The following is a 71346-nucleotide window of genomic DNA, read 5'->3' on the forward strand; positions in this document are numbered from 1 at the left end:
ATTGTGCCGCTGCCTCAAATTAGGAGAAAGTGGTTCATCTTGTACCTGTGACATTTTCAAACTTACAGAATTGCTTTCAGAGTCATGCACTATACAAATACCGACATTCCAGCGCTCTATTAAAGCTCCCAGTACTCAGTATCGAAGTTTGACATTTGACTAGTTTGTTGCCATAGAAATATGCAAATGTTTCGAAAAGTAAGGCTGATGTAATGCCACAGTTAATACACATATTAAAACTGACAGTTTAATTACCCTTCAGCTCATAGTTGATATAAGTATGACTATCTTGAATAACATAAGACATATGAAGCCATGTATTTCGATTGATAAAGAAAGCCAATCTCTTATACTGACCAATTACAATGAGGACAAAAGCAATTCATGAGGAATAGAAACATAACAAAAACTCTGAATTTTAATAAGCGCCTGTTAAAATTTCGAATTTCGATCTCTTCCTTTTTGGATCGAAGAGCCCCAAAGCATTAACATCTCAAGAACAAGTCTAATCCTTTCCACAAAAACGGTCTATGAAGCCACACAATTTTAATGATACCATTTGTGGCATATTGTAACAGGATTTACATAAATGTGGTATAGATTTTGCTCATTACGTTGACTAAAACTAGACTGAAAAAACACTGGTCATAGCACTTTATTTTACGGTATAATACAGTGTATGGTGCCTAAACGATAATAACTGTTATGTGGTTGAGAAACAGAAACAGGGCACATGCTTTACGTATGTTCCTGTAAATAGAAAGTAGTTTATGGAAACATAATATGTTCTTGATAATAATATGAACCCATAGGGCAGAAAAATGTATGACTCTGTCCTCTCACCATGTAATCATTGTGCTGTAAAGTAAAGTGCAAACAGAACTGACAAAATCTTAAAAATAAGAGATTTATATCGAAAGACTATACTTTCCAAATTAGCACTGTTTTCTGAGATTTGATCCGAGTCGTTAAATGCATTGTAATTATCCATTTTCGCTTACCCTAACCGCACATGAGCGACAGGGTTAGGAGAGGAGACTTGGCAGCGCGTGTGTTCTGAGGAGGGTGGGGTGTAATGAATCGGATGCCATTTTGAGCGACGCTGTTTAGGAGAGAAAGCACTGACGTTGGCGGCGACAGGGGAACGGGGAGAATTAGAGCAGGAGTGCGCGAGCTACACTTAACACAATGTGACAGGCTCAAAATGACAGGGTTTGGCCCTGGAACAGGATGCCATGTTGCACGCAAATAGACAATCCGACGCACTCACCGCCAGCTGCATAGGAATGTCGAAGAAGAGGGACAATTTGATCTCTTTCCAAAACACAAATCAGTCTGTATTTTCCAAACGCCGTGATCTCAATCAGTTTTTGAGATGGGGATAAAACAAAGTCATCTCAGTCTTAGAGTGGTTACTGCTGGAAGCGTTTGACAGCTAGGATAGATGCTATTAGACCGATTAAACTTATAGAAGTCTGTCCAATCCCTGAAACCAAGGACACGCAACCCTGAGATTTATATATATGATATATAATATTTGTAGAGCTGTTTGCAAGCAGACTCACACATGAGTTTCCAAAGTGGGGGTAGGGAGCCCCCTATAGGGACGTCAGATGATTTAAAGAAATGAAAACTAGCTGAGGCAGAGTGCATTGTGGGTGTGTTTCTGAAGTATTGGCTTTGCCTGAATTATTCTAGTTGTGAAGTGTTGTGCCGCTATGGTTTCCTGTTGTCCTTGGATGCACTGGTGCCTCCAAATATTCTGCTAAAGATGCGAAAAGATCCAGAGTTACATTATTTTTTTTACTAAGATCTTGTATTGACGATGGGAGAGTGTGACCACTGGGCAAAACTGCACGGTGGCAGAGTGGTTAGCGCTCGTGCTTCACAGAGGGTCTCGGGTTTAATCCTCGAGTGGGGCCTTTCTGTGTGGAGTTTGCATGTTCTCCCCGCGGCTGCATAGGCTTACTCCGGTCTCCCCTACCAACTAAAAACATGTACAATGGGGATGAATGACGTGTGTGCATGAAAGAATCATGGTGGGTCAAGGGCCCGTTGGCGCAGATGTGAGCAGTCGCGACAACATTTCTGTCAGTCTAGGGGAAACTGGTAGCCTGGTTTTACGTAATGCGCCCGAGTGAGTGAAGCAGCCATCATAACTCTTCGGGGCATTCCTTGCACATTCCAAGGCTTCAATTTTAATTTCTGGATATTTGGGAGCCGAGCCAGGACGGATTGAAGAGCTTCCATGACTTTCGTATCCGCCGCCATTGCCAAACTACAACCAGCAAATCGGCGCAAATGCTTGACGTCACCTACAACACCCGCCTCCCCCGCTCACTGAATGGTAGGTAGAAAGTCAACCGATGTACCGCAGCCACTGAGATCAAGCCCAGACGTACATACATGAAGGGAAATTATAACTGACCGGAGTTTAGGCTAGGAAACTGGGGTAGACGAACTACCAAGTGCAGTGAATGAAGAACAAATCTCCGACCCTATGTGAAGAACTTTGGGCGACATGTGTCATGTGAAAAGCACAATACAAATAAACCTCCATTCCAAAGCCTTCTACAGCACACCCCAAAGATTCTCAGTGGGATTAAGATCTGGATTATGTGGCGGCCAATCCACGTGTGGAAAATGATGCTCCCTCAACCACTCTTTCACAATATGAGCCTGGCTTTGTCATCTTGGAATATGCCTGTGCCATGAGGGAAGAAGAAATCTGTTGGCGGAATAAGCTCATTCAGGATGTTCAGGTAGTCAGCTGATCTCCTTCTTTAGGCCCTTAGTGTTGCTGAACCTTGACCTGACTAACTGCAGAACAGATAGTTGAATGGCGACTTTGTGTGTGTGTGTGCAGGCAGTGTATATTTTTGTCCTGATGTGAAAAGCAATTCTCAAAAATCAATAAAAACAATGATGTCATAAAAAACAATAACATTAACTGTAATGCAGACACCTATCTTAATCATTTTAGATTAGATTTTTTTTTTCCCAATGCCAATGATTGCTAATTACGACGGGTCTCTTGCTTGGTTATTTTGTGTTTCCTGGATCAGTCTAAACAGTGCTTATGTTCCAGTGGATGTGCTTCAAGGACCGCTCCACAATAATTTAGCAAACAAGGCCCACCAAACAATGTTTTGTATAGGGCCTTCACAAAGCTGCCTTTTTGAGCTGAGAAGCTTTTACGGAGGAGAGCGAGACTTGACTTTTCCCATCAAAGCGACTAACATATCTTTAAAGGGAAAGACAGATGACCAATGGGATTACGCATCTTTCAGTTTTTCCGTTATATCCGTTGATTTTTGGGAAAGAAACAAAACAGAAATGTACAAAGCGCTCCCAAAATAACTCAACCTCTCGCTCCCAGCGGCTCAAAAGCCTTGATGAAATGAGCACAAACAAACTTCAGAACGCAGTCGATGTCCATTACAAAACTTCTCTCACCTTATATAACTCTACGTCTTCAAGTGGACTGATAAATTAGCTTTTCTTTGGCCTAACATGCACTTTTTATAACAAACTCACTGACATAGAGTTAGTTAATTAAGTTGGGTTGAGACAAGGATTCCATCAACACTTGATCTGCTTCAAAGTGTGTTTCATAAAGATTATTTCAGACAGTGGTTTTATAACATTTGCAAATGCCAACTTAAATGAAAGCAGCTAGTTCAAATGACTTGTGATTATCTAACTGCTGTTTCAATATTTACTTCACAACACATGGCTTACTGTCCATGGGAATAAGACAGGGACAGGAAACATTTCTTTTAATATTTATGTGCAGAAAATTACTTAAAGCTACACAGCGTAGAATTTTACCCATTAAATAACAATGAAATATTTGTTTTACTTTACTTTATAATACTTTATTTCATGACAGATAATACCTCGTAAATGTACAAATAATCATGTGCTTTTGCTTTGAGCGGCTCCCCTCTCCTAAAACTTTACTGGGAGTGGTATTAATAGTTCCAACTATAAAAATGTAATATATTTGTATTACATTACTGTTGCAATAATGTAGCTGAGTTACACTACTGTGAGTTACTTTTGAGCTACTTTTGAGTTACTAAAATATAAACTGAAAATAGAAATAATGCCACTGAGCAAAACTGCGGTCCAAGATTTCATTTTTCTCTCTTTCTCTTTTTTCGTTCATATATTTAAAGCAGTACTAAGTAACGTGTTTACCTTAATAAATCCTTTTCGTAGTCCCTGTGGGGATAGTACAAGTGTTTATGGGATGATTGGAGGGTCTTTCATCTCCCCCTGGTGTCTCTGGACAGAACACCATGTTTGCAACTTGACTGCCACCGGTCCGGAGAAAGCAATACACACTAATGGAATCACGAAGAAGAAGCTAACAGGCTAACGGGCAAAGCTAACTGCGGGCGAACGTCACTTTAAACAGTATTTACAGCAAAGTTTGAGTGAAAAAAAATATTTCCATTGTATAATTTAATGCACAGTAACCCTCTCTCCCTTCGCCTTTCCTGTCAGCGTAGTATTTACTCTCCAAGACAATAAGTTAAAAAATCGTAACTTGCTACGACACCTGCAGTTGCGCTTATGGCCTCTAGGGGGAAGAGTTACTTAGTACTGCTTTAAATACACTTTGAATATTAATATAATAATACAAAATCTATTTGTAATGACAAATATATTCCGGTATTTTGTGTAAGTAATCTGTTATATTCCTTAAATACTGAAAAAAGTAATATATATTTGTAACTTGTTACTTTTGTAATACATTACCGCTAACACTGATTAGGAGCATGTTTCTGATGGCAACAACAGTGTAGTCCCATTTAATGCTTGTTCCACAACATTCTTTTGAGGAAAAGACAAAAACTTCCATTATATTCTATGTATTTATTTCAGGGTGATTGTGGGTCCAAACCAGTTGAGAACCACTGCTGTAAACAGAGCTTATAGTTTGGTATGGCTGCCATATTTGTGTTTTGACTTTTACAATATTCCTTGTAGTAGCAGTAAATGATATATTTAAGGGGTCACTTGCATGTTAAAATATGTGTCCGTCTAAAATTACCTCCTAAATTTATGCAGGGTGACATTTAAGCTTACCCAGTAACATTTAAACCACTTTAGAAGATTCACAGCTGCCTTGTAAATATTTATGAGGACAAGATGGTACAATTTTCCATGACTAAATGTGGTTTAATATTGGGAACTGCGCTGAAGGCAATAAACAGTTATGTAAACTTCAATTGAGCATCACAGCTAAACAGCATATCATACCTAAAGACCTTTACACTTCACTATCCTGGTATGAAACCACTCCTGTAGCCACAGCTGCCCTAGTTCTCATTAAGGGAAACTTCAGTTCTTGTCAAACTATCCTCTGGCCACCTCCAGTCACACTCAATCACGCTAACACATTCACACGGGTAACACGGGTCTAGGGTTGAATTAAAATGACCAACGTCACAATTTTACCACAACCACCTGAGCCACTGTCGCCCCCATGTGCATCATATACACATCATTTATAAACAGCGTTATTAATGTCATTAAAGAGACCCAGCCGGCATGGACACAGTGGAGTGGAGCGGGGGAGGGCCAGGTGTTGTCATAAAGAAAATGAGCAATTGGGGGAGTGCGTAAGGGGAGGGTGGGTTATGACAGAGACTGATGAGCTGAGGAGCTGACAGAGGGCACTCGGTCTCCTGTCTATGGGGTCAGCTCTGCTCCCAACCTGCTCGCACTCATCTGTCTCCTCGCCTCTACTCTGCAGCCTCTTTTTTTTTTTTTTACCTGCTAGGGCAACGACACACTGACAGACTGCTTAGCAAAAAAGGGCACTGGAAACTGTGACAAATTAGAAAAGCCACCTTTTGAAGTGATTTAATAACTTTAACAAACAAGACCGTCATGAATTTAACATGAAAGAAGAAAACAGGGTCTGGATTAAAAAACAATTGATGCAATATTCAAGCTAGAGCAGCATTAATAAAAGATCTTAAAAAGCGGGTCGTCCTTTATTTCAACTCATATATCATCTTTACGATTCCGTTTTTTTTTTATACCAAGAGTCTGCGGACTCACCTCAGGCCACTCCTAACTTTGACAGACTTCCCAGCGGCACTAAAACGCTGCCTTAACAATCGAACAATCGCTGTCAATAACCTTTGAAAAAGATTAACTATGGACTTTATTGCTTTGGCATGGGACATATTTAAAATGCCAGGCTGCTTGTCCAAGAGCGGGGGATTTACTCCGACGGGCCCGGGCTTGATTAAAAGTGATGTTTGAGGGATAAAATACAGCTTTAGGGAAAGTGAACAGGAGTCCAGGCCCACGCTGCATGTGCTCAACACCTTAATTGCATCAATGATTATCCACGGACATTACACTTTCCCTGTGATATTTATAGATGTGTCCAATTTTCATTATACTCTTCATTACCGGGCATAAATAACTAGCGTAAATGTGCCTAGACACACCTATAACATTGCCAAGCAGTATCCATCTTGTCCGAAGCCATCAGAGGTGAATGATGTCTATTAGCTGCCTGTTGTGGGCCCTCCCTCTCCATCAGGAAACCAGACTGAAGATGACAGCGTTCACTTTTTTTTAAGGCTTTATTGCATCTTCTTTACCCAGTGCGTACCATTAATCCACTTAACGGGCGGCGTGACCCCTTTCATCGCCTTTCATCAAATAAAAATGTGAATAAAGACCATTACAGTGTCTATTGTGGAGAGTCTAAAGATATAAATCACGGTCATTCTTATTAGAGGTGTGGCTGATGTGACAAGTCAGGGTGGCCGCACTTGATTCCCGCCATGTTTGCAATATTGAAACGACTTATTTTAGCGATGCAAAGGGAAAATCTTCAACTTCGCACACATTTGTAGAACTGGTTTGTACTGTATGTCCTCTCAGGTTTCGCAGCACTACCAGCCACAATGCCACGCCCTCGTCTGTTCTAGAAACAGGCGAAGAGTTAATCAAGGGAGGAATAAGTGCGGGTTGAGTAAGGACTTGAATCAGGTAGTACCCAGAACTAAACCAGGCCTGAAACTGGACTAAACAAGACTATACTTGTGAGTAAATTAAGTTGTAGTAACCACTGGGAACCATCAAGCCACATTTACCCTCGTCTCAAAGTTTGTAGTTCATGGGATCGCTGTGGAGGATTGTGCCTTTCTGTTCAGCTGCAGTTTCCTCATTTGCATGTGAAATTCTATCTTTGGATGTGGCTTTGTTGAACATGCATTATTGTAACCAGATGCATAAAGAAACAAAAAAAAAAAAAAACAGCATGTCAATATAGATTCACAGCCATTCAGACAGACATACTGTAGCCTTTTTGATTTGGGGCAGAGCATTTTCAGCTTGAGCAGTGTTCATGAAGAAAAGGGTAATTTGCAATTTATGAACACAGAACCTCAAATGCAGCAGATGTAATTTATGATGCGGTAAAGGTAAAAATGTATCTAACATCTCAAAAAGTAAAACAAGATTAGAAGCATAAAGGTCAGGATTACAAGGGGGTCTAAGGCATGTCCACTTGTCAACAAAGGACTTTCAACAGTAAGTCAGAGTGCCTCAGATCGCCTTTTTTCCCTGATCTTTATCAAGTCTGAAACCTGATCTTCAAAAAATGCAGTTGCACCTTTTCGCAGGTGCAACTGCATTTTCCTGCGACTGCAATTTTTGGACCCATTGCAGTCGTGGGTGCTCTTACAAAGATCAGATATAAGACTTGATAAAGATCAGGGGAAAAAAGGCGATCTGAGGCACTCTGACGTACTGTTGAAAGTCCTTTTTTTAAGATGTTAGATACATTTTTACCTGTACCGTATCATAAATGCATAAGTTGCAATATCCTGCTCAAGCTGGATGTACCATTGAACTGGGTGGTTCTGAAGCTGGCAACATCCACATGCTCTGCCCCGAATCAAAAAAGCTATGTCTGTATGAACTCAAAAAGGCATCTTGACATGCTGTTTTTTGTACTTTACATCTGGTTACTATAATGCATGTTCAACAAAGAAAGACATTCTCGTAAAAATTAGGAATTTTTGGACTCATTGATTAACTCACTTTTCCTGTTTTCAAATATTAGACGCATGTTTCTATAGCTGTTATGTCCATGAATCATTCTGCTGTGTCATTTATAATAAAATGGAAGTGAAACCTACAAGAAAGTGTACAATTACAAGCTGAAGCCAAAAGGTCAAAAGTAAATTGCATGAATTCAGGAAAATGTCAACAAGTGTCTCAAATGGTCTAAATCATTTAGCTTAATGTCAACATAAAGCATCTTATTCACTAAGTGGCCTTTCGCAAAAAGGAAAATATTTGCAAATAATCTTCATAAGAACATGAAATAAAATAAAATGAATTGCTTTGTACATGAAGCAGGTGTGGAATGAGGACATATTTAAGACATCTTTAAATAAAATAACAAAAATATAGTTCTGGTGGAGCTACAAAAGTTATGCTTTCATAATCTCTTTAGTCTATATACTTAGATTATTCTCTCACATTCTCACACCTCAGAAATCGTTCTTTTGCACAAATGTCTACATTGTGGGCTTCTCTTTTTAGTGGAAACCTTATTCAAATGTCAAAGATCTTTTCATAAAGTTAATGGAAGTTGGCCTATAAAAAAGCCTATAAAAAATGAAATAAAGGGAAATTCTCTTTCAGTCTCGTGAAGTTAAAACAAGACAAGCCGACTTACTTTTTCTTTAACCAACACCAGCTAAAATTCCCTTTCAAAACTTCAGAGTAACCTCATAATGAACTCCAGCCTTAACCATTAGAGACCCATCAAATACAGTGTGAGGCTGAAAAGAAAGGCCTCTAACCTCCTCCAAAAGCACAAGGCCCATTAGGCGCGTCTGCGTTGTGTTTCGTCGGTGATTAAAACGGTCAGCTTTGCAAATTGTGCATTCAGAGCTGCTCACGTCTGGTGACACATCTTCAGCGCGGGGTCAGAGGTCACGTTCAGACTGTGGGCATCGCCATGGTTACGAGTGTGTAGATGTGAACTTCAAGTCTCAATACAGATGAATTATAGAGCGTGGCCTACCTGAGGAGATTTAGACGTGATTACAGAAAACACCAATCTCTTTTGGTTTTAATGCTGTGTTCCTGAAACGTCCTTTTGTACAAAGCGCGGGTGGCGGGGTGGGATGGGGAGGGTTTGGGGGGGCTATAACTGCATGATCTGGGTGGGTATTTTCCAAATGCATTCTTCTTCATCTTGATTTTTAGGGGCTGAAGCAGGCAGAAAAAATACACATTTATTGCTTTTTAATGCCAAAATACTATATTTTTATGCCGCAAACGCAGAAAATGATCAGCTCTTACGGATTGCAAACCAATAGAGGAAGAAAAATTGGACAAAATGTGGTCAACTTCAGCCAAAACTGCAACTGAATATAGGCCATACTCACTCAATGACTTATACCATAGGTCATTGAGTAAAGAGATAATTTTCTAATAAATGTAGATTCAATGCCAGTCTGAATCCAATTTTATACTTTTTAATGATATTTTAGCCTGTCCAGTTCGGCTTTACCCAAATCTAAAAGCTTCTGGACTGCAGCTGACTGCCTATAGTGTAACTACAGTGCAACTCCTCATTTGAACCCGCAAAACTGATCTTAAGGGATCTTTTTCCTTGCATTGTTGCTGTGTTGTTGTCACTTATATGAGGTTCTTTTTCATCTTTTTTGTGGCTTTTTGTCACATTTTGGCACTTTTTGACATTATTTTCTGCACATTGTTGTATTCTTTTTACTTTTTTGTTGCTCTTTTGTGGCCTTATTGTAGCTTTTTTGTTAAGTTTACCCTCGTTCTCTTCTTGTTTTTGTTGCCATTTTGATGCTTTTCATCTAGAAGCTTTAAAGGGACTATACGGAGTTAAAAAATGTTAAAATTATGTATTTTCCTCCCCCCACATGTTCCAGCCATGTCCTAATGTGTAGAATGAGCTCAGACCTGTTCACCACAACTGCCTCTAAAATCCTGCACTGTCACTCAAAAAGGTGTTAATTCGGGTCCGAAGCGCCGTCATGCACGAGCTTAATATAGAAGCTGCAGTTACACATAAGGCCTGAGATGGCAGTAGTGAGTGTAAAATGGCTAACTTGCGTCTAGCCCCTTTAAGATTTGGGTAATGCTAAACCTGCCAGCTGGTCATCAGGGCCAGCTCCGTCCTGGGCTGCCCCGTGGACTCTGTGGAGGAGGTGAGGGACAGGAGGGTATTAGCCAAGCTCACCTCCATCATGGACAACACCTCCCACCCACTACACAGAACTGTAGAGGAGCTGAGCAGCTCTTTCAGTGGCAGACTGAGGCACCCTCAGTACAAGAAGGAGCACTACCGCAGGGCCTTCATCCCCACTGCTGTTAGACTGTACAACAAGACTGTACAGTAACATGTGCAATAATCCCTTTGCAGAATACATGCAATCACTTAACTGCATCACTTATCAACCACTTGCACTATGATTGTAAACCTGCACTGCTAACACTGACTATATATATATTTTTTGGTATAGTCTGTTTACTTTATTATTTACTGTTTATACTTTTTGTCCCCACAAATAAGACACCACTACTACTTGCTTACATTTCCTGCCTATGTGCACACCAAGAGTGTTTCTAAGAGCTGAACGTAACAAGTACATTTCTCCATTGTGAGATCAATAAAGGCTATCTTATCTCATTTTATGCCAAGCTGGAGAAAATATGTTTGGTTCAGGTGAGGGCGAAGAGGTAAAGGCTTTGATTTTGGCACAATTCATTTAATAACTTTTAATGCCCCGTGGGAACCCTGAACATTGTGTGATGTGTGTGCTTTGTCTTGTCCCCATCCATCACACCAGTCCACCAGTGTATCTACAGACTTCACTGCTTTCCTCCATGTTCTCCAATTGCATCAATCTAAAACATTATAGGCCTTTTCTCCAGATACAAAACCCTCAATATCTGGAGAGGTTCCCCAGTGGCACTGAGAGACGGGGCAAATGCAGACAGAGGATGACAGAGAACACCTAACTCTGAATACTGCGCATGATTGTTATCCTCATCAATACATTCCTCTAATTCCATAACCCAGTGAGTAAATACCCATGCCATGCAATTAATAAATGTCTCCGTTGCTATTGTCTGGCTACTGCTAGAATTATCACAGGTATGTATTGCACCTCATGGTTATTAATGAAGCCAGTAGCAGAGGAAGAACAAAGGTCTTTTGGGTACATTGTAAATTTAAAGATCGAGCGCTGCCCTTGAATTTTTAGGCAGAACTGGGACGGCGAAAGGAATTAATTTCAGACATTACCAAACAGCAGGGTACATCCCTCAAAGAGCCACTGATAAAATCCTTCATAGCAGTACAGGGAGAAGAAAATAAACTAAATTGAACGGGGATTTATAAGAAGAACACAGCAATTCAGACGTTATCTAGTGAACCACAGTGAGATCTTAACTTTCAGTGGGATCCTTTTTAACTGAATGGGGACTTCAAAATGAAAGAACGTCATCTCCTTTCAGTTTCACGGAGAGACAAAATCCAACATGCTTTCTCTGACAAACATGAAGGATCTCATCAACATATCAAAGCCACGCAACACCCGTATGGATGAGAACGCAGCGTGAAGCCAACAACGCGCAGCCCCTGTCGGAAACCGCTGTCTCTGTGGTTCCGGCGCTTCTTATAGGCGTGTGTGCGGAATAGAAACAAGCCAAATATATCAACAATATGCACATATAAATGCATTTTAGCTGGTACCTGCCGCACGTAACTGTTATTGTTGCTACCTTGACACCAGCCAGTGTACGTGAGAGCAGTTCACAGGAACCAACGTACGTGTTTAATTATAGCCTGTCGAAATGTACAGATAGGTGCAAATAGTGAGAGGAACATTGTGTCAAAACAACACTTTAAAGAATTAAGGACAAGCAAATGGTACGAGTAACAAGTAGAAAAAAGTAGACCAAAAAGACTCACTGCTTGACACATATAAGGCCTACAGCAAAGATGATTCTTCATGAGGTAAAAAATTGATAGCTGTCAAAAAAGCAACATTTCCAAAGTGGATGATGAAAAAGCCTCCTCCACGTGCATCTAACCCGTATGTTTGAGCCCAGAGTCAATATGCAATTTGAAGCTTGTTGGCCGAGAACATTGCATTGATTGACTCTGACCTTTCTCCTGACAGTAGCCGCTGTACAATACAACAACCAAATAATGAAAAGTGTAGAAATCCAGAAAAATCCCACTATCTTCTGGCTTTCTTCTCCCAAATAAGCGCCCGTTGTTAATCCCTCTCATATGTGTGGCTGCAGGTCGGGCTTTATCTCTGAGAGCGAGGGGGGGGGGGGGGGGGGGGGGGGGGAGTCAGGGGAGGCGACACCAACCCAATCGATTTGTACAGCAACAGACAAACTAAAAGGGTCCACACTTGATAGAGGGAGGAGGCTCTGCAAAGCTTAGGACTACAATAACAGAAGCTCTTTCAACATTTATAAAAAAAATACAGCAACACACATTTAGAACAGGCCTAACATTACAACAGTAATAGTAGGAAGAAGGAGGAGAAGAAGGAGAAGAAGGAGGATAAAAAGGCAGAGATGAAGGAGAAGGAGGAGAAGAAGGAAGAGAAGTAGAAGGAGGAGAAGAAGAAGGAGAAGTAGAAGGAGGAGAAGAAGGAGGAGAAGTAGAAGGAGCAGAAGAAGGAGAAGGAGGAGAAAAAGAAGAAGAAGGAGAAGAAGGAGAAGAAGAAGAAGGAGAAGAAGGAGGAGAAGGAGGAGAAGAAGGAGAAGAAGAAGGAGGAGGAGAAGAAGAAGAAGGATGGGTCACGTGGAAGATTTCAATTACGGCAACCAATGTGAACAAATATAATACACGTTGGCCAAAACATTTCTATTTTTGCAATGTGTCCTCAATAAGCGGAACAGGACCTACTGTATTCAAACCTACATTGTTCGGCTACCTGCAATCGAAGCAAAGCAGCATCTTCATGGAGACAACCTGGGGGATGTCCCACTCTCAAAGTTACGAGTCAGATCTGAAGAGAGTTGAGCACGCTCAGGAAAATACATGATTTTATACCAATAGAAACACCTATAATAAAATAAATGTGTCTTTTATTGCATTCATTGAATGAATAGCCCTTAAAACCCAAACTATTCCATTTCTTAGTTCAGCCCATCCAGGATTGCTTCCATGAAACATAAAAAATGTAATTCTCTTCTCTTCTCGTCTCGGGACGAGCTCAAAAGAGTAGCCACACGAGGGTTTAAATAGAAATCTATTTTCTGGTCTAAAAATCAAACTAGCCATCATTCTGGCCTGCCTCCCTTCTCTCTGGGGAAGTAGTCACACTTATAACATGTAGTCATTTTCTCAGCTGTCAAAGTGTGCTCCCTTGAACCCCATTCTCCCCAACCCAACTTGTCAATGTCAATGTCTAGTACTAATAAGCAATATAGATCTGTGTGGCTGGATACAGCTTTAAGCAGCACTTGATCCCTTAATGTATTATTAATTCAAGTGTGCCATATGTAAAGGTCTACGAAGTGATGGCCAAGCAAAGTAGGTCAAGACAGGGGTTAGTTTAGCATTAGTGCCTGTCATGAGGACAGGGGGGAGCAGAGAGCAGGGCAGCGCTCTCTCAATCACCAACACACACACACGGTTGGGATTTATTTTTTTTATTATTTCTGTCATGAATCGGAGGCAGCGGTCTGTGTCACGCATGCGGGGCACTGTCTGGAGCGGCCAGATGTGTCCATTCTGTCCATTGTGTGGAAGCGGAGAATATGTTAGCATATGACAAGAGCTGCTTGACCTGCCAAGTCGTCTGCCCTTGGCTCAAAAATGCTCAACTTTGCACTGTTTTGGCCTGGAGTGTTTTTTAATGGGAATCTGACAATGCTCAAAAAGCCTTATAGGGAAAATTTGCATTGTGTAGAGCCAGGGACGTCAACACTCTTGCTCCCAATCACATCATTTTGAGCTTTTTGACAGAAGGAAAGTTATCTAACCACAACTTTATGACATATATACTCCAAAATCTGCATCACCGTAATAAAATGTTTTCTTTATGCAAGTGTGTGTCTCCAAGTTCCATGAAAACATAGGAATGTATGCATTTTAGCCAGTTTAACCTCACATGTCACCTTTTATACCAGATGATAACCATTACTGTTAAAATGTATAGATTTCAATGCCTAAAACCAAATCCATTTCCAAATTCAACTCATTTGTACCACTTTTGGATCCTACGCCATTTGTTGACAACCCTTCCTCATGTTCAATCTCCCCGCCAGAGCCCATACAATCGTTCTCCAGTTTAGTTTTAATCTGTCTCATTACTTTTGCCTTCTTAAGAGTTCAAACGCTCCAGATAAAAACATAATGATCCAAGCCTGTTTCTGTTGTCTGCGGCATCAGTCAGCAGCTTCTTTTTCTTTTGATTTCTTTCAAGTCTCTCAAGTTTCTCCTTTCAGAAAGTCAGGGATAATTATGGGAGTGAAAAGGCGCGGGTATCACAGCAGATTAGCAACATCTCGCCAGGCTGAACTGCTTATACCGGCTTTTATCTCCTCAAATGCAGGAGAGGAGAAGGCACATTACGCAACTCCGCACCTATGGGACTCAGCCGACTTTCCATCCAACTTCTGCCTGTCGGTCTGTGGATGTTAACGGCGTCACCGCGGCGTGTTTGATGTGTTTGAAGCCTCCCTGTGACCGAGGTGAAAAAGGCGGCTGTGCATGTTGTTCCTAGTCTGTGTCAATCCCCAGAGAAGCGAGTTTCAAAGAGTGGCAAACTTGGACATTTCTTGGGTCTTCATAACAGCACCTCAAATCACAGAGGCGAGGTACCGGTGGAGAGCTTTCTTCTCACCTTTTCCTTTTCATCAATTCTCACAAGGCCGTCACTTCAGTTAGTTTTTTTTTTTTTTTACTGTTTTTTTGAAGGCACAACCTCTTTTGTATGACTATTTAACAAGACTGCTTTGAAGCAAATGCATAAATTAATGATGTTTTGAAGCTTGTGTTCTCAACTTAATTACAAGGAAATACGTTTTTACATTTTCACATTAGTCGCAATAAATATTTCAAAAATATTGTCGCAATGAACTGATAAAGACAAAAAAAGGAGACGGACTAAATACTATCAGATTGTCATGTGAATCAGAGATTTCACTTTAAAATGTTCAATCAGATCTCACTCCTGTGTCTTAATGGGTTATTTACCTTTCTACATATGATTTTCCACTATATCTCTAAAACTTGTATTTGGTGCACTTACTAACGCTCTTGGTTTCAGCCTCCAGACAAAGTGTCTCACTCAATATATGGCTTCACACAAAAGTTAGAACTGAAGAAAGTTCTCCTTATCACATCCTGATCCCGTCAGACCTTTAGGATCAGGGAAGGGCCTGGTTTATACTTGGATGGGAGACCGTTTGGTAACATAGTGTGAATGCAGTGTGTGAGTGAGTGGTTGGTGGTGGTCGAGGGGCCGATGTTGCAGACTGGTTGTCTACAATAGTAGCTTACCACCACCAAGTATGGAGTAAATGAATAAAATGCAATGTAAAGCGTCTCCGAGTGTCCAGAAAAGCACTATATAAAAAAACAATGCATTATTTTTAAGCCGTGCTGTGTAACATTTAACATTTGACAATTATTTAATTTTTCACATGCTGTTTTTGTTGGGAAAACCCCAGTTATACGTCTTTGCACATCCTGATTTTCACTTAAGGTAAGTAGAAGCTCATCTCAGCCGGAGTTCAAAGCAAGACACAGTTAAGATGTCAATAGGGCGGACCGCCAATGCTAACACAGCATCTGACGCCCTGGCTGGTTCGTGCAGGAGGAAAATGCGCTATATTTTGACACACAATTTACACATGGTTTGTTTTTCTGTTAAAAATGTCGCATTTACTAAGTGGCTCTATGGTGCCAAATGAGATTTACTCTACTACAAGTAAATAAACTGATTCTATCAAAGCTTTAATATACAGTAGTTGTTTTGCAGTTCCTAAAGTCACCACTAGAAGTCAGTTTTCAGTCAGTGACAATATGGACCCAGTGGAGCTCAGTCTCATTGTGGGCCTGTGGCTGTTTCTGAAAATATTTCATCCATCTCTCATTGTAAATGAGTGGACCACAACACATGGTTAGTCTGTTAGCAATGGATTCTCATTCCGGAGGCAAAAGCAATAGCACTCTTATGGTCTACTTTTATCTGCACTGAGCCAGCATACCCAAGTAAACCATGTCGTCTCGGGAGATTTCAACTTTCAGAAGTGATGTATATAATATCAAGGATGAAAGTAAAGTGTAGTGCGAGCATAATCCATAATTCAGCCAATCTGCTCTGCCAAAGGAGCCTGGACTGCTGCCAAGAGGAGAGCAGATACCGTCAGACACTTGCCAACATTGTAAAGCCTGGCACCGGTGTATTGTTAAAGACAGTTAAAAAGATTCATTTTCAATCCAATATTCTGCAGCTCAGTGCAAAATGTCCACAAAGGGTCTATATAGTTACTAAATGGCCGTTAAATGTGTTTTTCACCTTGAGAGGAAGAGAATCTATCACTGATTGAATTGAGCTAAAGCAACAAAAAGGCTGACAGCGATGACCAGATTTCACTCTCTTTTGATATAGTGCAACACAGAAATATGTAAATTAAATATTGCATATTAAAATGCTGTCCTTGGATAAATTGGCACCTTTAACTATAGCGAAGAGTTTTCTGAATAATGGCCATGTCTTTGTCAGCCTTGCAACCAACTGTTCAAGGTGCGCCCCGCCAAGTTACCTCCTGCTTTCACCAGTGGGTGAGTGATTGTTTTGTGTTTATTAACTATATCCTGACATGTGTCACACGGGGTAAACTGCTCAGAACTTTATCATTAAAAAAAAAAAAAACGTGCAAACACTGGCAGCCATTTTGAACTTCACGCCTCGTGCGCAGTGTCCAACTTGTCTGCAAGTTTTCCAAAATAATCACCAATGACTTTACACTAGACTCTTCCACTGTGTTTCATCTTGCCTTTGATTTCTTAGAGAACAGATGAATTATTCAGCATTCCTCACTCTTCAAAGCTCTTATTTTGAGTTGGCCTATCGCTTCACCGTGCGGTTTTATTCTTAAGGCACAAAGCTGTGTATCACCTCAGGATTAGAGCACTCATGTTTCACCCAATTGCCATTAAGCGGGACATAAGCCCTTTTATAATAGGTATTGATGAGTGGATTTGTTTGCTAGAAGTGAAAAGAACTTCAAAACTAAAAGTCATTACTTTCACTTGAGTGTTTGTGTGTGTGGGGTTATGTTGAAATTGGTCTAGTATTATTATTTCACTTGCACAGTATTAATTAGGCAAGACAACATTTAGTAAAAGTTGTAGAGTCCAACACTATAGTTTAGTTTGAATTGTTCAGCGTCTTCTCGAATGAAATTTATGCTTGAGTAAAAATAGATAAAGTGAACTTACCTGGCTGCCTTTCAATCCTTTCCGTGGGCACTGGCCTGGGGTCTGTGCTGTCCCCCTGTTCCTCTGTCCTGGGCTGACCTGGCTCCAAGCTGCCCCTGTGTGGGTCAGATCTGTGGCTGCCCCGCTCTCAGTGGTTGGTCCTCAGGGCTTTTACTTCAGTCCAAAACAAGATAAGAGGATCCGCAGCACCTGCTCGGTAAGGCCAAAATAGCTATGACTGCCCTTTGACACCTTTCTAAAATTAGCTCAAATTCATGCCATGGTAAAAAGTGATGAAGACCAAAAGCCTGCCACAATTGAAATGGTTTCTAGATGATGCACAACAAAACTATATTGTTGCTGTGGAGTTTACGTCAAGCTCCAGCAGTCTCAGAGTGCTCCCTGCTGGCAGCTCCCTGAAAAGACCAAAAGGCAAAATGGAAGTCACTGCACTCATTCTATTCATATCTCATGACTTTGTTTTATTCGTAGAGAGTGGGGCAACTTCAACCAGCCTTATATTTTCAATTTTTTTTTATGTGAAATTATAGATTTGTCGTTTACATGATTTGTACTCGTGAGGCAAGTAAAATCGTTAATTTCACCTTTAAATCTGGTGGTTCAATTTACCCTAAAATCTGGTTCAATAAAATGGGTAAAATGAATCACAAGATAGCTTTATTTTGAAGATCAACCTCTTAAAAACCATACACTCCAGATGATTTTTGAAGATGTACAACTTTGTATCAATTTTACAATGTGTTTTACAACCACCAATGTAAAACGTGGCTCATCTTACTTGACTCTCCCCTAGTCTTTTCACCTTTTCACTTTGGAAACACTGAATAAGACCGCTAAACAAATGCATACAAATAAAAAATAATCTTTATTTACAAATAAAATGTTACCAGTGTGTAACCTAGGGACTAGCACAACATTCCTTAGTAAAATAGTCATGAAATAGTCAACATTTCTTAGTAAAATAATCCTTAGTAAAATAGTCAACATTCCTTAGTAAAATAGTCATGACAATTCTTAAAAACAAGATGTTAACCACGTCGGGTTCACATAAAAAATGACTTAGTTAGTTGTAGACGAGCTGCGTTTCCCAGGACGATTACCTATCAAACACAATTTAAAGAAATAGTAATGAATAAAAACCTTGTCATCTTGTGAATTTAGACGACATCACAGAGGTAGATAAGGTAAGATACAGACCTTCTTTGAGTGGTTGAGACGCCTCCATGTTTTCCTTGTCGTGCTGAAATGCTTTGGTCGGATCAAACCTGCGCTGAGCCCCAGGGAGCTTCAACTTCAGTTGCTCCATCTCGCTTTTTTGGCGGAACATCTGTGTGCGAAGCTTAGACACCTCCTGCACAGACACACCAAAGACGTCAGGTTTAAAATGAAGAGAAAAAAAACAAAACCTTACAACGCACCCTGGCGAGAGGCGACGCAAAACTTTTTACATTTTTACCTGTTTAAGAGTTAAGTTTTCATCTTTCAGCTTCACTATGTGCTTGATCTTTTGTTTCTGGTTTTGATGACCCATCAGGCGGGCATAAGCGTCGGAGAGTTTATTCAGCTCCTCCTGATTGGCTCCTTTCTCATTAAGCAGTGCGTTCTTCTCCGCGGCAAAAGCATTAAGCTGCGCCTACAATACAAACACATGAACTGGACCTTGGCCATCATTTTTTACATTTGAATTGGTGGTGCCTGCAGCAGAAACATCATGGTGCATTTTTACAATAGCTTCAATGCAATCATTTCACATAGTCGGCTGGGGGTCAGAACTATTATTTAGTTTAATATGCAAAGGCTTCATTTTTCTATTCCTCTGACTGAAAATGTAGGAAGCCAAACATAAAAGGTATGTTTTGACTGCTTACACAATGATTGAGCACTTGACCTACCTGAAAGGGCCCGACTTTCAAAAGCAGCTCCTCATACTGACTCTTCCAGTGTTCTGCTTCAGCATTGGCAGCGCTAAAGAAGTAAAAAACAAAAGTACATAAAAAATTCCAGCAGGTTACTAATAATTGTTGTTTATTTTACCATTTGTCTTGTGCTTCGGCAACCTGCTTGTTGAGCTCCTGCCGCAGGTCCTCCACCTCCCACTGCAGCGTCACCTTCTCCTGCGTCAGCACCTCTACCTGATCCTTTTGGGCCCGTCGCTCCTGCCTCTGCTCCTCCAACTCCATCATTAGCATTTGCGTCTGCTGCTCCGTCGCCTCCAGCTGAGTCTGAAACGCCTCCCCTCTCTCCGCGTGCTCCAGTCGGGCCTCGAGTTCAGCCTTACCCTGCTCCGCTACGTCAAGCCTATTCTCAAGTGAGGCCTGCGCTTCCTTTGACTGCGCTAATTGGGACATAATGCGAGCCTTCTCTTCTTCGGCTTGTTGGATTTCAGCACGTAGCCGGAGCACCTCTGACCTGACTTGCTCACTGTCTTTCCGCACAGCCTCAAGAGCGCTCCTCTCGGCATTCAGAGCCATTTCTATTTCAACTTTCCCCTCCTTTTCTTCCTCAACCCGTTTTAGCATTTCCTCTTTTTCCCGGTTGACGTCCTCCAGCAGTTTATAGGCGGTTTCTTTCTCGTTTTGCAGCAGAGCAATAGTCTGGCCCGTCTGCGCCTCAAGTTGCCCCAGTGCATCGCCTTTCTCTTTCAGCTGCTCCAGCTCCTGCCGTAGTTCACTGATCAGAGCTGCGTGCCTCTCCTCGGTCTCCTTCATCTTCTCCTCTTTTTGAACGAGACAGGTCCGCACCTCCAGCAACTTCCTATCAAGTCGAGAATAAAGGGTTTAGGGAAGAAGGGGAAAAAAAAGGTGGAAAGTGGCAGACTTTCAGCAGAGTAAAATTGGGTTTGACACTCTTACCTTGCATGTTCCTCCTTCGCTTGCTCCTCACACGCAAGTCTCTCCAGGTGTTCCTTTAAACTATCATTCACTTGCTTGATCTCATCTTTATTCTTTTGTATCACCTTGTCCATCTCCTCCAGCTGACGGGTCGCCCTCTCCACCTCGGCTTCCAGCTCATGTTGTCTTTTAATCAGGGCCTCTTTGGTCCTGGGAGGGGAAGATAAACCGGCAGCGTTGAACTTTTAACATGCGCTCGGGGGGGATGAAACAAAAACACAAGGCGACAAATCAAACACGCGCACTCACCTCTGGAGCTCGGAGACCGCTGCCTCCATCTTGTTGAGCGAATTCGTGTGTTCCTCCCTCAGCTCCGTCATGGCTGCCAAATGTTCTTCTTTCAAACCGTCTACGTCAGTGGTGTTGCTGAAAACAAAGAAGTTAGTTGAGTTAACATGTGTGATATCAGATATTTAAACACAATCATTTTAAAAAGCCAATTGTGTTTAGCCAAATGTTGAATAATTGTAATGTATAGGCTTCAGAACTATTAAGCACTTCAATTTCTATGTATCTGAATATATGTATGTATATATATGTATTGAAAATAAAACAAACAAGTCTGATATTTAGGCAATAAGTATAATTAGTTTATTATTCTACTCTCAAATGTGTATGCGTATTTTTAAACATTATTTCAATCCTTGTTTATTTGAATACACACCCCAGCAGCTGCTCCCGGGTGTCATACAGCTGTTTCTCGAGCCCCATGTTCTCTGTGTAAAGTTTCTCCATTTCCTCGCGATTTTTAATGAGTAATTCCCGTCGCCTCTGCTCCTCTCCCTCCAGGACGGCCAGCTCCCCCAGAACCTCTTCGAGCTCCTCCTTCAGCTGTCCCATCTTCAGCTCAGAGTCCTCCCTCTCCTGCATCAGCAGCACTGTCAGGGAGTCCACAAGTGCCTAACGAGACAGAACAAAAACAAACAGTTATTTTAGTGTGGCAACGCACCATATACAAAGTAACAAAATATCAATGAAATTATGTTTAATGGGAACTAGGGAGATGAAAAGGTGAGAGTCAAGTGTAGAAATTTAACCTTTTCTTTGATGAGTTCATCTGCGATTACTGAACGTTCTTCTTGAAGTTGAATTTGTTTCCTTTCCTCTTCTTTTTTGGCTTCAGTCAGTGCATTGAGTTCTGCCTTCAGTTCCTCCACTCGGTTCAGTCCTTCTGTCTGAGTCCTCTCTATAAAAACAACGAAAGGGTGCAATACATTAAAATATTGTAGAAATGTTGAATTTAAGTAAATTGGGACTGAATAAAAAACATATAGTAATGAAACACATTATACTATACAATTGATAATCCAGATTTGGGATTAAAAATGCACAGTACATGTAATGTTCAAATTCGTGGGTAGTTTAAACTAGTTCTACTCATTTCAAGGCCAACAATCATGATAATATATCTGCTTGTCACAATGTGCATGAATATATAATTAACATTTACTTATATGTACCCTTCAAATAGTAGCGGAATAAACTATTACAAATGATTTGGGATTGTTATACCCCACAGCATTAATGCAAACAGTTACATACTCCGGTCCTCCTCGGCCAAGTGACACTTTTGTTCCAGATGTGCCACTCTCTCGTCCAGCTCCTTCTCCGTTCGCCTCAGCACCTCCCTGACCCGGGACAGCTCTGCCTCCTGCTGGTGGACAGTGGCGAGTGCAGCCTGGAGCTCTTCATTGACAGACTTCCTTTGGTCTTCCAAGTGTTTTACGGACTCCTTTGAAGTCTCCAACTCCAGCTCCTTGCTTTCCAATCTCATTTCCAATTCTCGTAAAACTTGCTTTGACAGGTCAAAATCCTGCCGGTAAGCTTGTGTTTCCTCCTCTTTTTGTCTAAGCTCATCTTCGAGCCGTGCCATCTGTCGCTCAATATCCGACTGGTGCTGTCTGCAATGTACACAAACAAGTGCCGGGGTTTTTGTTAGGGACATGGTTATTGGAAGTCTGAACTGCACTGCCTTTGGAAAGAAATATGACTTGGCAAAAATGTTTAAATAATAATAATAATGCAATGTTATTTTTCTCCCCAAATTGTGCCAAAACTGTACTGCAATACGTATCGGATCGGCCCCTGAGTATCGTGGTACATATCGGATTGTGACAAAAGTGGATCGCCCCAGCCCTATTCTTTAATGTCGTCATATTTTGTTGTGTGACTAGCTCCTGGTTCAAAGTTCTCTCTGTGGTCTCTTTTTTCTCATTGTGTTATTTCTTGTTTTGATACATTAAACAAGTCATTAATACTTACTTTTCCGTCACTGCAGAAACCTTTTCCAGCTCCTTCAGTTTCAACTGTAGATCCTAAGGCACATTCAAATACCAATACAAAACTGGGCATTATAACTGGTATGGTGATCATTTCAAAATTGCTTTGGGATTAGAAATAAAAAGCAACAGTATCTCAAAGATTGTACCTGTATCTTCTCATTTGCTGAATCAAGATAATCCGCCAGGACTGTGACCTCCTCTTGTTTCTCTCTAATTTCGGCTACAGGACAAAATGTGCATTAAAATTTCATATAAAGACAAAAAACAACAACAAAGCAAGAGTTGCGTTTTGTTTTTTTTACAAACTCACCCTCCAGCTTTGACCTGCTATTTTTGGCATCTTCCACTTGACTTTTTGTGACCTGATGGAGCTCCTCTACATACAACGTAAAAACAAATGTGATCAGCTTTAGAGATTAACAGTGAAGACATCCCTTTGGCATTTAATCTTACCCAAGTCTTTATTTCTCTCCATAAGTGCCATTAAATTGTCATTTGCCTCTTTAATGTCCATTTGGAATGCCTTCATCTGGCCTTCAGTGCTGACACGCAGGACATTAAGCTCCTAACAAACAAAATCGTTATGTACATTTTGCAAAAGTAAATCAATTTGATCCACTGTTTTGTACCTTATTTTTTGCATCTAAATTATTTCTGGCTTCCATCAAGTCCATAGTGAGTGAATTGATTCTCTTTTTTGATGCATCAGCAGAAACCTTTTCAAAATGACAATGTATTTATGTTATTGAGACACATCTAAATAATTAATGTGTAAAACATTACGCGTGAACAAACCTTATTCTTTAAAAACTCATTGATTTTCTTTAGTTCTGCACGTTGCCTCTCCAGGCTAGTGACATTAGCAGTAAGTGTGGTCTTCTCCCTGAGAGCAGCTAAGAGTTTAGCCTCTGCCTTCTTCAGGTCATCTTGAAGAGCCTGTAAGCGGCGATCCTGCTCCCCTCGCAGCTGCACCAAGGATCTGAGCTGGAAGACGGAAAATGAACATATTTTATACTAATACAAATGTTTCAATGTGATTGAGATCCATTATAGTTTAAACTTTCCCTTAACAATCAACAAACATTCAGTGTATTAATGGAATGCCCCTTGAGATGTGCCATGGTCCCTCCAAAATACTCATACACTCACACATATTTTTAGAAACTAGAAAGTCTTGGCTTTCAAATGAGGCATCACACTAGCATATAGGTTGTAAGCTGTCCAGTCAATAGGAATACGCTTTGAGATATGGATACAACTAATTATTAACCCCTAACTTTAAGGTGGTAAGGTTAAGGAGTGAAAATAATGAGGATTTAAATAAACCAAACAATGTTAAAGAACGAATGGATAAAGGTAAACTGTTCCAATGAATTGAAGAGCTCAATTTATTTATTTATACGTGGGACAGTAAAAGTAAGAGAGTACTTCTAAGTGAATATGTGGAGGTAATAGTAAATACATTCAAAAATAAACATAATCCAGTGATAATGGCATCTGTTGTTTGGCTGCAACCAAACAAAATGCAATGATGAGTTTTGTATGAACATTTCCGTGTCAGTACCTCTTTTTCCAAGAGTTTCTGCTGTTTCAGATCAATGCTCATTGCAGTTTTCTCCTTCTTTGCACTTCCACCGTCAGCCTATTGACATAAATATATGAAATAAACAATTTGCTTTAAAACAACAAGACACGGAGAGTCATGGTTTCATTGAAAATTCAGGGGTCAGCGAGGTGGGGGTCCAGAGATTTCAAGACTAGACGAGATTATACGTTTTAATTTACCAAATGGTATAGCTATATGCTTGTAAAATTACACTAAAGAGCAACATTTATTGGTCAGCTAATTTGGGGGGTTGTGGCTCGAAAAGATTGGGAGCCACTTACCAGCCCATCGGCAGACATGGTCCTGCGAATAGGAGACATACAGGCTGCCCTAGATGGTGATGGAGGCATTAGGAAGACGGCGGCTGCTGTAAACATGAAAAGCATTAGTATATTTACTTCAATACTTTAGTGTCGCGGTCCATTAAGATTTACATTCTTACCAGGTTTGACGGGTCTGAAGCGCTCAGATTTGTCAAAAGAGGCTGCTCCTTTTCGCTCTTCGTGCTTCGGGTCATATGTCCCCGGTGCAGGAGCGCAACCTTCGGATTAAAGATTGGATTACATATTATAGGCACCATGGTTGAAGCTGCAATAATGTCACCACTCATGTATGTCATACAGACACAAATATGAGGGACTGATCAAAAAACAGCAGGATGCAAAGATCTCAGCGACAATGCTAAGCTAACAGCAACACAAATCAACAACAACAGCGAACAACAAGCCAGAAAATCAATTCATACTTACCCACATGGTCGTTGAATCGCTTTAGAGGAGCTTTGGAAAATGACATGCTAGATGATCAATGTTAAAATGACATAAAACAAAGAATCATTCGATGTAAACAAATGCGCTGCTGCACAGACAGAGCGTTGTGTGACTGCGCCGCTGAAAATTCAAACTTACGTCATCCACAGTTTTTACGTGACGCTGACCAATCAGAACCCGAGCATGAGTGACGTAGGCATCTTGCAGCTTGTTTTTGTTTTTTTTACATTTTTATAACAACAAGACATGGATCATAGAAAGTAAAAGTATACAAAATGTAAACAAAAACATGTCAGGGGGTATATCACATTATACAATCGTACAATTATATAATTTAAAATATATTGTATTTTGAAATAATATTGATAGTTTTCAAAGCCTTTTTGTTATCAGAGCCTTGCACGTTTGGGTTGTTCTTTATGTTCTGCTTATATATTAATGGGAAAGTATCACTTAAAGCCCCACCGCGTAGATTTTTACACAATAAATAAAATTGAAATACAAGCATTTATTTTTATGACAGATATTTATGGGGCTCACCCCTCCTGATATGACTGTCAATTTTACCGGCAGTAGAATTTGAGAGGTAGTTTCTCATCCAATTCCATTCTTTGATTACCCTCTGCCGTAATAGCATTTTCTGTGTTGAGCTCGTCAGTGGGAGCATGTTTTGTTATGCCGGCAACAGTATAGTTCAAAATGTTACGCAGTGTACCTTTAATAAAATTAAATGGGGGTTTCTTGCAGATATGAAGCATGGGGAAAACAATGTCTCCTCGTATGTTGTAATGCTAATTCTTCCTATCTAATCTAATCTAATGTAATCTATCAGATGAAAAATGTTATGTTTGTGGAGATATGACAGAAAATATATTTCAGTTAAACCATTTTATTTCATGGAAATACGTACAACATAATTTTGTATCCTTTCCAGGACCATTGTTGTACATTTTATATTTTATCATTTTTTGTACTTCAAAACATAGTCACTTGTACAACAATATCATAAACAAAGCCTCATGTCACAAATGGAGCCATTGACGATAAATTACACTTGCCATGCTTCAAGAGTTTCAAGAGGATACATTTGTACCTTCATTTTTACTAGGTTTGTCTTTAAATGAAAAGTAAACCGGACTTGAATAAATATGATAAAAAGACACTGGAGTTACAAAAGAAACCATTGTCATTCAAAACAGAGCAGAAAAAAAATGTCACAGGGCTATTTCATAAGGGTTACTTTCCATTCCTTTTTTACGAGGACACATTTTGCATATTTCAATAACACTGCTAAATCTAAAAGAAAAAAAAAATGTAAATACTGTCTATTTAGGAAATGGCCCTTAAGTTATAACTTACATTTTAGTTGAGATTTTTTTTTACTCATTATGTGCAGAGTATTTAATAGGTCACACTGACCAATATAATTCATTCACACTCAAACAGCATCTAGTACAGCACTGTCTTTATACAACCTAGAGGTATCCTCTAATTACAGTTCTCTGTTCTTTACGCACAATGAACCAGATGAATGCATGTACTGTATGTTCCAGTATTTTAAATAAAAGCACTGTTTCCATATACAGAATATTTTAAGACAAAAGAAAGTAAAAAATGTTGATGAGGTTTTCAGTCAGTTCTAGGCAAATATACCAAGTGTCAAATTAAATATTAATAACTAAAAACAATAACAATTACAACACTCAACACTTCACTTAGTTCAACAGTGAAATTTACAGTGGACCTGGTACCAATTGAAATGTGTTTAGAAGGAAACAAAGGCAGGTGTGTGAGAAACGGGTATGTAAAAAAAAAAAAAAGCAGAAAAACTTTCAACTTTCATTCATTTTGACAGGAAGCAAGCAGGAATAAAGCATGGAGTATTTATCATGGTACACTAATGAAGGAAGAATTATGATTATTTTACAAAAAGAGGATATGAAGTAAGTGGCATGTGGATGTCAGACTAGCACAGATGTACTAGCGCGTGGGCCAGAGCTGTTAGAAGCACCATGTTGAACAGAAATGGTCGATGGGAATGTAGTGTTTATTTCATAGGCTCTTTTCAGTATAATATCTATAATCGATAATTTATTAATACTATGTCCAAAAAGTATATTTATATTTGTATGTCATGACAGAGACTCCAGTTGTGCAAATGAAGAAAAACAAGAAGGCATGCATGAGTTTGAAAAAGTCAGGAGTAAATAAAAAGCAACAGTATGCAGAGATGCTACCTCTTGATGAGCTGATGTTAAGGGAAAGGCGTTTTTAACTTTAAGACAGTCCTTTATGAAAAAAGGGAGTAGTTTGAGAGGATTTGTCTTTGGATTTGTTTTGCCAGTTTTAAAACTTTCCCATAAGACCAACCGGAGGCAGAAATCTGAAGCACAGCAAAGGAAATGGGTCAGTGTGTGCTGTGAGAGGGGTCTATTTTCAACAGGTGGTGGCCAGAGACTGGTGTATAGGAGGCTGGAAACACCGCACATGCTCCACAGTGGAACTGTCCGTCTCCACAGCCTTCATGTACTTGTTCAGAATGGCAAAGATTTCATTGTTCAAGATCTGGTACTTTCTTATGCGGTCCGCCATCTTCTTCAAGGGCTGTGAACAAGAAAATATTATTCTTAAACAAATAAGCAAGACAATTCTTTTTACATTACATTTACAAGAAACTCAGGTGCCATTAGAAAGCATTAAACCATATAGTGTCAAATTATCATTAATCGAAATATTAGGTGGTGCAATATCCATATCTGAAATTATTCATGTCTTTCATACAACTGGAATTTACACATTTTGGTAACACTTTAAAACAACTAAACCTTATTTAGGCTTAATAAATTATGAATTGACACTTAATTCGTCATGAACAATTCATTAGTTAAGTCTGTCTAACACTACTTAACTACTACGGTAACGCTTTATATTAAGGTGTTCTTGTTACGGATCAATAAGGCACTAATAAGCATTAATAATATGCTTGTAAAGTATTAACACACTGCTTATTATACTTTTATCTGTTAACATACTAACAGACCATTAATAATACGCTTATTCATAGCCAACCTTTAACCTAAACCTAACCTTAACCTAAAATGATTATTAATGCTTATTATTACTTAATGACCACATCTTAATCTAAAGCGATGCCCAAATTTTTTGCCATACTTCCGAAAAAAAATCTCTAAAGTAACATAAAAATGTGGAAATTAATTTCCTGATTTTGTATTATTTTTTTAAGCCTTGTTTTGACCAAATTTGATGATAAACAAATTGCCTATTTAATGCAATGTATGTGTTGGTGTAGTGGCATAGCATATTGCAATAATATATTTAAGATAAGATAAGATAAGATGATACTTTATTGATCTCACAGATGGAGAAATTGCATTCGATGAGAGAGCATCCGGCAGCAGCACCCATTCAGTGCGCACCACTCTTTTTCCACTCTTTTTTTTCTTTGGTGAAAGATCGTTGTGTCGCGGCATATTTTAAATATTGCTATTCTAGATTGCTGCATATAGTTCAGCGTGCCAAGGACACTTACAACATTCTTGATTATTTCATCTTTGCCGTCTTGTCTTTGGACTTTGAGCAGGTGGTAGCAGAAGTCAAAGAGGTCAAAGCGGCGTTGTTGTCCCAATAGCACAATAATGGCACAGCCGGCCCAGTTCAAACCATCTCCAAAGCATTGCCTGAAAAGCGAAGAATTGAAAACAGGTAAATAATATTTTTTTGCCTATTATACAGTGTCCAAAAAAAATCCCCAAAAAGCATCTATTCTACTTACTCTGCTGTGAACTCATGTGTGCCCACAGGAATGCAGTAGACGAACTGCATGGCGCTCCACAGACGGTGAAACTCCATGCACTCGTCCACGTGCATGACTCCGTTGGTCGGAGGGGGGCCGCGCCAAACCCCGTCCTGAAGGAAACTGCGGATCCTGGTCAAGATCACCTCGAACATGGACAGGCCACAGCACAGACGCTCTTTGGTCAGCAGGTCTCCCTCTCGGGCGATTGCAATTTGCTGAATCAATGGTGACGGTAAAAGGTTAGGAGAATGATCTAATATGACTACTGTAGATACTGTATACGACGGCTTCACTGAGCTCACCTGTGGGGTACCCAGTCTCTCAATCAGAGGCACAAGATGGAGAGGAGCATACTTTGCCTCTAGCCTTTTCATCCTCACCTCCAGGCGCTCTCCCTCTGTGTGATAGAAGGAGAGGCTTACCACATGCACCTGAAGAACCTTTTTCATTCCATTTTGTTCTTTATATTAAATACCTTTGATGTAAACTCTTGGCAGGATATTTTGGAAAGGAGCGGCATGTAAAAGATCGCACACTTCTTCCTGGGACTAGAAAGAAGCAGAGTATAACCATTTAATACTGCTGATAGCATGATAACCTTTATCTACTGTATCTACTGAGACGTTTGACTAAGCATGCATGTAGCCACGAGGTGATGTTGCAGTGGACAAACTCTTCCTGCTAAATTCCTTTATTTTCTCTCATAATTAAGTAACTTGGATTCACAGAAAAATAGCCAATGCAATGTGATTAGTTACTTAACTTCTATACAATGCAGTGAGTCTTTAAGATAATGTTTATGAAGCATTGTCGTGGTTAGCAGCTCTTACATCAAATTAAATCTTAATGCATTTTTCACACAGGAATGACCATGCATTTAAGCCTGTTGTCATCAAAATGAGTGAAATTGAGAGAATAGAGCAGAGAAGGCACATCTTAAAACCTTTGGCTAAAAGTGATGAATGAGAAAGAAAGCCATGCAAGGTTAAAAGCGACGAGTATGAATATCAATACATGCAACCAACACTCACACAACCAGTGCAGTCAAACGGTGAGAATGAAGCAAAGAAGTGTCATGTTTTACAGGTATTACAAGCTCCGAGGGTCACTCGTGTGTGTGGGCAGCAGTGCAGCGTTAAGCACAAGACCAAGAACCAACCGGAACAGTACGGCCACTTCTTCCATGGAAGACAAAGACTGGCTTTTGATTTGGTGCTTGAACAACTACAGTAGTAATCAAGGCTTTTCAATCATCCATATCTGTTCAATTTAAGTTTAACAAATTGAAAATGTCCAATCGCTTCCATGGTTGATAGGAGATTAAACCTTGTGTACCAAAATTACTATATGTGGAGGAAAAATGAAAATAGCAGCCCAAGAATAATAAAGAGAAAATAACATGTCTCTACTCTGTTTATCGAAAACCAAAACCTAAATCCTTACCACCTGTGGTAGTTGCCAGCGTGAAATGAAAAATAAGACATTGAATAAGACATTGCTTTAGTAAAAACAGCTTGAGATAGTTCAAATAGAGCTTGGGTCAACTCATAAACAAAATTCAATACAATCATTTAGACACTTATTAAGTCAACGAAAAAATACTGCTACAAATATACAAAAGTTAAGTTAATAAATCGTTTTCCCTAATGTGAAACTGCCTCACCAGAGCCTGTTCGATGAGCAGACAGAAGAGGACAGCGTTGCCCACCTCCCTGAGACTCTGGAACACATCTGTCTTCAACTCTGCGTACTCTATGATGTCCTTGAGCTGGTGATGGAAGAACTCCAGGATACCTGCCACAGAGAGCCGCAGTTAATGAACCGACCATCTGCTTCAGCGATGCACGTTCAGACACATTACAAAAGAGGTCTATATTGTAACAGTCACTTACACAGCCCCCAGGCATTGCACCTACTAATGCTCATTATCTCCGCGATAATCTATTGTTGCTGAGATGAATCAGCTCTGACAGACGGCCCTGACCCACATTTAGTCCAGACATCAGGTACATTAACTGCTGACAGCGAGATCACAGGCAATTGGCCAGACACAGATCATCACTGTACATTAGTAATCTTTACAGCCTTGACTCTAGTGTGCCCTGAGGGGTTGTTGGATGTGCTTTACAAACAAATCCAACTTCACTGAACTGATTCATGCATTTAACTTTTTGTTGTCCTGAGCAAATACTGAACCAGACAAGAAAACAAAACATCCACCATATAAAACACCCACCAAACCACTCTCAAAAACAGAAGGACTTAGGGCTTTTAATGAATCGAAATCGCAATCTCAATCTCAACTACGGTCAGTGTTTATTAGGGGTGTGACAAAGCATCACGATATTTTACGGGATGATACGATACCAATACTTTTTATTCCGATGTCGAAAATGTCAAAATTGACTTTTTCAAGCTTTACATCATGTTATTATGTCATTCCCTCACTAAAAACATGCCTGTAGTGTTGCCTTGGCACATTCACGTATTTTTGAGTAATCTGTAAAAACTCTGATGGCAGCCATTTTAGGGATAGGTTTGCCCGAGTCCTCCTAGGAACGCCCCCACCTCCTGGAGACGCCTCCGAGCTTTGGTCACCAGCCGAGTAACCAACCACTGCTCCTCAGCAGAACCCCCTCCCCACTGATGCCACAGACAGTGTGTGGAGGGGGCGTGTCGGAAAGGGTCAGAGGTTCTTAAAGAGACAGAGGCCTATTTCAAGACATTCGCTACAGCCATTTTGAAAGAGCAATTTTATACAAGGCAGTTATTCTAATTTACTGCATTTACAGACCAACAGAAGGTTTGGTCATCATTGTAGTGTGCTATAGACTGGTGCTATGTGATTGAAAAAAGCACAATACCCCCTCTTTAATGAAGTGATGCCACTGACAGATCTATAGACCCATTTTCAGTGTATAAGCCGGAGATCATTTATTCTTAAACACTTAGTTTTAACATTTTTAAACTCTGTATAGTCCCTTTGAAATAAGTATTTTCATCCCCCTACATGTTCCAGCCATATCCTAATGTATAGAATGAGCTCCGACCTGTTCACCACAACTGCTTCTAAAATCCTGCACTGTCACTCAAAAAGGTGTTAATTCAGTTCGAAGTGCCGTCATGTGCATGCACGAGCTTAATATGGTAAATGGTAAATGGTAAATGGTCTCAACTTATATAGCGCTTTTCCACCTACATTAGGCACTCAAAGCGCTTTACAATATAGAAGTAAATATACATAAATCCTGAGGTGGCAGTAGTGAGCATAAAATGACTAACTTGCATCTAGCCCCTTTAAGTGGTATAATGCACATGAACACAAATGCAAATCTTGAATAATATGCTGTGTGTTAAAAAAAAGGTTAAAAAAAATTGCATGTTTCTTTAAATCTTGATCTTGATTTTTGTGCAATATAATCGATTATCGCAGTATCGGTGTATCATGAGATTATCGTTATTGTGAGCCATGCATGGAGGTACCCAGAGGTGCATTAACATAAACTAGTTGTTTAAGCTGAGGTTTATTTAAAAGGTCTCAGCTATATGTATTTGTTTGTAATGTAAAAAAAAATAGAACATTTTGTGATATTATGGCAGGGCTGAGAGAGGTTTAGAGTTACAAGGCAGTCCCACTAAATGCAATTCCCACAAAGCAAGCATTATAAAAGTATGGATCAGGTCCCAGTATTGGAAACCAGGCAACAATTCAAGAAAAAAAGTTCCGAGCCCATATGAAAACACCATCCAACCGCAGCCACTTCGAGCCAAACAGAATAAAAACATTACATTGATAGTAATACATTTGACAGACTAATTTCAGCTTCTCCATCTGTAACCCTCTCAATGTATTTAAAATTAGCTAAATGTTTTTCGCAGAGTGCTTTCCCCACATGTCCTCACGTGACTCGTTAACTCCACTAACGCTTTTCACGACAGTTTGTCTCTGTCCAGATGATGTAGAGGTTTGCATGAGGTCAGCAGTTTCCTGTGCAGTGAGCAGGCTGCAAATACTTTCACTGCTCCCTCGTGTAGAACCTGTCCGTTCCATTTGCTACATGTGGTACTGCGCTCACTGGACTGAGCAAGCGCTGCCAAAGCTTAAAGCTGTGCACACAATGACACAGTAGATTCATGGGAACAGGACTCATAGAACGGCAAAGATACTTTATAAAAACGACGACGGGCAAAATAGGAAGGTACATGTATTGCAAGAGTATCTCACCTGGGGAGCCGTACTCGTGGCGTGGCAAGCGGCAGATTTTGGGCATCACTTCTATCAGGGTTTTCACATACTGCAGAATGGTCCCTTGCAACTGTCAAACAAAAGTGATAGACAACAATGCAACATGCAAACAAGATAAAAGGCTTTTGAAATATGACACATTAATGATTACAAAGACTAAAACCTAGCCTAAATTTGAACTATCGCCTCCTGAAATCTCTGTCGCACAGGAGTTTCCATTGTAGAAAGGTTCTGAATCCGTCATCTGTACTGTGCCGTTTTAGTGTTGAGGATGTTTTGCGGCTTGAGGCTTTGTCAGCAACTAACGATCTTTAAGCCGGCTGGACTATGGCTCTCGTAGTGAAGGGGTTTACTTTTTTATGATTGTTGACATAGGGCTTCATTTCCTAGTTATCTTAAGTGTTATTAATTTCTGGATATAAGGACTGCATGATTTTTTTTTTTTTTAGTTCATGCAGTCCATATATTTAAAGAGTTTAGTGCTAAGCTAGCGCATGTCTACGGTAAGAGCTAGGATTTTTTTTTTTAAATATAACTGACCTTGCAGCATCACATGAATGATTGCATTTTGAGGGATTATTTTCTAGACCACTCCGCCGCTGTGTAGCTTACAACCACAAAACTGATGTTTCTCAGATCTAAGTTCTTTTAAATGCAAATGGTTAGAATTATTCTATAGACACAGACATTTATATCAGTAGTCTGGTGTTATAAGTGATGTGACTGTGGACTGTTTTCAATGCAGGCTACTAGTTACCATAGACATGCACTAGCCTAGCACCACTAAACTCTTCAAATATAAGAACTGCATGAATTTAAAAAATTTTTTTTCCAGAAATCAACAACACTCTGGATAACTAGTTGTCAAAAATCCTGAAATATCGCTTAATGTATAAATCCAGCTTACTACAAAATGAGTGGCGGTCCTTGAGATAACAGGCGTAATGTTCTCCACACTAAAACAACCCGGTGCTAAATCTACTTGCGCATTTTCAGTCTTTGATAAGAAACTGACTCATGATGTAGACGGGAGCATTATTAGTAAAGACACTGAGATGACAACTGGTGTCCTATTTATTGTGGAGTTCAAATGCAATATGTGTAAAAGGACAAAAATACCAGGCTTTTGACGATTTTGAGCAGTTCCTCCATCACAACAGCAATGCCCTGGTAACCGAGGAGACGGCAGATGGTCTTGAAATGAGGCGGGCCCACGAAGTTTCTGTACGAGCTGTATATGTGGGAGTAGGCAATGTTGAGAGGCTGCAAACGGAAGAGGAGACAGATTTATGACCATCAGGGAGAGGAAGACAGGAATCCTTTTGACCGGATCAAACTAATACAGCCTGAAATATTTGACCTTCCAAGCATTGCCAGGCCCGAAGCAAGATCAAATCAGGACATGGGATTTGATTTGGTTACACTTGGGTAAAGATTGAGATTGCACTTGGAAAGCCACAGAATTTATGAGACGATATTTTGAGAATAAAAGGCTTTGGAACAGTTGTAGGTACATGAAGTTGGTGCCATACCTTTGACCCATAAAGGTAGTAAGGCTGCACGTTGGCTGGCTTGTCTCTTTGAGGCTCCTGTGTGAAGGGAATAGCTGTGCGCACAAAGCTGCAAATCACAAACCGCAAATGTTCAGAGCCAGTATAAAATTTAAATGAAATAAAACGGGCCTGAAACAATGTGCAACTAACCGGTTTGTGGACCCATTGTAGCAGTAGTTTGGGAGGAAATCAAAGTTGAGCTCCCAGAAGACGTGCAGTGTGATTCTTCCATAGGGAGCAGAAACGTTGTGGTTAGCTTCTCGAAACATGGCGTCAAAGCTGTCCAGCGTCATGTGCTTCGACAGCAGCCGGTGAGTTAGGCGGTTGATTTCCAGCAACCATTCTAACTCCTGAGGGAGACAAAACACCACAAAGGATTTCCCTCAAGAAACACTTACACTTAAAGACATAATAGTCTTGAATCACATCAAGAATATCTCACCACTATCGAGGTGAGGTCCTCGCTCTCAAAGCGGCTAATGGCATGGTCCAGAGACTTGTACATTGCTGCTGAGATTCTCTGAGTGATCAGTCGGTTCAAGTCAATCGACCGACCGAGCAGCTGCAAAATATCAGGTACCGTCAGTTGTTTCCTACATGAAGGAATATGGTTTTCTATATTCAGAGATAATCTTGACTTGAGTTACCTGCACATGTCTCTGTTTGAGCAGCGTTTCGTAGCGGTTCGATGGCGGGTAGGGGATAATTACACCATAGTTTTTACACTCCGCCCTGAAGCGCTTGTCCAAAAGCACACTGTGGAACAAAGAAAACATTATCTCTGATAGAACATGTAACTTCAAGCGTTAAGGCGATAAGCAACTACTCCTACCTTCCAGCCATTGCTTTGTAGTAAGCAAATATCTGATCTGCTAACTTGTAAACAAACTGATCAAAGCAGAGATTGACCTAGAAACAGAAGGGATATTTAAGTTTCATTTTGTAACATGCAATTCACTGTTGATGGGCCTGAGGACACGGTTATCATCTCACCTCAGCTTCAATCTCATCATACAGGAACTGCTTCTTGAATTTTGTGAGAGCGTAGTAGCCGCTGTCATTATACAAGTCTAGAGGATAAAGTACATATCTGGAGAAAAAAGAATTCAATTACAATACAGCACTAATCTTTAACAAGCAAATGTCAGCACTATTCTGTAGACCCTTATCTTACTCCATCATGGAGGGCTCCTTCGTCTCCAGGATGTGGTCTGTGAGGATCCAGGGCATTGACATCTCGATGGGGAACTGGATCCTGCGGCCCATAGTCAGCTCCAGGAAGAACTCTCTGAACCAGAGCTGAGAGAGATCACAGCACTGCTGCAGGGCCTCTGCACAGGACAAAGATACAGGATCAAATAACTATGAGCAAAGATTTAAAGAGGATATAATGCATTGGAGCATGTTAACTTTACCACTGAAGTTGAGCAAGTGTGTGTAAAAGAAGGAGTGTTTGTGGAAGTCTTCAATGGCCACCACGATGGGCCCATCCAGACTGCTGCGGAGCGTCTTCTTAGAGCCGCTCTTATCGGCTATCAAGGACTCTAACATGGTGCGCACCATATACAGCTAAAGACAACAACATTATTCAGCAAAATGGATAAAACATGTGTATAAGCAAACAGTGTCATAAAACCATCAACAATTTAGTTACCTGTGTGCTGGATGGTCCCACAGCTCTGCGGGGAACTTTAATGTCAAATCCACCTTTGGGGTCCTTCTCTCCTCTGAGGCAGGGGTCATTGGGAGGTTCTCTTCCTCCATCCCAGTCACACACAGTCTTTCGAATAGCTTGGAGAACACTGGGCAAAACACAAAGGCAATATTGTTCAGGGACAATGCATCTACCTCCAATATATAAATGTGCATAAAGCTTCTCTAATGAGGTACCTAATTAAGACGTTTTTCTTCTTGCGCACAGCCTGCCTCAGGGGTTCTCTAAGGGTCACTTGGGCAAAGTCCTGCAGAGCAGCATAAATGGTGTTCCTGATGGCTTGGTTAAACACTGACTCCATGCGGCCCATGAGCACCTATGGAGAAATGAACAAGCACATTAGTATCATTATAAAGTAATTCATGATTTTGTCACTGACTGTCAATCATTTCTCCTTAGTGTTTCACCTGCAAACCCTTTATCATAGCAATGACCTCCACCAAAGCAAACTTCTCTTCACTGGTGTAGTTGTAGCGTGTGGCTCGCTCATACTCCTCCGCCGTCCCGGGACAGTCCTTGTTGCAGAACTTATCTGTGGGATGGACCAGTTTCCACGAGTACTGTGGGGGTAAAGGAAGACAACATTAGATATCACCAACACATTTAACTATTTACGAAGAATTACACAACCTTTTTGAAACCATAGACTTCTGCGCACGTTTTCACCCAGTAAATACAATAAACAAGCATTGATTTAATTCGAGTTGCATCTATTTATTGTTTTATATTTTGGTCAGGACAGTGCTTGTTAATGAACACGCCACACTGGATTGTAGCCTGAAGCAAGTCATTTCTTATCTTTTTTTAAGCAGATTTATTCTTTTCAACAAGTTGGATAATACATACATTTCATAATTGCTGCTGTTCCACTCACCACTTCCATGACATGCGTGCTCCACTTGGACAGCAGCTGCAGCCCCCTCAGGGCCAGGTCGAACAGCTCCCTGTACTCCTCGTCGGACTTCTGCGCGTCAAGGCCAGAGCCGGTCACCACTTCGCTGTTACTATAGCGCGCCAGCTCTGAGATGAAGCGAATGTGGTCCTCCCTGATCTGCACCATCTGCTCACACAGGTTGTACTGAGGGGAGATGCTGCTCTGAGTGCACGTCCACCTGAGCAGGGGGGAAGACGATGTAAGGACTCCAGCATCCAGTCACTCTACCTATTGAACAATGCATCAATTTTCTTACTTAGACTTGTTCTCTTCATAGTGCGCACTCGTCTCGATGTAGCGCGACAGTTCTATCTGCATATCCCCAAATAACGGCACCACTTGAAGCTGCGAAAGACAAATGGAAAAACAGCAACGTCTCAGCCTCGGGTCAGAAACACAAACAGCTTGTTGGATAAAAGACATGCAAAACAAGGCGGCGCCGTACTTTGAAAAACTTGTCAATCTTGCTCAGGTTGATCCTCTTTTTCGCATCGAGTTTATAGATGTTGCTTACATTACCATCCATCAAGTAGAGACCAAAGCCCATTACCTACAACACACGCGGAGAAAAGTGCTTTATAATGAGAAGACATGCAGCTCGACAGTAATTAGTGACCGGAGCGTTGCGATTTTTGTACCTTGAGCAGCATGTGTTTCTCGCTGGGTGTCAGATACATCTTGTTCTCGTAATAGTCCACGCAGATGTTGACGATGTCTGCCAGGAGCTCTTCGTAGCCGGGGATCACCTCCAACTGTTGATGCAGGCACTGCGCAGAAGCAAAAAGGCAATTTATCATCTTCGGGTAAGAGATTAGATGCAAAACACACAGCCATGTGTCGGCCTATGCTTGATTTCTGAATAGTATATTCTTTATTTAAGAAATACAAATTGCAATAGCTTGGAAAAATTACAGGACCGAATTCGAAATGTGTTAAAATCCCTAAAAGCTGACAGATCTTATTGTCTCTATAGGGAAATGTGGTCTCTCGTTCCAGTGAGGCGACAGTGCTCAAACACGCAGCCAAAATATTGTACCCTTTTAGCATTGCACAGTATTACTGTATTGTACTGTATCCAATTTATGGGACAAATTTAATGTAGCACAAGAGATAATTACGCTATCACAGTATTTTTTCTTTTTTTTTTTCCTTCTTTTTTTATGCCATCACAGTATTTAGCACTGGGATAATCCTGACCGTGCTCCACTATGACAAGAGGCTCTCACTGCTCAACAGCTACAACAACATTTGTTTGAAAAAGTGGCTCTTACACAGCTTATTATCCGTTAACTATCATATAATATACTGTAAATTCTGGACTATTGAGCACACCTGGACATAAGCCGCACCAACAAAATCTATAAAAAAATATATTTTATTTTTCCATCAGCCTACAGAAATACTGGAAAGACTGGCCTTTCTCTTCGTGCTTGGTCAAATTTTCCAAGAGAACAGCGGCCTACAGGTACATTTACTTTACTACGTGTTAAGAACTTAGATTAAATACACGTAAAAATGATAAATGGACTCAACTTATAAAACGCTTTTCTACCCATCAGGCCCAAAGCGCTTTACAGTGAGGAACCAGTCACCCATTCACGCTCTCATTCATACACCAACGTACTCAGACACTGGAGGCAGGGTGAAGTGTCTTGCCGAAGGATACAACGACAGTGTGCAGTTGGGATTCGAACCCACGATCTTCCGATCACGAGACGACCCGCGCTACCAACTGCACCACAGTCAAAGCGCTGCCCGCACAGCGACCCTCCTCAGGATGTTTTTCACACAGAGCTCAGGAGTTTCCAGGTGTTCAAAGCTGCTGGTGGTGACTGCTCGAGGCTAGCTTTTGAAACCCTCGCATCGTTGAACCCTTCATGATATTTCAGCAGTGAGAGAATTGAACGCATTTATTTTGCACCCGAAGCCACGTTAGCTACAGTGCGGGAAGACATCCTGCTGCCCCCACTTCGGTGTGCACTGTTCAGTAGCCTAAACAACGCAGACAGATGTGGAGGAACAAAGACAGCGATGGGGTGACACATGACACAATATTCAGGATGACCATAAAAATCTACAGATTAGCCGCACTGTTGAGCATTTGCTCACATTTCATGAACCAACTATTCACAGATTCATAACTCTATGGCAGGGGTGGCCAACTAGTCAGAGACCAAGAGCCGAAATTTTCAACCTTGATCCTGTGAAGAGCCACAAAGGCACCATTAGCGAGATTCCGGGGCGGTAGTTTATTGTGATTAAATAGAATGTGACCGTTTTATTTAATCACAGTAAACTATAACTTTATGCCTGGCCTTTTTCTTTTTTTTGTTCAATAATTGTGTTAGATTTAATGGTTTTACTCCTCACCAAGATTGAAATACATGTATATTAACTGAAATGTTGTGCTTTCTGCTCTGACTGAGACAGAATTAGATTTTTATTTTATTTTAATGCTGGGGTGTGTTTGTATGTGGGGCACTGCCCACTGAGCCCCCTTCTCTGATTCGCCCCTGGCCTGTGCGCTCAGTGCCTACAGCTTCGTCCTGACTGGACTGTGCAGAGAACGCACTCTAGGCTGCACAAAGTTCATAAACTTTAACTAGGAGCCTCTGGACGTCTGAGATTCTGTTTTATGCTGCATTTGTTACAGTTACTGTCACATGTGAAAGAAAAGTCAATGACTTTGCGTATTTCCGCGTTGCGATGTCGCGCTTCACACCATATGCTTCAAAAGAGCTCCGCTTTTTTCCATTTCCTAATTTTGATCTTTTTCTGTGAATATGAGGCCAAATTACATCAAATAAAGAGTAGGCTGGTCAGAAACCTGAAAAGCATAGAAGCTGATCCCAGTGCCACAATCTGCCTGCCTGTTATTCAACCTACATCCCGCTTTGAGTGAGGCTGCACGGGCACCTTTTTTGGGGGATTTTTGGTCAAAGACTGTTACAGTTTATGGGAAATATTTACCAATTATTTTGCAAAGAGCTGCATTGTATTAAACATATCCAATTATGCAAAGAGCCGCACTCTGATTGGCCAAGAGTCGCATGCGGCTCGATGCTCTATGGGAAAAGCTCTCCAACCAGTAGCTCTCCAGCCCTTTGTTTATTTGCCAAACTCTTTCAACATTGCTACATGCTCTTGATAAGTCACATTTTAGATACATTTGCTTTGGATGCTGAACATTTTGAGTGGAGTGGAGTATAAGGACAGGATTTAAGTCATTTTAGTTGAAATAGCATATTTAGACAAAACTCTTTGATGCATAAGTACCTCTCGGTCGCTTTTGTTACATAAAAGTCCCTCATCATGTGAATAGGTTGGCTTACAATATGTAGTTAATACAGGTGCTTTCTGTATAATATGTGTGCTCAGTGTGTGTTTGTTCAAAACATATGATGCAATAAATGTACGATTAATTTATGATTAATGCACTAATTGTCTTTAAGATTAATCATGAGTTAAAGCTTTAACTTTTACAGCCTTAATAATTATAACAGTACAACAACATTTCATTGTTAAAGCCTATTAATTGTCCTATGATCAACAAGAATAATCTCTAGACAAACCTGAGTGATCCTGTTGTGGTTTGCTAAAAACATGGATAGATTCTGGGACTCCTGAATTGACTGAGGGTCAGCCATCTTTCTTAGGAACTGTGCAGCCCTAAAACAACAAATGTACAAGTTAAGTCAAAATGTAAATTGAGAAAACAATAATGAAGCTCAAGTCCTAGACCAGTACCTTTTATAGGCGGAGTGATCATTCTTGACACTGCACTTCATGTTCTTTAATTCGTCCAAAACAGCAAACATGTTGATGAACTTTCCTAGTGTGAGAAGATAGGCTTCCGACACAAAGTCCTTCCTTCTCTCAGCGTGGCACAGGCGTTTTACCTCACTACAGAAACGCTCAATAGCTTTTCGCTGTGAAGGGGCAAACGTAGTACAGAGTCAATATAGCAGGAAAAATACTGGCTTCATAAATGACCCAACAGCAAAAATATCAGCATCAAAATAAAATGATCTCTTACCTGAAAGTACATGAACTTCATAAGTTTGGTCACTTCTGGCTCTAACACTTCTACTGTTTTCTCGTAGATCTCCACTCTGTTCGGTTGTTCGTTGCATTTTACCTTTGTAACACAAGAGGGCGCCATTTCAACTTGCAATATTATGCAATATTACGATTTTCAATCATTTATTTATAGGCCTTTGAGGAGAACATACAGGATATATATTGAATTTTATATCGAGCCATATAAACAAAACTATACAAACAGTGTTCAAGAACAATTACAGAGACAAGGGTACACGCCATATCTTTTTTAGATACCTTTCATACATACAACATACTTCCTTTGCCCCAATAATTAGCCAACAAAATAAAATAAATAACATTTTAGCTCGAAAAGGAGTGGGAAGAAGACAAACTTATTTACTCCCACCCCATTCATATATGTACATAATCATTCAAAGATGACTTGGATCTTTTGTTTACTGTAATGGAAAGTTAATTCCATGTTGCATGCTTAAATAGATGGGCATAGGGGGCACATTTCCTCTCGAGTGCACAGTACAATAATTCGCACACCTCTTAACATGCAACTGTCAACGTCTGGACCATTATTTATGCTCAGAAAATTTGCATGGCCAATTCTTAGATGTTTGTTACGCAGACACACCCAAGCATGAATGAAATGAGGAACTATTGTGGTTAGTCTTAATTACAATACTTCAGATGCTGAACAAAGCAAATGGCAGTGGGAAACAAAGTGATAGGACTTCTGCAATAAATGTGTATTGATAAAATAAGAGTTTACCTGAGGAATGGCTCTGGAGCAGCTCCTCCAGGTGTAAAGCATCACAGCGTACTCATGTCCCTCCTCCAGCATCTCATTCTGAAAACACATAGGATCAAATGTGCTCACATGAGCAAGACTTGAAAATGAATCTTTACAACTTCACTATTTATTAGGGCTGGGTCGATCCACTTTTGTCACGATCTGATATGTATCGCGATACACGATCAGGTACGTATTGTGATTCAGTAAGTAACTATGATTTGAAATATGTTTACCTTAAAGCCACACCGTGTAACATTTTACCCAATAATTAAAAAAATAAATACAGGCATTTATTTTATGACAGATATTTTCATTTTTGAAAAATACCTAATTAATGTACAACTAAACATGTGCTTTTGCTCAGCTCTTCTAAGACATGACTGCAACTTTACAGGGAGTGGGTACGTCTCCAGCTCGTCTCCAAATCCATTCTTTGATTACCCACTGCAGTAATAGCATATTCTGCGTCAAGCATGTTTTGTACTGATGACAGCAGTCCAAAATGTTACGCAGTGTGCCTTTAAAATTTGAAAAAAGAAAACAGTCATGTGTCCAAAGTTTATAAACCAAATGCCATTAAACATGTGTTGAAGTGTTAAGTGCACTAACACAAAGTAACAAAGTGCTGTTACAGGAAAACAAAGGAGTGCAGGATAAAAATGCCTCCAAATACAAGCATTGTGATACTTGAAATGAATGGCTGCACAATTGATTTTACAATGTAAATTGCAAATCTCGTCGCAATACTAGACAGAAAAATCATGATTATATATCTTGCTCTGTGCCTTGCCTTGTGATTAGGTACACTTTCACTGACCCATTGAATGCATAATTTAAATAAACAGACGTCTGTAATTTTGGTTTCACACAGTAGAAGTGCGGACAATGTCGGTGAGAAATGATTCTTCAAACAATGCGGCTGAGAGAGGGGTGTCCTCAAATAGACTGGCCTCCGTGGAACTTCCTTTTTAAAATGGGTTAAATACAGCTCCACTTCCCCTCTTTACCAGTCCCCTCACACTCTCCATTCATTCAGCATCACGGGAGAGGAGCTTTAGTGGCGGTCGGCCCAATTCAGCGCTGACTGAATGTGTCTTGCCATAGGCTTCAATTACAAAAGCCCCCAATGATAACCAGTGCCTATAAAACAATGGTCTGTTTGGAAGTAAGGAGCTGGTTCCCACAGCGAGCTTTGAGTTGCGCGAAAAGAGTAAAAAAACGTTAACAAAAATACATACAAGACTGTAGAGCTATCGCAGAATCAACAGAGTGATTTGGTGTGACGTGTTTTTTGGAGTTCTCACCATGCTGGAGTGGACCGTTGCTTGCTCGATGTAACGGGCAATCCCAGTCACAAACGCATTCCGGTCTTCAAAGTTGGTGTCAAAATTGGCCTGGAGGAACGGAGGGGAAAAGAAAGAATGGTTGAGAAGAAGGCGGGACAGGTTGCACTGAAAACACTTTGAAAAGGGGGCTTGAATGGTGAACCACAGCGAGATGACAGGGCTGCACAATGGCAAAGGAATTGTTACTACAATGACCATGCAGCCAGAATGTATTGCAATGTTATAGCCTTTACTCTGTCAGAATCATAACATGCAACCTACTAATGCCTAAAATTTGTTTTTGGCTTTTCTTAGTTTTGTTTGTTTATATGAGGCTTTCTGCTAAGGCTGTGCTCAATATATCGTATTGGCAATATATTGTTGCAGAGTATGTGGCAATACGTGTATAGTATCGATGCACCTGTATCATGATACGCAATGTGTTTGTCTAGCAATAGTCGTTATTCAGAACAAACACAACATGCACTCCAACTACTGCAATTAAATGCTTAAGTTGAACGCTAAGCTTATTCAGGATAATAAACCCTCCATTTTGTGTACCTACAAGATCCTTTTTTCTTAAAATTCAGAATATATCTTGTATTATGGGCATTCTATTCATTTTTTCAAGTCAGTAGCACACTTATGGGTCTAATTCTCATATAAATCTCAACAGCATAGTTATCAGCTTTGTCATGTTATATTATGGCCAACACAAAACTTACACGGAAACATATTGGTGGAGCAGTAGGTGCTGGGGATTACCTGGTACATGATGGAGGAGGGCGGGGGCTCGATGCATGGCTGCTGGTCGGGGAGGGGCAGCTCCTCCAGCAGGTCCACGTTGGACAGAGCATCCTCCAGAGTCACGTGGGTCGTCATGGCAACAGGGAGTCACTCACACAGCACCACGGTCTGAGCGAGAAAGAGAGAGGAATGCTGTCAGATTTGCTTCATGAAAAAAAAACAGAGATATACATGTCAAATGGCTTGTAACGATAGTCGACTTTAGGAAAAGTGTACTCCATTCGAGATACTGATCATATCGCAGTTCTAGAGTCGGTATCGTCTCATCAATCATCAAAGAAGATATTTTGAAACGACTAAACACAGTCTTTGATGCATTTATCTACCAAGAACCCTACAAAATCAGCAATAGAGATTTAGCCTCCCCGCATCACATCTCAAACACTACAGTAAAGTCATCAGATCTGCTTGATAAAAAAAATAATACCCATTTGAATTCAGTGTGCTACCCAAGCAGTCTACACAGTGCTGCCACATCAAGGTCACAGTGAACAGTCACTGCTGTAGGAGATATCTGGAAAAAGCTGAGAAAGAACCACCACAAATGTCCACAAATCTTACAGGTTGTCATCAGCAGTGATGTTACACCAAAGCTGGAAGGTGTAGTGTGGAATTCAAAATAGTGCATGTTAATGCAAACTATTTTAGTGAAACTGAACAGCATATCCAAATCGTTGGTACAGGAGAACATAGCAGCGAACACTTAAATAGTATTTCAGTATTACTTTCAAATGAATGATGATTTTAAAGATGTTTTGCAGTGAAAGGGTTTACATTGGAGTATTCTTACTACACAGAACATAATACTATCCATCCATCCATCCATTTTCTTCCGCTTTATCCGGGGCTGGGTCGCGGAGGCAGCAGTCTCAACATACACACACACACAACATAATACTAATAAATCTGATTTTAGGTTTTTTAGTTTAGTTTAGTTTAGTTCATCCCTCAAGGTGGGGTATTAATGAAAGACAAACATTTTGAGACCCACTTGTAGGTCACAAACTATACTTGGAAAAATAAAACGACTAACAGGAGTTGTGTGGTTGTCAACCCATAAGGCCTCGTATTATCATTACAATGATATATAATATCTTGGGATATTACCCAAGAAGTACTGCACTCTGTAGGTGTTCCTTAAAGCCACACCGCGTAACATTTCACCAAAAATAAAATGCATACATTTTATTGCAGATATTCATATTGTTGAATAATACCTAAGAATGAACAAACGTGTGTTTGGCTCATCTCTCACATCTCCTAAGACCTGAGTGTAACATTATTGGGAGCGGGGACGTCTCCAGCTCGTCTCCATGGAGATGTTGACATTGAGTGAATGTAGTGTGTGTTTCAGGGGCAATGGTGAGTCTTTGAGTGCCTAAAGCAGTTAGAAAAGACACTATATACATGTGACCATTGACCATTGTGTGTGACTGAGTGAGTGATTGGTGGTGGTCAGAGGAGCCGATGGCGAAGACTGGTCGCATCGCTTCCATCAGTCTACCCCAGGGCAGCTGTGACTACAATAGTATCTTAACACCACCAGGACCAATGGAAGTAAATTAGAAAATGTATTATAACTGTAGGAAATTTTAAAGATGCCATGCATTTTTGTTCTTGGTTGTGTTCACAACAACAAAAAATGTGTAGATCTCAGTCAGATGGAAGACCTCAGTGATTCTGCAATCTATTGTGGCATCATGTAATAGAAATATTGCATAGTCTAATGATTGCAATAAAAAAGCCATACATTGTGCAGCTCATGAATGATTTAAGATAATGCATAAACACAGCCAGCCACTTGGTCAATACAATTGCATCTATACACCGGGTTGTATCATGTAATGTTCACTTCTTTATTCTTTCAGTGTAATAATCTGTATCATGACTTTGTTACCAAATCCACTTCCTCGTATTTGATCTCGTGTTGCACCTGTATCCTCTCCTATTTCAAACTATTCTAATATTCCAGATTCATGCTCAGGGGGACGTCAGTAGCAGAAGCATCTTGCTGTTCCCCTTTTACATTTATTCGTCTGGAGGCTTTCAATTCTTCAAATACCAAGAGCTGGTAATCTCAACACTCCGGTAAAAGCGTAGAGCAGTCTAAATTCTGAACATGTCCAAATATGCCATCGGGGAAGAGCAGTCAGACTCAACCTGTTGCAATGTTTATCATTTAGATTCTTTGCACACACTGGCTTTTAAAATTCCCCGTCTGGAATCTCTTTATCCATTTTGGTTTAGGTTTTGGAAAATGTGCACTTTTCTCATTTTGCAACATCAAGGCATCCAAGGTAACCAAACCTATGTCATGTGGCTTTCCGAAAAATGTGCTCTGTATAATGTCAGAGAGACCCTGGGGGCAACAGTCGGCTTAATATTCTCAAAAAAAGGCCACGGGGAAGGATGCAAAAAACTGCCTGAAGCAAGAGAAACATTGAAAATCCAAAAGGTTAATTACTCAGCTCAGTGTGGCTCAGAAAGGTTACGGGCAAACCGGTTTAAAGTTGATGACCTATAAAAAAAAAATACATTATACTGCATGAATATGAACCAGATGAACAAGTTGTGCCAGTTATGAGAGAATGCCAATGCCAGTAATACCCAGAAGACTGAGTTGTATGAGGCGGGTCACAGAGACATAAATCCAAACTATGACAAGTTAAGATTACTTGTAATTAATTTGGAGGACATATTTTTGAGTAAGACATATTTTCAAGAGATAGTGATAGTTAACTGAATGTATATCTACATGGTATGGATATTAAAATATTGTGAACAGGACTGGGTTTCACCTCTTTCTTCAGAGGCTTCTTCTCGCTCTTGAGACAAATGATAGAATGGGGAAACGACACAGCCTATTCATATTCAACTCAATCAACCCAGTCCAGTCTACAATAAAATGTCCAATATGACAATGGAAAAATCATAGACTGAGAGCCTACACAAACAAGGAATGCAGGTGGAAAGATACCAACTATGGCTGATAAAAGAACCGATTGCTGTATTAATAGATATCATTTGTGCATGGATTTACATGCCAGAATCTGCATTAAGTGCAGAAACAACAAAGCTGCATCCAGGAGACAGGGATGAATCGAAGTTAGGAGAGCATGAATGAGCGAGAGCATTCAGCAACCTTATTATTTAACAGTGTGTGATATGGCCGATATAGTTAGGACGGAGTGTGAAGCTTCCATATCCTCACAGCCTAGACTAGACATACTGCACTTATCTTTACAATGATTGTTCTCATAGTGAAAGGATGGTACAGTAAGCGCCAGAGTTACTGTGATACCAGTATCGAGTATCTGTTCAATATTATGTACTTGTATTCTTATTCATTAATGTGGCCACTCGCTATCAATGAGTACACAACTTTTTGTGACAAAAAGTCAATCATGTTATTCTTATTCATTAATGTGGTCGCTGTCAATGAGTACACAACTTTTTATGACAAAAAGACAATCATGTTATTCTTGATAACATTGAACAGTTACATTTCTGATGGTGTCGCAAGTTACAGAGAAGAGGGTGGTGTTTCCTGTCATTGGTTCACAGTTACAATAGAAAATGTATTGTGAACCACAAACCATAAACAACATTAAGTGTTTAATAATGATAAAGCTGCATCTCAAATGAAATGGCAAAAGAAAGTTATGACTGTGACAAATACGTTCTTTTTTATACTTCAAAGACTCAAAGACAATAACTCAGCCTTAAAAATGAAATGTGAGATAACATTATTTTGAGACTCATATTATTCAACACTGGTATAAGGCCCCATCTGTTCTCGCCGACACAGTCAAGCACTGAGGGCTGAATAAACTTTCCCAGCCCATACCAGACTTGGTTCAACAGTTTGTGTGTGCATTTTTCACAAACCAAAGAACCCCTTTATTCCCTTCTGGACGCTGTTATGAGCCTTTTAAACAAGCGGAACAACTAAGTGAGACGACACCAGACAACGAGTCCCTTTATAAAACACATAGTTGAATCATGCGTAACAAAGTCAGAGCCCCCGATCACAAAAAAGTGTTGCAAAATGCCCCCCCCCCCAGCTGGTTTACAATTGAGGATGCAGCTCATGTTTATGAGAGCCCCATGGCTGCTTCACAGAGGAACTATACCAACAACGAGAAGAGATGAGACAGAATAGGCAGACCAGAATAGCTTATGGTACTGAAGCGACACATCATACAATCTGGAAAAGGAAGCATTTTTGTACTATTTCTTTGACACAAGTAAACTAAATCGATACAATTACACCTTTAACTCTTCAAAGAATTGTGATAAAGTAGTAACTAGACAAATCTTGGTACGTATTTCTAGGAATTGACACTGAGGTATAATTTCCAATTGTATTGTTAAAAAAAAAAATCTAACAAAATAACTCATAACTACCCTATGTAACCCATAATGCCCTGGAGAGAGACAGAGATGGAGAGAGAAAAGTGTGTCAAATTCACAGCTAACACTTGTGAATGGGTTTCTCCCCCAAGGCAAGGCTGGAGTATACAGTACATCGCTCATCTGCACAATAAAGATGTGATCTGATCAGCGTGGAAGAAGAGTATTTAGTCACAAATGCACACTAAGCAACAAACTGACACTAGTAGTATCTAAACCGTGCGTCACTCTGAGAAGGACTCTGCCGGATGTATTTCACAGGCTAACTTGTCCCTAAAAGCTGCTGTTGACTCCTGATCTACATGATGTAATGGACTGCTTTCAAAGTGTCAACAATGCACAACACATGGACATGCGGGTGGCGGCGGCGGCTCACATGACAAACAGGTGAGAGGGGCAGGGAAAACAATAAAGGAGTGTAAACAACCTCTATGCAATAATAATACATCTGCTTGGTATTAAAATAACAACACTATGTGCTATGGCAAAAGGCAAGAAATACAATATTAATCATCAGTGTCCACTATGGCTGATAGTTCCTCTTTCTAGGGCAGGTTTATAAATAATTTGCACGAAACACAAGTGACCCTTAATGCCGGAAAAAAAGGGTCAGAACATAAATTGGCTTTGAATTTTGAAAACTCAAGCTTGAAAGAAATGCAGTCTTTAGGTCAGCAAATAAAAAACATACACTACATTACGAAACCGAAGATGACCACAGCAAGATGTTCTTGTCATTTTGAGAATGGCAGGTTCGTGCAGAGCATTTACAGCTTCATTGAATGGCAACCTATGAAAGTGTTTCCCACAGATGGGGCAGTGGTTTTTGTCAGATTTTAATTACTTATTGCCTGTATTTAAGCTTAGGGCTGGGCGATACTATATCGATATTTAAGATATATTTTTAAATGAGATATGGAATTAGACCATATCGTGTATATCGAGATATTTAAAACTCAGATAAGCCATTAAATTAAAGAAACTGTATCTATCTTATTCTTAAAATGCTGCCCTATTTTTTTTTTCTACACTATCTTTATGTAAATGTGCACCTTACGGAGCTTTGTTATACAGTGTTTACATTTTATAGTGAGTTTTCAATAAAACGACTCGTATTTGACTTTGAATTAACATTGCATTTCACAGCTCTCACTTTGCGGAAAAAATATCGGGATATATATCGTATATCGATATTCCATCTACATATATCGGGATATGACTTTAGGTTCATATCGCCCAGCCCTATTTAAGCTTCAAACACTTCATTGTAGAAGCAAAAAGTGCAATATCACACCAATTTATCCAGCATTTTATTTTCCGGCTATAGTCTGAAGCAGATTATTTTCATCGGTTTGATCAAATAAGCAATATTTAGAGAGCATTGTGAGGCAGATGCTGTTGTGATATTTGGCTGTACAAAAACAATGATTTAATTTGACATTTTATATAAGGCCTACTTTGGAAATAGGATGGGCTACTATAAAACAGCTGATGCTTTGGTGATGATAACCCAGCTGGTACCTTCGCAATTGCTCTAGCAGTCGTTGCCGGATTTAAGCGTGAGTTTTTTTTTAGAGATCATAAAATCGAAAACGCTGATGGCGAGCGGAAGTAGGTGAACCTGTCATGTAGCTGTATGTGCATCAGTGAAGGGCCTACCGCTGTGAGAGAGAGACGTGGAGAAAACGCTCTAAATGTCGAGTCAAATCGGCAAAAACGCGGGGTGGTGCAAAAAAGGGTTGACTAGTTTCGTTTGCCAAAGTGAAAAACGATGAGCGGATGGGTAGGCTAGCGTGGATTCATCAGTGCACTTTCTAGTGGATGCCTCTCACCCCACCCATCTCAGTGTGAGCTACGATGGAAGCTAACGGGACTCCCATTCATGCGCAGGAATAAGGCGAAAACACCCCGAAATCAACGGTTTATCACACAGATGCGCATTCCTCTGCAGCATCCGCGTCTATTTCCCATTTGTGTCCGAGCTGCTAAGTAACTGAGAAGATGCATAAGAAGAAAAGAGGGGATAAAAAAAAAAAAAACAGCCCCGCTTGCTCGTCTCCATCATCATCACTACCCAGCTCACATCCCCGGCGCAGCCCCCGCGCTCTCGCTCCACCGCTGCGGCTACGATAAATGCGATCCCGTTACTTTTTACGCACGCGTACCTGTAAATTGCATGTCCGTGAGGCGAGGCAGAAAGACGACCGGACTGTGCCGCGTTTTGGCGACAGCGGTGCACCGTTTGCCGAGGGTTTTTTATTTCTCTCGTCTTCACCCCAGCGACTGATGCTCTAGTTTCGCCCAGTGCCGACCGAGTGCTGCTAATCCACCACCACCCCACACACAAAGAGCAGAAAATGGCTGCAAGTGCATTTTCTTAAAGGGACAGTCGCCTCTAAGAGATGGATGGATGGAAGTGATGATGGTCAGGGTCCACCGACATGTTGATTTATCAAGCATTTGCTGTTTTATTTAGGCTGATTTGGTCACATTTGGATGATATGTTCAGATGTGCTCTGCCTCTTTCTTTGCGCTATTCCAATTGCACATTTGATTTAAATTGCATGAGACAAAATGTTGTTTTTTTCCACTGGTTTGATAGTGTGAGCTATGGTGTGAGCACAGAAGTGACCAAGTGGTAAGATCGCCCATATATGGTCATTTCTGAAAACAGTTACGGGGGGAAACAATTTGGAGGAAAATGTAAACTTTCTCAAATTATTAAAAAACTACTTTAACAAATGCTGAATTATGAATATAGTTTTTTTACTAAATAAATATACAAAGACCTGGAGAGGAGAAAAGTGGTTCAACATTCCATAAATACATAAATAACGGAGAACGCAAACATGGTGGTTCATGTTAGAATCGTGCTAATGCTAGCGCTAGCTACGACTGCCCTTTTTTCACTTCTACTGAACAATCTGCTGTCAATAAACATCCATATGGACCTGATTTAGACTTGATTTTATTTGTATGTGATAGATAAGTTTATATTTTGCCAGAAAATGGCTAAAAAGAGTTTCCCAAAATATTCTGTTTTCCCCCTCGGTGAGGCCACGCCCCCCTCTATGACGACATGCTATCTGTATTTATGCAACTCTAAGGGAGAGGTACAGTTCTTGAAAGTAATTTCAAAAAAGAAAATGTCCCATTGTTTTTCCTGATCATTATTTGCCACATTATTCTTATGGCTGAAAGTCCATTCTGCTACTCAACATCACACACATTTTTGAACAATGTCACTACGTTGGACACCTTCATGAGGAAATAATTAGACCATAGTATGTGCTTGATGAGATGATTTTAAACTTTGTGACTGTTTTTGTTTAGTGTGAATTGGCCCAGGAATTACAGAGAAATTAGCAATAAACTAAGACTAGTAATCTGCACTTTATCATATTTACCGCCATGGACTTTTCAGCTGCCCTCCACCTCAATGTGAAACTGTAGGCTCTTTAGAGTTTTCCAATGTTTCCTGAATGCAACCTATTATGCAACCAACTTTCCCTCACTGTTGTTTTGAACAGGACCCCTGGGAGCTCAGAAGCACAGCAAGAGACCCTCCGAAGGTGGTGACACATGTCATTCACATACAAATATGATGAGCTTAAATCCTTGTGTCTTGAAAATCAGCTCTCAGAAACACTCAGGGAAGTGCAAATTGTCAGAAAAATGTGCAATCAAAGAACAGGATAATGTGCAAACAAGTAAATAGAGGTATCTTACATACAATGAATGAAGAAAACAACTTTAAAGGGGGAAATACATATATAAATATTAAAGAAATATAAATTAACTTTTCTTCATAAACACCACTTATTCATGTAGAACTGTGATTAATACACTATCTTATCAAAATAACTAATAAGTATAGAAAAAAGGAAAAAATAGCATGCACTTTAAGAATGTAATGTAAGTTTATTCTTCATATTTAGTGTTGTTGTTTTCCTAGGCCTAATGTTCTGTAGGCTCATTGTGTCTATTTTTATGCAGTGCAGTTGTCAAACCATGCAAATAAAAAGATACATCATGATATTTAATAGCCATAATATACAGCAAAACACAAATACTTAAACATTAAAGTCCAATGTGTTAAGTCAATTATTTCTATAGAACTAATAACTGAACTACAAAAAACATAAATACATAAATGTAAAAACATTCTGAACATAAGTTAAGAAAATGTCTTCTCTTTTAAAAGCATCCAAACTGTGCAGGGTACATCAGTGAAAGCAGGCGTTGATTGTGAGGAAAAAGTAGTGTGTTACGTGACCAGTTTTTCAAGTGTTTCAAGTGAAACATAATCCAAATGGATTGAGGTGAAATGCAAACATTTTCACAGATCTGAAAGGCTCGCCAATTGATGTAGCAGCTGACCAAAGATTGGGCGATCATCAGGTTTCTGTTACAGAAGCAATGTTTCACAATACTATATTAAACAATGTAATATTTAAAAAAAAAAAAGTGTTGTCATACTTACTTCTTTCCAGCACCACTGCATGAGTACATGCACATCTTCTGGAGCTAAGGGAGGTTTTTGGAGTCTCTGTCCTCTGTTGACTGAATCCACCACCTGCATATTGTCTCGTTTCTCATAAGGAAGGCGGCCTTCACTGTACACCTCCCACACAAGCACACCTAGGTGAGAGGTGAAACAGCCTTACTTGAAAATATCTGGACTTTCCAACATTTGGATTGTTTGTTTTCCTTCCTGTAAGTTTGTTCTGGCCAGTTGATGACATGAAGAGAAGCTACTGATATAACCATTTAGCTTTAATTCAAGACTTACCAAATGACCAGATGTCAGACTTGATGCTGTACTTTCCATAGCGAATGACTTCAGGTGCAGACCACCTTATAGGAAACTTTGAACCCTGAGAGCTTGTATATTCATTATCCAGTAGAAATCTGTTTAAGAATACACACGTTAACAAACTATTATACTTATGCATTTATAGCTGGATCAGTGTAAAGAGGAAATACCTTGCCATGCCAAAATCAGACACTTTAACATTACCATCCTGAGAAACAAGACAATTTCTCGCTGCCTGCACAGACACAAAATAAGTTATGTTACATGTTGTATTTATACCAACGTCTCAAATGTAAAAGTCACTAATTTACCAAGTCCCTGTGTATGAAATTGGAGTTCTCCAAGTAATTCATTCCTTCACAAACATCTAAACACATCCCCAGCAGTGTCTCCTTTGAGAGGTGTCCCCTCTTGGCCTTCAGATAGTCCAGCAGCGCACCTTTCTCCATGAACTCAAACACCAAGCACATGGGTGAGCGCTGTGTGCACACTCCGTACAGTTGCACCAGCTTACAGTGGGACAATTTCCTGAAGAAAGAAACATAACATGGGAATGTCTGTAAAATGTGAATGGTTTGTTACAGTGGGTACTTACATCATTACTTTTGCCTCCTCTTTAAATTCCTCCTCTGGCATAGACCCTTCTTTTATCATCTTCACAGCCACTTTCTTGTCCCTCCATTTTCCTCCCATTACCAAACCAAACTGCCCAGAGCCTAATGTCTCCTCTAAAGTCAGCTCCAAAGGGTCCAGCTGCCACTGACCTGTGCAACAAAGGAAAGCTGTTTGAGCTGCACATTAAAACAAGGTCAAATTCAAATACTGTGGGCTAATCATTCAAAAAGACTAGTAAGTAAAGTAAAAATAATCTGGGACCTTCAGAATAATCGTTAATGGGCATGGAGAACCGTCTATCATGAGAGACAGGATGCCTAAGACGTGTTACCATCCCTGCAAAAGAGATACATAATATAAACCCGTTTAAATAATAATCTAAACAGTTTATTGTGCTGGTTAATTTGACTGAAGATTTTACCTGCAGAATCATGCTGGTGATAGTGGATCAGCTCAGGAATGGTGCGGAACAACTTGTTCTCTGCCACGTAAAATGATGACTCGCTCTCTTTTTTCTGTCTAATTAGGTAGTGCCTCACATTTGGATTTCTGTCAGCTTTGGCCCTAAACAAAGTAATACAAGGAAGTAGTAAAACATTTACCAGAAGGAGCAGTAATTCAGGCAAGCAGCCAAGAAAGTTTTACCCAGGTGCCTTGGAGTAGACAGACACTGTGTAGTGGCCAGCTTTACTAGATTTCCGTACCATGAATGCACCTTCTTTGCCCTAAACGGGTTTATACAGAGATCAGCATATACTGTACAGTACTTTGTATAGATGCAATTATACGTAGTGAAAAGTTTACATAGCCAGTTGTAAAAGCACAATACACTGTGTGCTATATTAATAATAACAATATCAACATATTGCACACTTGTTCCTCTTACGTCTTTTGACAACAGACCAGCAGCATCTTCACTTGTTATATTGTCATTGTACCATCTAAAATCAAAACATAAAAATTAAATCTGAAGTTAATGTGGCTGACCAGAAGAGACATGTTGCACTTTACAGCACAGTATACATGGTAATCAGAATGAAATAATTGAGATAACGAGAGATGAATGCATTTTGCAGCCATCTCCAAGTCATTATCCTTTACATATACAATTATACTATGGTAGTATAACGGTGGTGGTTAATCTAATCATGAAATACGGTAATTAGTTGTGTCTCCTGTTTCCATGTAACTATCAGAATTATTTCACTTTTGTTATGTTATTTTTTTCTATCCATTACAATTACTGTGCTGTAAAGGAAATTGCCAAAAACTATTTAATTAGCCTTACTCAAATCTATTAAAGTCGGTTTCCAATTTTCCAGCCACATATGTACTAGGTACATAACCTTTGTTCCTAAAAAATAAATGTAAAACAATCAGCACCAATAAAGGAGTGTGTCAAATATAAATGAAATTAAAGTAACGTACCCGTCAAAATCCTGCACCATCCACCAATCAAAATGTGAGTCATCAATCAAAATGTATGTCTGATCTTTTTGAATTGGCAGATCCCCCCCGTCAGTGGGTGTATAGTCTTGTATTGCTATGATCGTCCTCATGTCTGTGTCATCTTGTTTAGTCTGACTCTGCCAGAAAATCCAACATGAAGTCATTAATGTCTTGGTAAACATGACATTGGTGAAATAGTCCAAAGAGCTTTCACCTCTCGATTTGGCACTGGAGGAGGTGCCTTTTTAGATGCTGTAAGTATAAATGCAGATAACATAACAGTATACCCATTTAATTTCCAAAATATTTTACAAGTCTGTTTGGCTGACCTAATCTCCCTGGGTCATACGGAACACATCCGATTGTGTGTCTATCTGTCTGCTGGCAGCATCTCCATTTGCCCTCCATCCACATGCTTGGGTGGTATGTAGTGGCTAAATCGTTATATTGCGTCTCTAGACAGATGTAAATACATGTTTGTTTCTCACATACAGTAGTGATTATCTTAATTTACCTTCTTTCAGAGCTGTGACCCATTGCTGCCGACAGTTGTTGTCAGGAGCAAAAATATAGAGGTAGTTGTTGTCATAAAACACCTGTGAATATGTCATATGACAAGGTTGTTATTGTATTGTAATAATGCATCATCAACAAACTTTCATACCTGAAAGGGATATTTATAGTGGCATGGTATGTTCAGGTCTGTAGTCACAATCTCTACACATTTGACTTTGCCCAGATCAATTGATCCTTTCAAAACAGGCTTTTTCTAAAATAAAAACAATAGTACATTTTAGCAATTAACTTGAACTTGACAAAATAATGTTTGGATCATTAGCATTTTGACTGGCAAATCTGTAGTGTGAAAGCTTACCCCCGGGCGCCGCTCAGAGTACTTCAGTTCTTTAGTGTCCAAAACAAAGAATCTTTCCTTGTAATTTTCTGGAGATATGATCTTCTTTTGTTGAGATTTCTTAATCAATGTCCCATTTAAAATAACTCTTGGAAACATGATTCCACCTCTTGCACCAAGTTTATCTGTCCCAAACTGTGAGCAGACAAACTTGTTATAGCCTCAAAAGCTTCCGGCAATGTCGTTGCACCAGGTAAACCACATCCTTGAAGCATGTGCTGTGCACTGGCAGCACACACACGGGGGAGATTGAAATTAAATCAAATTTATACCTACATCAACAATAAAAGCAATGAATAGCTATGGCAGCATAATTGTATAGTTTCAGTCAGATTAAATGCTTTATCCTTATTAGGGCTGGTTACCATTAAACAATACCATTAGGGGAACAAAGACATTAACTGGTATCAGATTTAACTGGTAGCTATTAACATTTCTGAACAAAAAGGTTTTTCTTCACATAAAAAATGTTTTTAGAAAGGAAAAATATATGCCTTGTGGGTCCTGACGCAGTTGTAAAGAAATTTACTTGGATGGTTTAGTTCAGATAAATGAGGATTATGGCATAAATTATCATGATCTCTCAGCTTTATGGTTCTCGATAATAGGTCCAGGAAAGTGTATAGTTCATGTTCCGCATTGGGGGCTCGGGGGGCAATGGAAATGGTCCCCTGTCTCTATTATTGTAGTAATGTCAAGCTATCTGATTTTGTCGTTTAAGAAGTCTGTGGCGCCACCATCTGGAAAAGTTGTAGGCCTATTTACTGTAAAGACCCCTCATTAGGAATCTTACAAATAGTAATGAGTTATAAATGCACAAGAGAAAATTGATGATTGCAGTGAACCCCTGATAATTATGTTTTTTAGTTATATATATATAATCTAATAATTATCATAACAGTCATTGTAAAATACTTTATCCAATCAACAGACGCCGTACTCGTAAGCCTCAGAAATGCCAGCCAATGGGCATTGAGCTCTTTGTATTCGGCTCTTTGTGTCCTGTGGTGGACGTACCGGGATGTACCAAGATAGCAATGAGCTAAATAGCTACATTTTACCTATTTTGCGCCACGGTTGATATTCTGTTTTACATTTATCAAGTCGGGAAGCTGTTTTAAGGTCAGTATAATCTGGGGTTTTGACTTTGCAGGTGTGGATAACAATGTTGTTTTTTTCCCCCTTGAATTTTATCATGCTAATGCTAAAGCTAGCAGCAACAACAACTACTGTGAGGAAAATGTCAATCAAATATTCCTCTATCCCTAAATATGTACTTTTATTGTTGCAACTTGCAATACAAGGTGTGCTTTACTGCCAGGATACGTATTTGGTAAATAAAAAACGTAGCGAAACTTTATTGAATCGCATATTAAATTGTTTTGTCACAATACTATTCTTTAACCTCTTAACCCCCACCTGAACCGAGCACATTTTCTTCAGTTGGCTTTACTCAAATCTAAAAACTTCTTGATTAAAAAAGGGTCAAAATAGAAACAAAAGTGAGCCGAAAAGTAAGCCACAAAAAGCGTTGAAAATGGAACAAAAAAGCGACGGAAAAGCAACGAAAATGTGACAAAAAAGTGATGAAAAAGTAACAACAATGCGAGGAAAAAGATCCTTCTAGAGTATTTATGTACGTCTTAGCTTTCAAATGTTGCGTTACTCTGGCCTATAGGCTGTAACTTTTTAGATTTGGGTAAAGCTGAACCGGAGAAAATGCACTCGGTTAAGAGGTTTTAACTTTTAACTTTTTTAACTTTATGAATCAATGTTTTATTTATTTTATTTTCACTGTTTATGTCAAGTTCCCTCTTCTTTCATCTATTTTATTTTAATGAATGTTTTATTGAATCGTGTTTTGTTTTTGTTTTTTTTAATAGATTGGCATCATGGGGGAACCACAGCAGGTTAGTGCCCTCCCGCCTCCTCCCATGCAGTACATCAAAGAATACACCGATGAAAACATCCGCAAAGGCCAGGCACCTAAGCCCCCTCTGCCCATCAGAGACACCTACATGATGTTTGGTAACCAATTCCAATGTGACGACCTAATAATTCGGCCTTTGGAGAGTCAAGGCATTGAAAGACTGCACCCAATACAGTTTGACCACAAACGTGAGCTCAAAAAACTCAACATGTCCATTCTCATCAATTTCTTGGACTTATTGGACATTCTCATTAAAAGCCCCGGGAGTATTAAGCGTGAGGAAAAGCTTGAAGACATAAAGCTTTTGTTTGTTCATATGCATCACTTGATAAATGAATACAGGCCACACCAAGCCAGGGAGACGCTGAGGGTTATGATGGAGGTACAGAAGCGACAGAGGCTTGAGACAGCTGAGCGGTTTCAAAAACACCTGGAAAGAGTTGTGGAGATGATCCAGGGGTGCCTTGCTTCGCTCCCCGATGACCTGCCTCAGATGGATGGCGCTGAAAGCTCTAGTGATTCTGTAAGAAGCACACCCTTAGCAGGGGCTAGTGCCACTGCTGCAACTCCAAGGATGAAGACTGAGCCCATGGATGTAGAGGAGGCTGGGGCCAGCTGTTTGGGAACAAGTCAACAGGACAAACCCACAACCAGTTTAAAAAGGGACACAACCTGGGACAAAGATGCTGCCATGTGTAGTATCATTGATGAAATTGCGTAGGTCATGTTTAAATGTCATGTAAATTTATACTTTAGGTTTAGATAATATTGAACAATGTTTGTTTTATTTCCTCATGTTATTGTGTAGTCACTCTCTGGTGATTGAAAATAAGAAATGTTGTTTTGTTTTGTTGACCCAAATAAAGGCATGATTCAACAGTCTTTTGTGAATATCTATCAAATAACGTGTAGCGCCGTCACAGTTACCCACACCCAAAACTTGTAGAAGTGGTTATGCAAGGTTCAACTGGGCTGCAGTTGCGTAGTCAGATCTCAACAATACAGCTGTTCATGTGTGGATGATGTGGCTTTGTTCTCCAGGCTGGGGTTTCATAAGTGTGTTTACATTATAAAACTAATATTGACCCGGTTTCTAATAACTTTCTGTTCAGGGTTTATTAAATTACATCTGCTTTCTTAAGTTGGAAATACTTTCATCTTCAGACCAACTTGTATAACCAATTATGCTCATGTTATAACTTGTCAGTTATGAGACCTCATGTGACATTTAATATGTTTAACTATTGAATGTTCACTAGCAGCATGTCTAAATTAAACGACGATTCCATGTGTATTTAAAAAAAAAAGTCTGTCAAGGGTCTTATGTGTAGTCTTATGTATAAATGAGCCCACCCCGCCCCCCTTGCCCTGGGATTCCCTTCGCTATTTTGATCCGGGATGAACTAGTCTGGTCAGCCAGCTGCACTCAACATTAAATCCAGGCGCTGCCTAATTGCTATTATTGCATATTATGCATAGCTATATAAAACACAAACGGCGTAGGCGTTTGTTATGCACAAATATAAGATTGTCGCAGGAATTGGGTTATGAAACGTGCCATCCTTGCGTTTCACAACAAGGCGGAAACGCGCATGTCCTCCAATCATGTGGCTCGTAGCAGGTCACATGGTCTTTATTTATGTAATGTAATGGTGTAACACCGTAACCTCGCTTTGTGGCAGAAACGTCGCTGTCGGGGGTAAAAGCGGACACTGACAGGCAAGATCATATATGAGGCCGTGTTTTTGTTTGTTTCCCGTGGTCCGTCCAGAGTTCGCGACGACAAAAAGAAAACTGGACACGAAACCGAGTTCCGATTCGTTTTCAGCAAGAAGGAAATAGCCTGGCTTTAATGACAGATTGATTTTGAACACCTTTTGGATCATGTCAACTCATAACTTCGGCTTAAAGTGCTTTAAGGTATGGTAGATAGCCTGCAGAATATGATTCCGTATTTCAGAATCGGAAGGAGACCTGACAAGATGTGGTCGAAACGTGGACACATCGGAGCTGTCTGAGCGCTTTAAACTGTAGATGCAGCACAATTATTCAAAAAGTGCTGCACCGAGAACTGTCACACTTTTTGCTTCGGACACTGTTATATGACATACATTTAGCATGGAGCTGCTGGAGTGTCCGCTCTGTCTCTTCCTAATGTGCGAGCCGGTGACCATGCCCTGCGGTCACTCGTTTTGTCGGAGATGCGTCAAGGATTTCCTCCCGTCCAAATGCCCCCAGTGCAAGGAGAGATTAAAACCCAGGGAAGTCCGAGCCATGAGAAACAATGTGCTGCTAATCAGCGTGGCAGAAAAGTGCTGGCCTGAAGAGTCAAAGATGAAGTGCCATATCCAAGAGAAGCTCAAAGCCAGCCTGTTCATGGAAGCTTTACGCATCACCAATGAGGGCATAGACTTGGGTAAGTCTTGCGCATGGAAGACGCACGTGCATCTAGCATATAGTGTTTTGGTAACAGGTCGCAAAGCCTCTGGGTTCTGGAAGCGCAAAGAAAAAAAGTAGGAAAAGTGGAAAAAAAAGCAGGGCTATGGACATTTCCCCCCTTTTCTGCTTTTTTTTATGTGGCCATTTTGTGAAGAAGTAATTTGTTGGAAGATGTTCAGCATACATCTTTTTCCGCTACAGTTTGCCTAGACAGCTATCTGCGCTTATCTTTCCAAGTGCATTTTAGCTTTTTGTGGAGGAGGAAGAGAGAGTAGGTCAAGTACTGCCCCAGATCAGTAAGTAGACCCGTAATGGCAGTTATTGGGACCATAATGGTCATCAAAATAGCTTTGTAAAATTGTCATTGAAATGGCTGCCTTGTTACCCAATGTTGGGATTTTACATAAGTTTTCATAGTCACTAAATGTCACATGGCACAGATTACAATATAGGCTACACATATAAGCTTTACCTTGTGACAATATGTCTTTAAAAGTTATGCCTTCCATAAGGTCCATCATAGGTCTACTGTATCTGAAAATCACATCAATCTTGCAAACATCTGTAAGTTGAAATACTAACACAATGTCCTACTGCTGCTGATTGTTGACTAAAAAACTGTATTGGCACTTGTCCTCTTTTCAACCACACAGTCCCTGGAGATCTCAGTCTCAAGTTGTACCGAGCTGAAGCCAACCTGGGCCTGATGCATTTACATGATGCTCTGACAGACCTCGACTACCTCTGCTGCCTTCGACCGAACTGGACTGAGGTCAGTGGAAAGAAAGGGAGACAATATCAAATCGTTTTTCAGGTGCAAAACATGTTGCCAAAGTATTATTATCACGGTGTTAGGTGACACAGTATTTATATATCAAGAAGCCACAATATATTGTTAAATTGCTGAGGTCATCCATCTTACTGAGGCTGACACATTACTGCAAACACAACCATACTAAAATATGCAAAAGTTCATATCTAACTGATTTGTGTGTTAAGGAATTAGATTTGAGTTTGTCATTTGAGTTATATGGTGTGTGAAGCTGACCTCTTTCGAGAAAGTTGTGCATTTTCATGGCTGTTACATCACACAAGGTTATGCAAACTTCCACTCAATGTTATTTAATCGCATAATGTCAGTGGGTTATACAGCACTAACGGACACACTGAAGTGGTGCTCTGTGCTCGCTCGTGGTTAGTTATTTTTTTGCATGCCATCATTTCAGGTACACAGTGTGCTGATCAAAACTGTTGTCTTTGCAGGGCCTTTTTCGAAAAGGGAATGTACTGCTGGAAATGGGTCAGCAGACGCAAGCGCTCATCCAGTTTCACCAATGCCTAAAAGTCCAAGCTGACTTTGTCCCTGCAAAAAGCCAGATAAAAAAGGTGTGTTGGTTCACTAGTAACACCAGACAGACATTACATGGTCAAGAGAGACCACACAACCATGGTTTATGTGGACATTATTATTAGGCCTATTTTTGTTGTTTTAAGATACATTCCTATTATTATTATTCTTCATACACACACAGGGCACACCCATAAGGCTGAAGCTAAATCGTCCTTATGAAATATCCCCACTTTGATAACATTGATACAATTTTCCAATGTAATGTGACTATTTTAAGTCATTTTAAATGAACAGACTATCTGCATAACTAACAGTACAGCATAGAATACCATGCCCTGATTTGCAGTAGTTTGATATTTACATGATCAGATTTGGTATTTCTATTGTTTTTGCATAAAGTGATTTCTATTAGAACATGGTAAGATATTTGGACGCAATAACAATGATGCTCAATAAATCCTGCATTGGCAGATTCTGGAGGCCGAGGGTGTTGCAGTGCCGGAGGAGTTGCCTGGTATGTTGCAGGTTGTGTCTGAGTACTTGAAAGAGCCTTTTCCTATCACCAGTCTTAGTGGCTCCCAAGGGCCAGCTTACCACGAGGCCCTCAGTCACCCACAAGGTGCGGCTGGAGAAGGGAAGGCCAGCAGAGAGCCACTCCAGGTAGGGACTACAGATTTCTCACAGTTTGTAGCTACTATACCTAAAGGCTCAACTCCTAAACCCTGAATGTCTCCAAGGTGAAACAGGACACAGGAACAGAGTGCTGCCTCAGTTTGTGCCAAGCCGTGTCCTTCCTCCCCGCAGCTGAAGAGGATGAGGAGCTGATGATGAGGAAGGAGTTTGTGCAGTTCAGAGGTATTAGGCACTGGTCTAACTTTTAACTTCAAAAAACAGAATGAGACACACCATATTCAGCACATCTAGAGGTATGAATCACAAGTCTACTAGGTTGACATGTGTAAGGTATCAATTATTGTTTAATGTCTCTGCCCGTTCTCCATCCATATCATATTAACTGTCTTGTTTGTAAAAAAACGGCACCCAAAAAAGTTAACTTTATATCAAAATATTCAATGGGTACAATTGTTACATAATTGCACTACCTTTGTTTTTGATGTCTTAAGGACTAAAGGGCTTAGTGATGATCTTTTCTCCTGTAAAATTTTGTGTCATCTTGTTGCAGCTGAAAGAAGCCTGAATCGAGAGAAAACCCTGAGTATCCTCTCTGTGTCAGACTTTGAGTGCCCACTCTGCATTAGGTCAGTGCGCACAGATCGATAACACTTCTGCACTTTGCCTCCTGTTGAGTCACATATCATGCTGCGTTTTTCCATTCACAAGTTTGGCCTTTCAAAAGCTACACTTCAAATACAACTGCACATGACGGAAAAACATATTTACTTATGGCTTTTGTCTGTCTTGTTTGTCAAGATTGTTTTTTGAGCCAGTCACTACACCATGTGGTCACACCTTTTGTAAGAACTGCTTGGAAAGAAGTTTGGACCATAACCTCCGCTGTCCACTCTGCAAGCAGCCGCTGCAAGAGGTAGCCCATGCTGCCATACAACAACAAGAGGCGATGGTTTTGACCTGATGCTGATAATGGTATTTTCTTTGTAGTATTTTAAAAACAGGAAGTTCAACGTTACAGTTCTGCTTCAGGGCATAATGACCCGCCTGTTCCCATCCCAACTGGCAGAAAGGGAACAAATCCACAATGCTGAGATGGCAGAACTCTCAAAGTAAGAGTCTGAACTCTTTTTAAGAATTTGGTTAATTACATTATTTCTACAATAAATGCAGTCACTTATCATGTGCTCTTTGTAGTCTTACGAAGGACATCCCGATCTTTGTTTGCACCGTGGCGTACCCCGGGGTCCCCTGCCCACTGCACATCTTCGAGCCGCGGTACCGCCTCATGATGCGCCGTTGCATGGAAACGGGCACAAAGAAGTTTGGCATGTGCAGCTATGAGCACGGGAAAGGGTGAGTCATTGTAAATCACAGACTGTGTTTGTCAGAGTGCCACCCACATGAACTGGCGCATTATGTTTTTGATGTTCAGATCTACTGCAGGCTCATCTCAAGATATTACAGCGCATCATGGAAAAATAAAGAGTTTATTATAGTTGAACGCAAATGACAAATAACGTTATATAGAGTCTAAAACACATGAAGTGAATTATTTCAATCATTGGTAATTAGAATGTCATGTCACATCACTTTATTTTTATTTTTACCTAAATAAAGGGTTCAGTGCCATCCTTACACAATGCTTACAAAATGCTGTTTGCTTTCATTTGCATTTCATTTAAAGTTCTATAACCATACACCTAAATATGCACATGGACAGATTATGTAGGTCTGCATTATCAATATACTCACTTTCTTTCACATATGAAAATAGTATCATTATAACTCTTACACTGATATGCACTGGTGCAGCACTAGTGGTGTACACTGTACCAATCTCAACATCACAGACTACTGCAATAAAAATGTATTGAAGTATGTATAATGTAATATAAACTTTGCGCAATAGGACTTCTTACCTCAGTTACATTTCAAGTTTAGATTAAAGCTTTGTAAAAGATCCATCCCCTCTTCTCACAGGTTTGCCGATTACGGGTGCCTGCTGGAGATCCACAGCCTCGAGCTGCTGCCTGACGGGCGTTCATACGTGGACACAGTGGGTGGCAGCAGGTTCAGAGTTTTAAAGAGAGGTCAAAGAGACGGCTACCACACGGCTGATATCGAGCTCCTGGAAGACCAGAGGGTGTGCTTTCAACATCCCAATGTCCAGCTGATGTAATTTTATGACACAAAGTCACATATATTTGTGTTTACACAGGTCGATGGTACTGACTTGGAGATGTTACAGCACTTGCATGACAGTGTGTACCAGCAGGCTCATGACTGGTACCAGCGCCTGGGCGGTCGGCTTCGGGAGCAGATCAACAGACAGTACGGGGTCATGCCTGAGAAAGAGGAAGACATTCAGGTAAGGTTTCAGGATGTTAAAGTCAGCATTGCTGTTTTCTATAGAAAAGTTAAAAGTAAAATCATAGGTGCACAACCCATTAAACTTCATTTTATCTTTTGATGGAGTCAGTAGAATATTTATAGCTTTTACTTGCAACTTTGGAAAGGGTTAGTTAGTCTGTACATTTAACCTATTTTATACTTTCAAATCTACCTCCTAATACAACTTTTGAATCCCTGCCCATAATGTCAGAACTATGTATCATTGTCCTATGTTTTTGTTAAAGGCCTCTATCAATGGTCCCATATGGTGCTGGTGGTTGCTGTCTGTCCTGCAGCTGGATCCTGCCTATCAGACCACTGTCCTGTCTCTGAATTCTCTCAAAGACCGTCTGGGACACCTCCGCCTCGTCCTAGAGTACTTCTCTCAGAGCTAGAGCTAGAAATTCAGACACAAAATCCTTTGGTCTTTTATATCGGGTGTGGACTCTTGGACTTGATCTTGGACTCATTTGATCAGGGATAAGTTTGTTTTGCTGACACAGCTCACAGCCAACTCATTTGGGCCATAGAAACGTCAGCTGTTATAGTCCAGCTAGAAACAGGTGCAGTTATATATTATATCCTAACTTGGATTTACCTACGTTATATATTACCACTAGGTGTCACTATTCTCTGCCTGTATAAGTTGAGAAGTGTTTGTCAGTCCCACTGCACATAAAACAAGCTGTACAAACCGGTTTCATCAACTACAAATAGTTTAGATAAGGTTGCTGTGATTCAATTTTAAGATGTATAACAACTATGCACATAATATCAATAACCGGAGGGAGGGCTTATACAGCAATGTTTGCTGGTAACATTCAATCGGCCTTGAAATCCATTTTTTGTGGCTCATTTTATGTAAAAGATCCTTCTCTTTCTAGTGTTTAGTAAATTAAGAATATTGCAATAATTACTAGTAGTTGTAGAATGTGATGCCCATTGGGATTTTCTATGAATCGAAATTGTGGGAACTCCTGAGTAATCCGTGCAGCTTTACAGTATGCTGTGAATGTGGGTGAACATGTGTGAGCATATAAGCAGTAAGAATTTATTTTTCCCATATAAATCAAGTTTTTGGCTTAACTAATAAATATTCATGATGTGCAATGTGACTTTGCTGCTATTTCTCTTTGCTGGCCCAGGTCAATCCCTGTTAAGTTCAACGTAAAAGCTGCTCAGTGGATCAACTGGTCAAGTGTTCATCCACGGATCCAGACTCCTCTTTGTGCAGTATGTCATTGTGTCCTTGGGCAATTCACTTGACCCACCTTGCTTGTGTGAGTCAGTCTAACCTACAGTTCAGCTGGTGCTATACATGTCACTTAAGACCTTGGAAAATGGAGTGAATGACTTAAGTCGCGCTTTGGGGCTGCAAAATGCAATGTTATTGTGATTGCATTTTTTTTTATTCAAATAGTGAATTGAGAAGGACTTCCATTCTCTCGGTGCAGAAACTGAAGCTGACGATGCAAGCAGTGAGTTGCCCAAGGACACAAAGACACTTTGCACGGTCACTACATTTTTTTATTTAACAGACACTAAATGGACTATAGCTTTTTGGTGTTTTCAGAATCACCCACAATCATACAGATATTGTATTAGCAGCCACTATCTAAGTCACCAGTTTATCAAAAGGTCTAATAACACCAATAACAATACATTTTGATCACATTCCATTGATTTAAAGAAATTATGAGGAAAAAGTGGATGACATAAATAAGGTTTACTTTTACTTTGTCCGTTTGTGCCATGGTTATTTTAATGTTGTCATTTGGCCCTCAGTGCACTTCTATCTTACACAGCTTTCTATCAGACTACTCAAAGATACAGTGTGTGTGTGAGTGTAATGTAATAGTAACTTTTTCTTAAGATGAAAGACGCACAAAATGTCAGTTTAAAGATTGTGCCCGTGTTTGCAACATGTTTTCAACAAGTTTACAGAAAAAGACATTTGTTAAGTTATCACAGAAGAAAAAAAATGTTGTTTAAAAAAAAAAAGGGAGTTTTTTTATGCTTGTTGTATGACCAGCACAAGTCGAGAAAACTTAGCAATGCCAAACTGACTTTCACTCCTTTGTCCCTCTTTGTATAAAGAGATTGTGCTTGTTGTCTCTTGTGTCTTTTCTATTGAATGAAATGTTCATTTAATAAACAAAATGCCGCTGTCACAAAATAAAGACGTTGATTTGTTTCAAAGCTACATCACCAGCTGCTAAGTAGATTATAGATCTCTTTGTCCACGGTCCAAAAACATGCATTTGTCTTTGCTGTCCTTGCAAGTAAATCGTGTTTATTTCTGGCAATTTTAGAGTCTTGCCCAAAAGCCCCAGTTGAATAGTTATTCCTTGAGTGTTAACTTGTTCCAACTATCAAAGGAAGACAATAATGAACTCCATAATTTTGTAGTAGTCATAGTATTATCAGTGTTTGTCATTTAATCCAGTTAATAATCACTGAATCTAGACAGAGATGCAAAATACAAAACACTACAGTTTCCCACCAGAGCGAGCAGCACACTGTAACAGACTGTGAGCGGCGCCATGGAAACGTGTTCCTGTCATGAGCAGCCTCCAACAATAGCTTTGTCAGTCATTTCAGCTCAACCGCAGATCACGAAACCGATTGTTAAATGACAATAGTTTTAGTACAATGCTGAAGGTTGGCGGTTCCATATCTCTCTCCAACACAATCCCTGTGCGTCATTGGGCAAGACACTTTTTCTGCCTTGTCTGCAGTATCTTTGGGATATGAGTTATGTGTGAGTGTGAATGTGGACACGAGCACAAGTTGTTCTTAAAAACAGAAAAAAAGTTGAGTCAAAGGAATAGGCCACAGTTTTTTCCATACTGAGATAAGTTTTTACCCGAGCTTAGAAGAGTTGATTCGTGCCTGTCTGTTCTGTGTGCGTGCCCGTGGAAGAGCTTGGTCGCTTCTAACTTCAACCCGTTTGGAGCTATAGGAATACATTGGGAGAGGCCAAATGCTAACAACATCTTTTGTCGTTTTGCGTGACCGAGACCAGGTACGCATCAACTCGTCTAAGTTCAGGCAAGAACATGTTTCAGTATGTAAAAATGGTGTCCTGTTCCTTTAATAGGCCTAATGTCCACTCTGAAATCAGAGAGAATGCAATGAGTTTAAACATAAAAACCCCAGCCCCTGTCTTTAATGAAGGCCCCCAGGTCAGTGACTGAATTCTGGAGGGCAAGGAAATAAGTTAACCCAATAGTGTCCATTATTAAGCACGCACGTTCATTAATCAATACCATAGTTTCCATAACTATATACAGTAGGCCTACCTGTGGAAGCCAGTGGAGTGGGCCATAGATTCACATATGGCTGTGTCTGTTTGATGGCACAAGGGTTATTTCTCGAATTGGTGCTTAATCTGTCACAACAAAAACGTATGTGTGTCACCACCTGCTTAGGCTGAGCTGAACAATAATGTTACAGAGACACTCATTTACATGTTTATGTGTCGCATAGGTACGAGATGTTCTTCTCTGCTATGTGCAGAGACAGGTCACGGGTGCGCTTCCAAGCCGATTTGTAACTAAGTCATAGGCCTAGTTATAAAACGGCTTTTGTAACTAGGACTTTGTTGAATGGGATGACTGAGCGTTATAAGCATCCTGCCTAATGTCAATCTTCCATAATCGTTGTCCATTTTGCCATTTCCTTTGAGCTGCCACAAATGATCTGCCTTCTAGTGCGCAGAGATTTGCATATTTAACTCAGGAGAAGAGTTTCATGATGAATGAAAAGAAAACTGTGTTTCTTTTATCTCTGTAATGAATGTTGGTGATGAATAAACAGCAGAAGAAAACGGCGTACAAGGCCCATTACAAAAAGCATGTGTAAAACTCAATTTTGCATCGTTAAAAAAAAATCATAATAATAATGGGTGACATAGCCCACTCACAGGCAGGCATTTACCTGCATTAAGTCACTGTTTGGACATTAAAACATTGAATGTCTTTCTTACAAACGACATAGGCAATGTGCTCCATGTCGTGAATATAAAGAAGACATGTGTATCACTATCGCTAGGCTATATACCGCATTTTACTTGACTCTTTAGTAGGCCTAGGCGTTATAATAGCCTACTTGTCGCACTTATCTATTTTCTCCACAAGAGGACAGTGTGAGCATGCAAAAGATTTCCCAGTCAAAACCAATTTGCAATTCCAAAAAAAAAAAAAAAAAAATGAACGGGGACTTTCTTCCTTTGAAAAAAAATACCCAACACGTGAGATTATCCATCAAACGACATTTTACAGCATTAGTTGTTTATATGACTGCAGTTTACAGTCTGCATTAGCCACACACGACACGAGATCCACACGCGTGCACGGAAACAGGCAGATGAAAGAGGCCTCGTGGCTTCAGCGTGGCTCTTGTAATGCAGCTCAGCGTCGACTTCAAAGCCCATTACACTTGAAGAATGGCACACTGCTTCCTCTGTGCTAAATTGATCCATCGTTTTGCGCTGACTCTCCGCCTGTGATGCCCGCACTGAGGATGACGGGCGTTTTGTACGAGTTATTGCGTAAAAGAGGCCACTGGTTGTGCGCTCTCGGTGCGCGCCTAGATAGTGTGCGCATATATGTCTTAAATATTTCCGCAGATAAGAGCACATTTTACTCCAACAGCCTGGGTAGATTAGCAAAATCCCTTCGTGCTGAGAGGAGGATATCCCGGGTCGTTTTTACGGGCTAAAAGTAATCATTTTGAAATATATTGGGTTATAAATTTGAACATTACTTGACTCTGTGCCAAAGATGTCAGTGCAAAGAGACAACTGAGGACACAGTCGCCTTAGTGATATGTGGCCTATACAATTCAGTGTATGTCGATGATGTCACAGCATGGCAACAGAATTAGGTGAAACAAGCAACATTATGAAATTTGTTTTTTTTATTATTTATTAGTTAAGTTCTGTCTGGAATTAAAATAATGCAGAGTAAGTAAGTAAGTGCTTTATTGTCATTGCACAAGCGTACAACGAAAAGGTGTTCATGTGTCAATACTGAGCTGCCACTGTGGGTCAAACCTGACCCGCGTTACCTTGGAGGACGGGGAAACTGAAGCACTTGGAAGAAACCTGGTTGCCCTCTGTCTCTGATCCTCTGAAACGGTGCACCGCCTCCTGGGTTTGTCCCTGTTTCAGAGCGTGGTGTCCTGCACTGGTCAGCTCCACCTCCTCCTTCCTCTTCCTCTCGCAGCTCGCTCCGCTCCACAACAGTCTTTCACCATCTCCTTGTTTGTCCCTTCCTTGTTTCCTGTAGCTGCTTTTGTGACACCTCCTCTGTGCTGCAGGTGTGGGGGCTCATGGTGCCTCTTCGGTGTCTCAGAAGAAGAAATTTGTAGTGTAGCTGATGAGCTAGCATTTTGTTTACCTTTAAAAATCTGCTTTTTTCAGGACCATTTTGGACTAAAGTAAACAAATCCACCAAACCTCCACACTAACACAGCAAAGACGTACAAACGTATCCAGAAAAACAATGTGGAACACAAAAAACACAAATGCAGTTTGCAGAAAAGGTTAAAAAAAAATTCAGCTGTGCCAGGAGAGAGAGGTCGCTTCCTGTTTTCATGTCAGAGTGACTTGAAGGATTGGGATTGTGTCAAAACCTCTATGAATTCTGGGATATTCCATAACAATCAACCAACAGAGAGTTCAAAATGTAAACTACTGCATTCGGACACAGTGTAGATAGATTTACCCATATGGCCCAGCAGCTCACGGGGATGAAATTTCACAGGTCTTTTCTCTTCTTAGTCTAATAGGTAAGTGTTTGCTAGTTCCTGACATGACAAATTTCCATGTAAAAGTTACATTTACAACCATCCCCTATTCCATCCCTAACACTCGCCCGCATGCAAGTTATAGAATTCAACTTTAGATACCTGTGGTTGGAGGTGATTTAAGCAGTGTTTCCCAAGTGGTATGAGCAATTAGCAAGGAGGAAAAAGAGTACTTTTTAATATTAGCTGTCCCTTTCAAGAAATTGTATAACTCTGAAAATCTTAATGTGGATTGTTTCTTATATAATAAAAAATAGAAAAATCTGAAAATATAGC

The 71346-nt window shown here is 40.1% G+C and overlaps 5 protein-coding genes across 7 annotated transcripts; 2 read left to right on the forward strand and 3 right to left on the reverse strand.

Annotated features, from left to right (window-relative positions):
* Positions 1 to 18574: 18574 nt before the first annotated feature.
* Positions 18575 to 25133, reverse strand: hmmr (hyaluronan-mediated motility receptor (RHAMM); the record flags this gene model as incomplete). Its single annotated transcript, XM_079557198.1, has 20 exons — positions 25044 to 25133; positions 24737 to 24835; positions 24576 to 24661; positions 24253 to 24330; positions 23484 to 23672; positions 23318 to 23404; positions 23142 to 23253; positions 22999 to 23064; positions 22835 to 22908; positions 22669 to 22721; positions 21949 to 22307; positions 21444 to 21592; positions 21071 to 21306; positions 20656 to 20772; positions 20368 to 20556; positions 19550 to 20269; positions 19408 to 19480; positions 18972 to 19148; positions 18713 to 18866; positions 18575 to 18615 (listed from the first exon to the last, which is right to left on the reverse strand). The coding sequence occupies exons 1-20, from the start codon at positions 25087 to 25089 to the stop codon at positions 18575 to 18577; spliced, it is 3105 nt and encodes a 1034-aa protein (XP_079413324.1). The 5' UTR covers positions 25090 to 25133.
* Positions 25134 to 26010: 877 nt separating this feature from the next.
* On the reverse strand, positions 26011 to 51042 carry cyfip2 (cytoplasmic FMR1 interacting protein 2). Of its 3 annotated transcripts, none has more exons than XM_079556168.1 (30): positions 50888 to 51042; positions 44268 to 44417; positions 43482 to 43571; positions 42154 to 42231; positions 41365 to 41466; positions 41076 to 41257; positions 40901 to 40997; positions 37967 to 38095; positions 37774 to 37878; positions 37585 to 37673; positions 37269 to 37506; positions 36802 to 36954; positions 36571 to 36710; positions 36335 to 36482; positions 36096 to 36249; positions 35855 to 36011; positions 35674 to 35770; positions 35513 to 35589; positions 35328 to 35436; positions 35123 to 35242; positions 34831 to 35030; positions 34660 to 34747; positions 34247 to 34390; positions 33107 to 33197; positions 30545 to 30675; positions 29357 to 29429; positions 29184 to 29278; positions 28858 to 29096; positions 28615 to 28762; positions 26011 to 27668 (listed from the first exon to the last, which is right to left on the reverse strand). In XM_079556168.1, exons 2-30 carry the CDS (start codon positions 44382 to 44384, stop codon positions 27501 to 27503), a joined length of 3759 nt encoding a protein of 1252 aa, XP_079412294.1. In that variant the 5' UTR covers positions 44385 to 44417; positions 50888 to 51042; the 3' UTR covers positions 26011 to 27500. The 3 variants fall into 3 exon arrangements, with proteins under 3 accessions (XP_079412294.1, XP_079412293.1, XP_079412295.1); XM_079556167.1 differs by having other exon boundaries at positions 26012 to 27668; positions 30542 to 30675; XM_079556169.1 differs by lacking the exons at positions 26011 to 27668; positions 28615 to 28762; positions 28858 to 29096; positions 29184 to 29278; positions 29357 to 29429 and adding an exon at positions 29818 to 30327.
* Positions 51043 to 53016: 1974 nt separating this feature from the next.
* itk (IL2 inducible T cell kinase) lies at positions 53017 to 56614 on the reverse strand (the record flags this gene model as incomplete). The annotated part of the gene is made up of 17 exons (XM_079556863.1): positions 53017 to 53127; positions 53206 to 53363; positions 53515 to 53633; positions 53709 to 53773; positions 53850 to 54066; positions 54134 to 54302; positions 54415 to 54489; positions 54575 to 54717; positions 54799 to 54878; positions 55040 to 55094; positions 55442 to 55507; positions 55582 to 55739; positions 55817 to 55854; positions 55932 to 56057; positions 56117 to 56198; positions 56267 to 56371; positions 56477 to 56614. 17 exons carry the CDS (start codon positions 56612 to 56614, stop codon positions 53062 to 53064), a joined length of 1860 nt encoding a protein of 619 aa, XP_079412989.1. The 3' UTR covers positions 53017 to 53061.
* A 920-nt stretch (positions 56615 to 57534) lies between these two features.
* On the forward strand, positions 57535 to 59573 carry med7 (mediator complex subunit 7). Its single transcript, XM_079556282.1, has 2 exons — positions 57535 to 57637; positions 58399 to 59573. The coding sequence occupies exon 2, from the start codon at positions 58408 to 58410 to the stop codon at positions 59164 to 59166; it is 759 nt and encodes a 252-aa protein (XP_079412408.1). The 5' UTR covers positions 57535 to 57637; positions 58399 to 58407; the 3' UTR covers positions 59167 to 59573.
* A 505-nt stretch (positions 59574 to 60078) lies between these two features.
* Positions 60079 to 67436, forward strand: lonrf4 (LON peptidase N-terminal domain and ring finger 4). The gene is made up of 12 exons (XM_079556065.1): positions 60079 to 60861; positions 61538 to 61656; positions 62148 to 62270; positions 62707 to 62895; positions 62973 to 63090; positions 63419 to 63494; positions 63667 to 63781; positions 63856 to 63977; positions 64063 to 64221; positions 64849 to 65011; positions 65087 to 65236; positions 65505 to 67436. Exons 1-12 carry the CDS (start codon positions 60564 to 60566, stop codon positions 65652 to 65654), a joined length of 1782 nt encoding a protein of 593 aa, XP_079412191.1. The 5' UTR covers positions 60079 to 60563; the 3' UTR covers positions 65655 to 67436.
* Positions 67437 to 71346: the final 3910 nt, after the last annotated feature.

Source organism: Gobius niger (genome assembly GCF_951799975.1).
Source record: "Gobius niger genome assembly, chromosome: 5".
NCBI classification, from domain to species: domain Eukaryota; kingdom Metazoa; phylum Chordata; class Actinopteri; order Gobiiformes; family Gobiidae; genus Gobius; species Gobius niger.

Excerpts from the sequence above, each read along its gene's own strand:
- cyfip2 (XM_079556167.1), bottom strand. The coding sequence starts at position 44,384 with ATGACGACCCACGTGACTCTGGAGGATGCTCTGTCCAACGTGGACCTG. Across the intron at positions 36,483-36,570 it reads AAGAAAAACGTCTTAATTAG|TGTTCTCCAAGCTATTCGAA; the intron begins GTACCTCATTAG and ends TGTTTTGCCCAG. Across the intron at positions 35,771-35,854 it reads AAGGAGCCCTCCATGATGGA|ATATGTACTTTATCCTCTAG; the intron begins GTAAGATAAGGG and ends TTTTTTCTCCAG.
- med7 (XM_079556282.1), top strand. The coding sequence starts at position 58,408 with ATGGGGGAACCACAGCAGGTTAGTGCCCTCCCGCCTCCTCCCATGCAG.
- lonrf4 (XM_079556065.1), top strand. The coding sequence starts at position 60,564 with ATGGAGCTGCTGGAGTGTCCGCTCTGTCTCTTCCTAATGTGCGAGCCG. Across the intron at positions 62,896-62,972 it reads CCAGCAGAGAGCCACTCCAG|GTGAAACAGGACACAGGAAC; the intron begins GTAGGGACTACA and ends AATGTCTCCAAG. Across the intron at positions 63,782-63,855 it reads GCAAGCAGCCGCTGCAAGAG|TATTTTAAAAACAGGAAGTT; the intron begins GTAGCCCATGCT and ends TTTTCTTTGTAG.